Source organism: Lactuca virosa, chromosome 3 (assembly GCF_052849685.1).
Source record: "Lactuca virosa cultivar CGN04683 chromosome 3, Lactuca_virosa_CGN04683_v6, whole genome shotgun sequence".
In the NCBI taxonomy this organism is placed as follows: domain Eukaryota; kingdom Viridiplantae; phylum Streptophyta; class Magnoliopsida; order Asterales; family Asteraceae; genus Lactuca; species Lactuca virosa.
In genome coordinates, this window is record NC_136428.1 from 338,290,426 (window position 1) to 338,362,514 (window position 72,089).

The following is a 72,089-nucleotide window of genomic DNA, read 5'->3' on the forward strand; positions in this document are numbered from 1 at the left end:
AAAATTCATCCTATTTGTTTTGTGGTTAAAAGTTTGAGAAATGGGTAAATTTAGTTGTAAAAATCATTACCAGTACATATAAGATTGTGGATATATTTTATTGAAAAACATATCACAGTGGCATATTATGAAGTGTGAGTCTAAATGATTTGACAAAACTCTTGACCAATATTACATTATCCTAATGATTTAAGAAATAAGAATGCTTATGAAACTTATACCCTTAGTGTGTGAAAAGTTAAGTATGTGGGTAATGTGTATAACAACATGATTGATAGTTTAAGCATGGTATTAAACATGTCCTTGTAAAAAAAATAGGGTATTACCTAAAACGTCAAGAAAAATCAAAGTGTACTTATATAAATGTTATTAGTTGCTATAATAAAAACTAAATTGCAATATATCGATATGTAAAATAAGCTCAAGAATCATATATATTATATTTTTATAATTTCTATGAAAATATAAGTCATCCTATAAGATCATGAAATTCATTACACACGATATGATAGATTATTAAATTTCAGGTTTTGAAAATCATTTTATCAAAAAAAAGGTACATCCTATAAAGTGTCACGTTTCTTACATGACATTATTGTTAACACTTTCGACGATCTATCCAGATATTATTATGGCTTATAATATTACTTTGAAATGTGGTAAGTATGGTAAGTCTTAGAAATTAATAATAGTTTAGATATCATTTTTCCTAAATGATAAATACTTATAATAGTCTTGTGAACTGGAAACGAAAATTGTAGAACTAGTATGCCTATGTGAGGACCGAATGTACCCGGGTTCACTTTTATGAATTATCTTCGGTTTTGCGAAAAGTAAGACGTCGATACTTAGTAGAAATCCTATATTAAATAACTATTAATCCATAAGGAACGACTAACGACGCATATAAGTTTCATATTACTAGACTTCTACGGTTCGATCATCCGCTAGTAAATGTTCTTAGCACGGTCCAATGCTACCCGTTGTTGTCAGCACGGTCCAGTGCTACCCGTTGTTCTCAACACCATCTAGTGCTACCTTCAGTGCTACCCTAGAGGCTTTTACGTCCATAGTTCGGATATAGGATCGTCATAGATCCCTGGAGTTCATTAAAATGCACACATTGAATTGGGATGATAATTATATGTGGAGTTAGTTTACCTATATGGGTTGAAATATGACTGTGCGTAGTAGAAATGTTTTGCTCACACAGTCAAGTGTCAATTAATGAGATTAAGTGAACTAATACTTAATAAGCATCACGACACAATCTTCCCATTGTGTACACACTTATAAGTTATGCACATAAACAAATGTATTTTCTACATGAAATGTCAAAGGAATAAACAAATAGTTTTAGGCATATTATGTGAAAGATATACTTTATTTTATAATAATCAAGTTTATATGAAATAACATTCTTAATCATGAAAGTACACGGAGTCAAAACCTGTAGAACTCACCAGCAATTTTTGTTGACATATCTTAAACATGTATTCTCAGGTAATTAAGGCGCAAGAGTTCAATCCTGGATATTATGGATCTTACATTCAGTACTTTTGGTATAGCATATGTTTTGTCGAAATTATTATTCATCTTTGAGGATATGCAACGGTTATTGTAATGACGTAAGACGTGTTTCTTCAATACTGTAATTTATTATTGTTTATATACTATTCAAAGTATGCTATGACCATGATATTTAAATGACGTTGCTGCCCCGACGATTCCACCATTGTCCACGGGTGTGACAAATAATAATAATAATAATAATAATAATAATAATAATAATAGTAATAATAATAATAATAATAATAATAATAATAAAAGACAAAAAAGACAAATCAAAAAACAACAAAAAAATAAAATATGTCTAATCACAAAGGGTTTTAAAGACTACATAATGACAAAGAAGGGGGTGCATGAAGGAAACCAATGAACTATGGAGATACATAGAACAACACCCCAATAGAAAACATAAGTATTTTCGATGAACAAGCTCGTGAATTATGTATCAGAAATCTTATTAACTATCCAACAGAAAAGATAGAGATTTTCGATGAACAAGATTAGCAATTAGGCCATCTGATATATTACAAATCGATCCTTTTAATAACATATTATACACAAAATTATACAATTTCATAGTAATTTAATTTTGTCGGTAATCCATTCGTAATTGTTAGGACTTGATGGCATACATGTGTTTGTGTGTGTGTGTGTGTGTATATATATTGTAACATTCATAAAATCATGACAAAAAATTTCGTTTTAAACCATTACATAAAACCAATATTATAAAACCATTGCATCAAAACAAGAGTCACCGTATTTCAAAACATTATTATCAAAGTTTCATAACAAAATATCAGGGTAAACATCCTACACTAAACATCTTGGTGTGTGCAATGCAGTCACCCCGATCCCTTCACTTTCTAATTGGAAGTACCTGAAACCAAAACTGAAAACCGTAAGCACGAAGGCTAGTGAGTTCCCCAACGTACCACATACCATATATCTAACCACATACTAGCCCCCGCTCCTTCCTCGGGCTCCGTCCGACATCAGACAGTGTCCGACATCAGGCCCCGCCTGGCATCGAGCCTCGCTCGGTATACAAATCTGTTTCTCCCAGGCCCCGCCTGTCACTGGGCCCCGCCCGCTATACATATACAAACAATATCATATAATCATGCTAGTAGATAAAGAATCATACAAGGTACTACAAGCTACAGTACTAAGGCCTCGCCTATCATGGGCCCAGCCTCTACTCTGCTAATGATGAGATATGGAACCCCGTCCACACTCAGCTAGTGATGAGATACGGGCCCCCGCCCACACTCATCTCCCTACTAGGCACATACAAGTATCACACATACAACAAGTATAACTAACCGTATAAATATTCCTCGGGCCTCGCCCTGCATCGGACCTCAGTCCGGAAAGCATACACATAATCATTCATCGGGTGCCACCCGACATCGAACTCTAGTCTAGAACATAATCCTACATGTTTAAATACAAACCAAAATTGGTGACTTAGACCCGTTCACATAAAGGGAAACTCACCTCGCACTGCTGAAGTCCCCGAATAATCCTCTGATTGCTAACTGGCAAATCCCCGAACTGCTGATCCTTCGGCTCCGCGAGCTATTAGTACCCACATATCAATTAGGAAAAACCCAATAATCCTTCTTAGAGTAAAATGACCATTTTACCGCTGGTCTAAATAGGTCCATGTCTAAAGCCCAAAATCATAACATGAAAGGCCCACCCTAGGTAGACTTCCCAAGCCCACTAATGGCCCACTAATGGCCTAATTTTCTAAATTGGGCCCAAATCCTCATGGAACCACCCTTAGCAGCCATTACATGCTCCACAATTCTTCTTGGGTCAACCTTGGTCAAGATTTAGTCAAAGTCAATATCTAGGTCAAAGTCAACGGTCAAGGTCAATAGTCCATGTTGACCCAACTCATCGAGTGCACCGTGAAACTCATCGAGGTCCTTCAGAACTCAGAAACTATGCAACCCTGGTCAACTTGCCGAGTTGCCAAGCAACTCGTCAAGTACATGCGGTGTCCAAACGATCGGGAAAAACCCTAACCAGTCGTCGAGTTACCCTATAAACTCTTCTACTTCATGCAGAATCCAGAAAATGGGAAAACCCTTCTCAACTCGTCGAGTTGGCTATCCAACTCGTCGAGTTCCTTCAATCTATTTCTCATCCAGTCACTTATAAGCTAAACTAAGGCTCCTAACCGTGGATCTAGCCTTCTAGGTCATAGTTACCACGTAAAGTTGCAAAATTTACGTGCATGCAAGCCTCAAATGCTAAAACTAAGCTAAAGAAAAGGTTTAGGTTATGGAGAAGGGCCAAAGCTTCATAAAGCTTGAGGCTTTATGTCAATGAGAGCCTAAAAGAGTCCATATTTGAAGTTACAACTTTAGATCATGTTCCATACTAGAAATGACCCACGAAGATGCTTAGAAATGGTGTTAATCCATGAATGAGGTGATGTAACCCTTGGATGATCAAGGTAACAACTTGTTACCTCCAAAATGATGCCAAGCTGAAGTAGATGTTAGATCTACTGATTCCTCCTAGTTCTTAGCTTCCAAATCTTCAAGATATGAACCAACAACACACTTTTATCCTCACAAACACTCAAATTAGGGTTAGATCGCTTAGGGTTTGCTTCTGGACGTGAAAGGGTAGTAAGGAGGCTGGAAGGATGGACTTAATGTCCTTTAAATAGGGTGCAAACCCTAAAAATTAGGGTTTTCATTTTCCAGCTCCAACTCATCGAGTTGGGTCCTTCAACTCGTCGATTTGGTCTTCCAAAAACATGCGTGACCACGTTCCTACTCGTCGAGTTCTCTCCTTTGAACTCAGTGAGTTGCCTTCTTAGTTGGAAGTTTTTCTTTCCTTAATTGACCTTCTGCTTTCCGGGTGTTACAACTCTCCCCCACTTAAACTGGACTTCATCCTCGAAGTCCGCTACAATCCTCTATCCCGAAATCATCTCGCATGCCATGCCCGCAACTTTCCTCCTACCTGTCCTGAACCAACTGACGTTTCCCACGACCACTGACACCCGCCATCCTGGGAGTAGAATCATCAATCCGCGTAATCAGTGGCCTTCCCATTGTAACTAAAACCAACTATCAAGACCATCCAAACCCGATGAAGGATAATCCTTACTGTCATACAGAGGACTACTTCTGTCTTTCCGAGATCTGAAATCTATTATGGTCTGTCTCCCTGACAGACCGTCTGTGCTTCAAAAACTACTATGCCAAAACCTCATCGAATAATTGTTCAACCATAAAACTTCTCACCTCGATAACCTCGTTGCTACCATCGGAAACAAAATCCTTGCCCATAACCAACTATAGAATACTCATCCTTGACAGAAGGCTCAGGTAATCCTTCGAGTAAAAGACTCATCCCCGAAACGGTTAGATTCATACAAGAGCTGCGCAACAGGATCAAATCAATTACTCTGAGATTATTTAATCCCGCTGCAAGTGACTTATCACTTCCGATCAACAAGCTACTTTTCATCCCAGAATCCTCACATCGCTACTTCTACTTGAATATCATGTTGTCTCTTGTCCGCCTTCCGAACGAGTCGAGACCACTCTAGTCCCAACTTATCTGACAACTATACGAAGTACCAGATTCCACCCGGTTACGGAACTAATGAACACTGTCTCATTCGCTCCCAGCGACTTCCTAAGAAAACTTCGGTTATCGAAACTACTCTATCCACCTTGCCACTATTGGCTCTATAAATCCTGGAATCCCCGATCCTATGTCTCGACCCCATGGTCTCTACCAGGTCCTACCTACCTTGTCCCCTGGTCTCACCTGTCTAGGGCTACACGATAAAACTCCACCTCAAATCCTATCTACCTATCCTTTCCTGATTCCGATCATGCTAACTAGGAGATACGAGCCCCGCCCACACTCTGCTGACTGGGAGATACGGGCCCCTGCCCACACTCTGCTATCTGGCCGCTAATGAATGTTGCGGCTATCCCACAGTCTTACTACACTTCCCACACTAATCTCAATCGTTGACCACGGTCTTACTGCTGATCACCAATCCGAGCACATCCAAGATCGAGTACTCATACGGTCTGGCATCCTGACTGAACTCACGTCTTGACGGGAATTTCCCACCTAATTTCCCCAAAGCCAACTATCAACCACCAAAAGATGCGAACCCTACGTTGGGAAGTTTCCCAAACTCCCAACTCACATACTCCTCAATCTAATCAGCCTCTAGGGCCGCCTTCCCTCCTAACGAGGATGCGAACTCAACCTAATTTCACACTTCCTTCTGTTCCTGAACCCTTGAAGAAATCTCCCCACCTTGATTTTACTAAAATTTTACCGCACACAAGACGGGAAGGACTCCCAATCCTTCTTGCCATCCGATGATCCATCTGTTGGAGACCATGCTTACCACTGTTAGTGTTCTCAAGACCAATCAACACTAAAGCATCATGGCCCTTGAAGACTAATGGATCACCTCCCGAGCTCCAATCCCACCTGCTACCGCCACTGCAGCCTAGGAACCTACTACCTAAGGAGTCGGCCTCGAACCACTACCCTAGGTTTCATGGTATGCAGATGGAATTTAACCTGAAATATAAGCAGAAAAGATAAACACATGATACACTAACTCCTAGTAATGCAAGACAATAGCAATAAAATCATAAATAAACACTGATAGGAAAATAAGAGATACACACCTGCATCATTCGGCACTTTGTGATCATTTGTTCTTCTTGTTGATTCTTATTTCTGTTATTGAATCTATCGATCATTAGTTTATTGTTTCAACGATTGGTATAAGAGCAGGAGATTGTGTAACTCATACGCATATCTTCTGTCGATTATTATTAGGGTTTTAAGTTTTTTGGTGGATCTGTTCTTATCGTTTTCATAGTTTTCATATATTGAAGACATTCGAACTGAGTCTTTGATTAGCCCTAAAGTCGATTATAGTTTTACACATTTGATTATTTAATAGGTTTTAGTGAATCAACAACATGCAGCACGACAATCAATACACTCTATCTTTCAATATTTCCAGCAGTATAGGATCTACTACCAGGATCCCAATTCTCTTCCCACAAGACAATGAAGTCTTGGCCTTACATTTCGAGGACTACATTCTGGGTATTGAAGACCATGGTACAATGATTTGGCAAGCCATGACTGAGAGAACTTATTCTCACACGGGTACTAGGAGAGTCATCAAAACTCAAGCAGAGTACAATGCTCTTCTAGTTGATATCAAAGATATCACACAAGATGAGAAAGATAAGTTGTTGAGTAACATTAAGGCGCTGAGGATAATAATATTTTCTCTTCCTTCGTATACCTTTCGTCTAGTCAGTGTGTGCGAAATGGGAAAGGAAATTTGGGATAGATTAAAATAACTCTATTCAAGCGATGTAGATCTGGAACACTCAATTCAGTCGCTGCTTCTTTCGGTGTTTGGCGCTTTTGTTCAGAAGCCAGAGGAGAAGCTTGATCAAACATTCAATCGTTTTAACCATCTTTTAAGCAGGATGGTAAAACACAAAATAACATGTGAAATAATAGAACAAAGGGTCACGTTTATGAATGGTTTGAGGTCCAAATGGAAAGCAGTGGTGTAACCTGTAAAAGCTCATGAGCAGTTTAAGAGCTACACCTTAGCGAAGCTGGTGGGAATTCTTAGATCCCACGAAGATGAAGTGACAAAGGAAGGGATGATTGTATCTAGAATGGGATCATTGGCCCTGGTTACGAAGGGCAAAAAGGTAGCAGAAGAAGATTCGGAGTCCGATCGCTCAGATTGTGAACTTTCAAAAGAGGAATATGCTATAATGGTGTCAAATCCCAAAAGGTTTGCGAAAAAGAATTTTGGATGCCTCAAAAACAGGAACTGGTAAGGGAACTACAGTCACATGAACTCTCAAAATGATGAGGTGGAGAAAGAGAAAAAGCTAGTGGGAGATTCCAACTAATGTTGCAACTATTGTCATGGCAAGAATCATTTGGACAAGGATTGTATGTTAAGAAGAATGAGTGAGAAGAAGGATGAAGAAGATGATGAAGCTTACTATCTTCGAAAGATAGAGGATCTTAGAAAGAAAAAGAGTGATGATAGTGGTAAACTTGCTTTGATTGTGCAGGAAGATGATGAGGAGTTTGGACGGGTTGAAGTTTGGTCAATTGATTCGGAGGATGAGGAAGTTCGGAAGCCCACACATGGTGGATGTTTTATAGTGAAGTTTGAAGTACCTGAGTACAAGGGAAGATGTTTGATGGTTCGCAGTGATGTCTCGTAGCAGAGAGGATACACCACTAATGGCGGTTAGACCTCTGATAACTGTTTCGCTGCTAGACCTATTTCTGAACAGGTCAGTAAATGCGAGAAAGTTATCAAAAAGGTACAATCTGTACTTCAGTATCTTAATATTCCTGTCACTCGTTACGAATCTGAATTAGATGATTTAATATTTACAGTCTCTATTTTTAGTGATAGCTTAAAACAAACATGTTTAAGTAATTCTAACCTGAATGATCAAATCAGCAGGGTAACAAACAAAAGTGAAGAGAGACAGATGTGGATAGAGAAGTTGGAGTTAGAGCTGACTAGGTTTAGACAATCTAGCGCTTTTAAAACAAAGTAATATTTTTTGTTTGATTGCAAAAAAGTTATATTTTAACATTAATCAACTGCATCTTGATTGTGAAATAGGCAAAAACATACACAAAATGATTTTACCCTTTCATGAATTGAAAGAGTACGAAATCAATGCAGAGTGCTATAAATCCGAATCCATCGTTTCTTCTAATGATTTCTCGGAATTGTACAAAATTGGACTAGAAAAAATTGAAGAATACATTCAGTCCAAAGAACACAAAAATATGTTAAAAAAATGTTGGATAAAAAGGATAAAGAGCAAATTAAATCTGATACTGTGCAAAATTTTGACTCGTTGTGTAGAAAATTAAATTCAGTAAATACTCTTGATACTGAAAATGTTTCTGAATTGATGAAAGTGACATGAGTGAAATTTTTGTGGAGGATGAGACTGATTGTTCTGAATTTGTAAAAAGTGAACCTGAACCGAAGAAAAACTTGATTTCTGAAAATTCAATTGAGTTTGTTTGTATTTGTGAAAATAAAGGTTCAAAGGTTTTAAAAGAAAAGGCAATAGTTTTTCCAAAAGTACAAACTGTTCCGAATCAGGTATTCACAACTTTTGGGATGAACAATAATCAGACATCAGAATTATCGTCCCTTATAGAAGAAGATAATTCTGACGGATGCGACGAATTCTTCTGGTCTTCTACCTTTGATAATGAAGATGAAACCAAAGGTATTTCTGAGATGACCTCTTGGAAAACGAAGGGAGATACGTTGCTGAACCATTAAATAAGGTTAACTCCGGTTATGAAAAAGTTTGTCCAAGTGGAACTAAAAATGTTCCAATTGAAACAATTTCCGAACAAACTGACACCCCTGTTACAAAAGCGAAACCTAGAGCTAACTTTCATAAGTCTGTTGAGCAATTTATTGCTAAGAAACGTCAACTGAATGCTAGATATCAGGAAAAATTAAATGAAAGAAAATGATTTTGGAAATCCAAAAATTCAAATTCAGTTAACCTAGAAAGATCTACAAATCAAAATACAAAAATCTCTCCAAGTCCGAAACCTAAAACGTTTTCAAAACCACAGTCTTCATCTCCATAGGTTTCAAAACCAAAAGTCTTTTCGAAACCAACATTTTCAAAATATATGAAACCCTTGGAAAAGACAAAACATGATTTTTCTCCAAAAACTAATGTTTCAAAATCTGTCACTACATCAAAAGATGTTAAGGGCAAAGGAAAAGTTGTTTCGGATCCTAAAATTTCCTTCAAGGATTCCGAAAAAAAATTGAAAAAGAAGGAAAAGATATTCATGAAAAAGGTCACCAGGCAACAAATTGAAGCTAAACAAAGAAAAATTTCTTTCAAAGAAAAGAATCCCAAAGATAATAGGATTGTTGTTTTCAAAATCATGAAAGGAGAGATCTCTACTTTGATAAGGAGATCTTATCTGGTTGATATAGCATTAACTATTCATGCTTTCAATAAAACCTCACTTGGACCCAAGCAACTTTGGGCTCCTAAATCTCTCTGAATTTTATAGGTGATTCGTGACGAACAGTTTGATTTGGAATGGTATATTTGATGGGTTTTGAGCATTCTAACACTCCTATGATGTACATGCAACCCTAGAAACCTTGGATCTATGTTTTCTCTAATTTACATGCAATTTGATTTTTCCAAGGTTCTCATCCTAACTAGCATGTTATGGGGTACTTGTAATACAAAAAACTAGTAGAATGACATACCTTTCTTGTTGCTTGGATTTCTTAAGACATTGTGAGCCTAGTACCCCAAATGTGATGCCTCAAATGCTTCACACAACACCACAACTCTTGGAATAACTTGAGAGAAGTACACTTGAGCACAAAATCAGCTAGCCCTCTCCCTTCTAGTCTTAGATATTTGCTCCATATGAGGTTCTTTATATAGTGTGTTACATGTAGGGTTACACCATGTAAACCCTAATGTGCATGTCTTTTCATTTCCCCCATGATCCAAGGGTTTTAACCTCCATGGAGCATCCATGGAGCACCCAATGGGTCCTAGCCCAATCTAGTGAATCATGGATCGTAAGCCCACTATATAAGAATGAATGGTTTACCAAATCAATCCCCATATATTTAATTAGTCTCTTTTGATCACAAAATTAATTCCAAATTAATTCTTGATCAATACTAATTAAATAATACGATTTCATATTAATATATTAGAACTTATAATATATTAATAAATCATAAGTGTCCTTTTTCTCATTTTGTCTATCTAATTGTTGCAATGCCATGCAACCCAAATGGACCATGCCAAGCCGGGTCAAGTAGATACTAAATATAGTTATGGACTTAGACACCTTATCCAACAGTCTCCCACTTGGATAAGTCTAATAACTATAGTTACAGGTATGACTTCAGGATCCGACGAGTAATCGAAGCTCTTTCAAAGTCTCGCAAAACTAAGATGATGCGCCATTTAAGATAAGTGATCATAAAATCCTCTGTTCAAGATATCAGCCGAACAAATACATGGAACAACGTCGTACTTATTGTCCAGCAGTTTGTTTCCCAATTTCCGATTTGTTTGACATAGAACTAAACTGAACACATCAATTTGGTTCTGACCGGCCCCACACATAAATCAAAGCAAAATCATCGAGGGGCCCAAGATATCGCTTTTAATCCTCCATGGACTAAAAGGAACAGATAAACTTCGACTCATATGCTTGTACTAACTAATCATCAAATTATACAAAATAGCACATTTTATAACATCAAGTTACTGATGCGTTTTCGTACTATCAATGTATAACCAACTCATAGTCAACAACTCATATCTCTTGGTTTGAAGACTTATATGATATTACCGTCTCATGATCACTCGAGATAAATTCCATGAAGTGATATCAGTAAGCGTGGGTTGGATCTAATACTCAGAACTTATGAGCACTCATAAATGTTGCAACAACAATTGCTATGTCTAATTCAATTCAGACAAATCTACAAACCCAATTCATGACAATCTTCTTTCAATACCTACTTCCAAAGTATGATCGACTGTGGACAGTCTAAATAATATGATATACCATAACATAATTATTCTGGAAGTCAAAACACGCAAACTGAAACAATAGTAAATGATCGACACAAGACAGTACCATACTAGTAAATAAAAACACCTTTTATTTAAACATCAAATGTCAAATTACATTTAAACTATTACAAGTTTCGAAAGCTATCTAATTACTAAAACTAATATCATCCTTCAGTCCGATGCGCCTCACATGCTGTAAATGCTTAACCCCACACAGTCCCTTCGTGAGGGGATCTGCTGGTTTCTCATATGATGATACCCTCTTTGCCTCGATGAGTCCTTCTTCTATTCGATGTTTAATGAAGTGGTATTTTCTATCGATATGCCTGGATTTTCCATGATCCGTTGATTCCTTGGCTAAGGCAACTGCACTCTCAATATCACAGAAAATCTTCATAGGCTCCTTTATAGTTGGTACAACTCCTAGGTATCCAATGAAGTTCTTTAGCCATATAGCCTCCTTCGATGCCTCACTTGCTGCTATATACTTTGATTCGCAAGTTGAATCAGCTACTGTCTCCTGCTTGGAACTTTTCCAAGTAATTGCTCCTCCATTCATAACCCGACTAGCAATCGTAGCTCTTAAAGCCGCTGTCGAACTCTGAACAAGTCAATGACGCGTCCATTAGATAAGGGATCATATATTCCTCCATTCTAGATATCATATGGACTGAGACATGGATTATAATCATTCTCTCTGTCCATTTGTTGTTACCCGATTTCTGATTTATGACGACTGACTAATTGAAAAAATAAATTTAGTCCTGGCTTGGCCAAGCACTCACATGTGTCATCGCTAAATCATCGAGGGGCCCACATATATCGCTTTTATCCCGAAGGTAAAAGGAATGGATAAACTTCGATTCATATGGCTTGTTCTACTACTTGTTGAATCATACACAAAGGCACGTTTTGTAACATCGAGTTACCGAATGCGTTTTCGTGCAATCAATGTACAACCAACTCATAGTAACAACTCATATCTCTAGGTTTGAAGAATATAAGATATTATCGTCTCATGATCACTCGTGATAAAATCCATGAAGTGATTCAAATGAGCGCGGGTTGAATCCAATACTCAGAACTTATGAGCACTCATGAGTGTTGTAGCACAACTTTGTCCACCAACTTGGACCTCTACAAGCCAACCCATGACAGTCTTGATTCATATCTACTTCCAACATATGTCCGACTGTGGATGGTTTGAATAACTTAGTCATTCCGGGAGAATAACCTAGTTATTATGGAAGTCAAAACATGCAAAGTGAAACACAAGAATAAATGAATCTAATATGGTATCAAAACCTATGAATATAAATAAAACACTTTCTATTTATCACCATACTAATTACTCATTATTCATTGTTTCGGTTTTATCAACTTCATACTTGAATTAAAACACTAGGTGTCCCATGCTCCAAACATGTACACTATGTTTTCTAAACAATAGCTTTGCCATACACCAAGTATGAACTCTATGTTTGTCTATGATCCTTTTCTTTGTGAACTAGATCAATTGAACAAAATTTCAATGATTATCTTTTCACACTCCCAAATCCTTGTCTTAAATGTAAGAATTCCAAATTCCTATCATTTATCGAAATCTGTTTAGATTTTAAACTTATATGCACTGTTCCTCTTGTAATGATTATGCAAAAAGCGACAAAGGCTTGGCAACAATCATTACAGAGTATCCCAATGGAGAGCAATTCCATGGAAACGATGTCTCAGATTCAAAGCGCATTGCTTTGAACATGCTTCTTGCATTAAGTTTCTTTAACCTTACATAGATTGTTTCCACCTATGAAGACAGCTCTATATTCCCATTTTTACTACCACTTCTGAACAAGAGTTGCCTCTTTTCAGACTATGTCAATATGGTCATTCCAATATTAAAAGTATACTTCCAACTGTCCTTGAGCAACCAATCTTTGGTAAACCTTAGATTGTCCTCGACAATTGCTTAATCACTTTAGTCATATCCAATTCTAGACATTGTTCCCCTTAATGCCCCAAGGCATTTGGAAAATTCAGAAGGATAAATATTATAGCACACGTAATCGATCTTGTACCCAAAGTAAATGGGACACGATTCATGATATTTAACATAAAGACATGGTTCTAGACCAGTCTTTTGCCATAATAATTTTGTTTGCCATATTCTCAAAATTTGACTATGAAAAGGGATGCCGTAATCATAATCGAATTTTGAGAACGCAATATATAGAATTTTCTTAAGTTGAACCAATCCAACATGAAATTCATATATATATTCTTGACTAAAGGTGATTAAAATCTCAATATAAGCTCTTTAGAATGATTATAAACTCGATCTAAGCTTTTTAGAATTGAAATGAAGTTTAATTTCCTCTCCCTTAATTATAGCAAAACAACTTTTTTCAACCCCTGCAACCTCACGAATTGAAACTTTTGTTTTCTATAATTAACATTGCTAACTTGCAATACTTATCATAATTATCATGCTCCCACTAACATGATGATTATTAGCATAACACTTATGCTCCCACTAGCTTTGACATGTATCCAGAAAACAGTTGGACTTCTAGAAGTCAATACTTCATTGACATTCTTACCAAAGTTCAGATTTCTGATACTAGATTGCTTTGATAAGACTTTATCAATATCATACACCTTATCTTAGATAGCTCACAGGTGTGTCTAAACAATTTCAGAACTATGAAAATGGATGCCATAATCATAGTCTCAACTGTTTATACTTTTTGCCATTTCTCATAAGTCAATGTTAGTGTGTCGGTTAACCACGCACGCTCCAATAACGACTTTGAGAACTGCAAATATCACAATTGCTATCTACTTAAAATCTACTTAGTGAAAGAATTTCCTCACCATCATTTTCATGAATCGGAGAGAAACCTTATGACACTTAGAATTTATGGTATATGTGTTCTTATCCACGTGAATTTGTCAAAACCATAATCACAAGACTAGGTTACTGACAAATCCTAACTCATATGGATTGAACTTGTGCAATCTTAACCTCTTGCCACCTGGCAGCACAAGGGCCTGCCATTGCTTCCAAGTAGTTATGCAAACAATTGAGAACATGTAGAACTCAAATATATATAGCCAACTTAACTCGAATGGGCACATAAATGTCAACACGATAGGTTATAAACCTCTAGTTGTGTGCTAGCGATGGAATACAAGTTTTTATTCTTGATTAGTTCTTGAAACCATTTCAGGATCTTTTAGACTCACACTGTCTTCTTGACCAATGAGACTTTCTTGTCAAATATTCAAGAGATAGTGTGGATTCTAATCAAGATAAACACTTCACACAATTGGTCTTAGTTGGTCTTTGTTTTATCCAAAACATCACAACTTACCAATTTCAAATGTACAAGAGTAGAAAACTTTTACTCTTACATTTAAGAAGTGTTTTTAAAACTTCTTTAAGATATATCACTCAAGTTACAATCTTGGAGTATGACTCTAATATTTGTTTTGGAACGAAGTATGACTCATCTTCTTAATTTAACCACTTCGACAATTCATAACTCCTCTTCTTAGCTATCAGAATGCACTTAGAGGATGAATTGTGATAAGGTCTCTTAATCATTAAGTTGATCATATATACATGATACTAAAGTACTCTCCCATCTTTTCAGATTTGAGAAACTTTTATCCTTCTGCCTAATTTGATTCTTCTTATTCGCTCTGCCATACATTTGGAATTTTTTCAATGTCTCAGAGTTAAACTTAAGCTTGTAAGTATAATCATATTTAATAAACCTTAGTAAATCATGACGAATAGTCTTATCCATCTTTTGTGGTGGACTTTGACAAGTGCACAAGAAAGTGTACTTGATACCTTAGTCCTTCACTTGAGTCACATATACATGTGAACAAGGAACTAGTCTTAATTCCCCAAAAATAAAACTTCTCATTCATCATACTATCTAACTTGCATGATTTCAAGTTTCGGTCCAATCGAAACTTGGGTGATGAGAATCTTTCCTTACTTGGTAAATTTAGACACTACCACAAATGAAAGAATCAAATTCATTTTTCCAATGTTGCTAGAAACATACAAACATCAAGTTTTCATAAATGTCATTGTAAGGAGATATAAAATAAAGTAAAACAAATTTTTATTTATTTATCAAAATGCGGAAATTTTTTTCCTTACAATGTAACTTGAAATGAAAACTATGCTATTACATGTTTCCTAGCAATCTATCATAACTCCTAAGAAGTAGCTCAAGAATTCAATCTTCAACCAAGCGAAAGAAATCCATCTTCGCGATCAAATTCAGCATACTCTATTTTAAGTTTCCTTCCCTTTGCTTGATCCTGCCAAATATCAAAATGCAACCGAGTCACATTTTGTATTAAGAATCATCAACTGGGAACTTAACATAGTTAGATAGTGGACTTACCTGAAGCAAAGTCAAACTTTTGATTCTTCTTTCTTTCAGGTAGCTTGGGCAGCTTCGCTTCCAATGCCCCTTTTCTTCACACTGAGAACATATAGACTCTTTGGGAATGGTACACAGGCTATTCCAGACTTAGACTTTCTCTTTACCTTCCGGTCAACCGGGTTGACCAAGGCCGATCCCTTTCCATTGGGAAGAGAAAGGTTTTCTGAACTTCCAATGTCACCATTGTCCATGTCCATGGAAGTTTAAGAAATAGACCTTCCATCCATATTTGCTTGACTATTGCACCAAATCATTTATGATTCAGCAGCAATAAGCAAATAAGAAAGATCCATTAGGGTCATGTCGTGATCTGTCACATAGTCGTCTTTCTATATGACTCGGGAAGTGACTGAAAGACCCAGTCAATAGTCAACTTCCTTGGGACAACAACACCCAACATTCTCGGACAACATCACCCAACATTCTCAACCTATCACTGTGTGACTTCAGTCCTAAGACATGAGTGCACACAAGACTTCCAATTTTATGTTTTACTGTGAGTAGGGATTGAGTGATTTTAAACTTTTCAAGTCCTTAAACTTGTGGGTCAGGGAGAATAACTGGAGGAGGTGGAGGAAGAGAAGTATGCCTTCCATGAGCCAAACTCGGGAAGTCATATTCATTAGGAAAGCTTGATTTGGGAAGATCATTGTTGTCTAAACCAGACATCAACAATAGGAGATAGTCAAGTAAAGTTGATTTAAGTCCTTAATATAACACGCAATATGAAATATTAAGGCTAGGACCCAACAAATTATTTTATAACTTGGAAGAGGGATGCCGTAATCCAAGCTATAAAATATTTGAAGGTAGGTGAATGACGATTCACCAATTTCCACCAAGATAAACGAAATGTATTATTAGGTTTTAATTGGTTTTGAAACTCCTAGTTCTTTTGAGATTCATTGAACTTTTCAATGACATGTTTCAATCTCGAGTGTGCCCTTTAGGTTTTGTGACTGGGATGCCGAGGATCACAAAACAAGGTGTGAAGTAACCATGCAAATATACTTGGTACCCTTAATATTTACCCCTCAATCGATGTGCCGGTTAACCACACACGTTCCACCGATACTATGATAAATATTAAGTTACCCTTTGCCTACCTTGTTAAATCCAGGTTAGTGTGCCGGTTAACCACACACGCTCCACTAACGGTTTAAACAAAGTGCAAAGTGTAATTTCATGGATTAGCACCTTATTCACATTTTCCTAAGTAACTAAGATTGGGAATTTACAAATGTTTAGTTACCTAGTATTTATCATTAATACTTTTAATGAAAGGAGAATTATAGTCCTTGTCCTACCCGTTCGACTAACGACCCTCCACCGGTCAAGGAAGCGTTGGGTGAGAGTGGACACCCATTAAACTGCCATTTTATAGGCAGTAACCTTATACCCCCCTTATAGACCGACTTCGTGAATGAAGCCTACTAATGGTAAGATTGACTTATTCTTATACATATCTATATAATTAAAATTATAATAATAGTATAAGGGTGTATTTTAAACATTTAAAATACTTGGTGGTTTAATCTATTAATTAAACTATACTCTTAATTTAATTAAACTTAAACCATCTCTTTATGGAATTATTAACTCTTTTAATGAAACACTTTAATTAATTTAATGAAGTCCATAAAGTTTGAATTTTAACTTTTAAAAATTCTAAGGGTTGGAATTAAAGTATACATGGGGAGTTAACTTTACAAATTCCAAAACTTGAGGGCAAGCTTTGAAACTTTTCAAAACTCTTGGATTTTCATAACTTATGAGTTTAATTATGGTTTAATGAAAAACCTTTCAAGTTCCATAACTTGAGGACAAGTTATGAAAGACATAAAATCATTTAATGATGACATTAAATATAGAGGCTCTTCCATTTTCATAACCTATGAGACTTAATGACACTTTAAAAAGAAAAACTCTTCATTTTCCATAACTTGAAGACAGATTATGGAGTTCATAAAAACCATTAAGATCAAATATTCCAATTAACACCATAATCAAATAATTTTTCTATGATCTAGATTAAACTCATAAGTAAAGATAATTCACATCAACAATTTTCAAGAAATTAGCTAATCATATAAACTAATACAAAACTTGAAACTTTGACAATTATCCTTTGAAGACTCTTGGAATTCATAACCTAAAGAGTTAATGAATGAGACATTTCACATCCATAACTTATGGAAGTTTCAAAACTCCTAAGATCACAACTTTTAAAAAGACTTTTGAGCTCCAAAATTTTATGACAAAATTTGTAACTCCTTAAAAACATTTAGATCAAACTTTTAAAACTAATAAAATAATCATATCATTTTATCTTTTACTAAATTTGACATAATTCAACTCATATAGCAAATGATTCAAATTTTAAAAATAATTAGTTTTTCACAAAACAAGTAATTATCTTAAAATCGGACAAACTTCATGTTTTTTTCCTTTTTTTTTCAACTTTGAAAATCAAACATTTGCATGAATATAACAGAAAACAACTCATGGCCCTGATACCACTGTTGGGTTTTAGTATACTACAACATCCTATGGTGCATATACAACACTAAATACCTTGGATCTATGTTTTCTCTATTATACATGCAAATATGAAGTTTCCAAGGTATTACCCTATACTAGCATGCAAATATCATATACTACACAAGAATCTAGTTAGGATAACATACCTTATGGTGGAGCTTGAAGTCTTGATGTATTTAGCCTTAAGAGCTTAGCCCTAATAGTGTGGAAGCGTCAAGTGGAATCACAACACACCATGGACAAAGGATGAACTTGAGAGAGAATCTCCATGCACCCAAAACACCTATGAACTCCAAGAACTTCATGTGTAACCACAAGTGGCGTTTTTAGGTCATGATGCATGTATTTATATGTGTGGTATTTCAAGAGTCATGGGTATAACCCAAATGCATACCCATGGGTTTTATGATCCATGGTTCATGTGGCCCAACTCTTTAGTATCCATACATAAACTTGGTCCAACATGGATCATAAGCCCAACACATATAAATATAATTAATTAACATAATTAGTCCCCATAGATTTAATTAGTCTCTTTTGATCAAAAAATTAATTCCAAATTAATTCTCTATCAATACTAATTAACTCATATGATTTCATATTAATATATTATAACTTATAATATATTAATAAACCATATATAACATCTTCTCTCAAAAGTCCATCCTAACAAATTGTCCTGATGATATGCAACCCAAATGGACCATGCTACTCTCGCATCAAGTACATACCGATAATAGTTATGGGCTTAGACATCTAATCCAACAATAACATACATGATCGAGCCTACAGCGGAGGCATATGGTACTCAACTCATCTCAGCTATCTCAGCCTCTGTACTCGGGCTCTAAGTCTTACTCAGTTTGGCGTTACTGTGGATTGGTTAGTGACATTTCTTCGAATCCTGCATGCTGAATCTTTTCAGCACCTTATCCAAGTAGGTACTTTGACTAAGTCCAATTATTCTCTTACTCCTGTCTCTCAATATCCTTATCCCTAGGATATAGGCAGCTTCTCCAAGGTCCTTCATAGCGAAACACTTCCCAAGCCAGGACTTAACCTCCTGCAAGGTTGGGATGTCATTTCCTATGAGTAGTATTGTTGGGTTTTGAGCATTCTAACACTCCTAAGTGTACATGCAACCCTAAATACATTGGATCTATGTTTTCTCTATTATACATGCAAATATGAACTTTCCAAGGTATTCATCCTAACTAGCATAATAACATTGCTTCATATGAATATATAAGTTAGAATTACATACCTCTTTGATGTAGAATGTCTTCATGAAGCTTGAGTGCCTAGTGCCCCAAGTGTGACACCTCAAATGGTTCACACAACATCAAATACACATGGAATGACTTGAGAGAAATTGGAACACTTCATAAAATCGGCTAGCCCTTTCTATTACACACATAGTGGCCGATTTCTTGAGCCATGGGATTCTTTTATATGGTGGCTATTAGGGTTACACCATGTAACTCACAACTTTACCCATTCCTTATGTTCCATGGATTTTAACCTCCATGGAGTATCCATGGGTCACCCCATGGACTTAGTCCAACATAAGGAATCTTGGATCACAAGCCCACATATGAAAGAATGAATGATTTACACAATCAACCCATATATTTAATTAGTCTCCTTTTGATCACTTAATTAATTCTAAATTAATTCTTGATCAATACTAATTAAATAATCTTATTAATATATTAGAACTTATAATATATTAACAAACCTTAAGTGTTATTTCTCTCATTTTAGTCTATCCAAATGCATGATGCCATGCAACCCAAATGGACCATGCCGGGTCGGGTCAAGTCTTACCAATTATAGTTATGGACTTAGACATTAATGCAACAGTCTCCCACTTGGATAAGTCTAAAACTATTATTGCGTATGACTTCAAGAACCGACTGTCAATCGTAGCTCTCAAAAGCTTCTGTCGAACTCTGACCTTGCCGATGATCTCTGACCTTTGTCAATGACTTGTCCATTAGATCAGGGATCATATATTCCTCCATTCTAGATATCATATGGACTGAGACATGGATTATAATCATTCTCTCTGTCCATTTGTTGTTTCCCGATTTCCGATTTATGACGACTGACTAATTGAACACATCAAATCAGTCCTGGCCCGGCCGAGCACTTACATTTGTCATCACCAAATCATCGAGGGGCCCACATATATCGCTTTTATCCCGAAGGTAAAAGGAATGGATAAACTTCGACTCATATGGCTTGTTGTACTACTTGTTGAATCATACACAAAGGCACGTTTTATAACATTGAGTTACCGAATGCGTTTTCGTGCAATCAATGTACAACCAACTCATAGTAACAACTCATATCTCTAGGTTTGAAGAATATAAGATATTATCGTCTCATGATCACTCGTGATAAAATCCATGAAGTGATTCAAATGAGCGTGGGTTGAATCCAACACTCGAATCCCTATTCCAGGAGTACTCATGAATGTTGTAGTAACTCTTACTATGTCCACTACCTTGGACATCTACAAACCCGATTCATGACAGTCTTGCCTTAATACCTACTTCCAACGTATTATGGACTGTGGATGGTTTGAATAACTTAGTCATTCGGAAAGAATAACCTAGTTATTCTGGAAGTCAAAACATGCAAAGTGAAACACAAGAATAATACTAATCCTCTATGGTCCCAAGCACCTTTGAGAGTAAATAAAACACCTTTTATTTAAACACCATATTGATTACTCATTATTCATTGTATAATGTTTCAAATAATCAACTTTATACTTGAATTAAAACAATAGTTGTCCCATGCTCCAAGGATGTAAACTATGTTTTGTAAACACTAGTCATGCCATACATCAAGTATGCACACTATGTTTATCTATGATCTTTACTTTGTGAAATAGATCAATTGAACATGATTCCAATGATGCTCATTTCACAATCCCAAATCTTTATCGTAAATGTAAGAATTCCAAATCCCTACCATTTAACGAAATCTGTTAGATTCTAAACTTATATGCATTGATCCTCTCGTAATGACTATGCACAAAGTCACAAAGACTTGTCAACAATCATTACAGAGTATCCCAATGGAGAGCATTCCATGGAACCAAAGTCTCAAATTCAAAGTACATTGCTTTGAACAACCTTCTTGCATTAAGTTTCCTAATCTTACACAGATTGAATGAACAACTTCTACCTTTGGGAATATTTCCATATTCTCATTTTGACTGTCACTTCTGAACAAGAGTTGCCTCTTTTTAGAATATGTCAATTATGTTCCTTTCCAAAAATTAACACTATACTTCCAACTATCCCTGAGCAACCAATCTTTGGTAAACCTTAGATTTTCCTCGACAATTGTTTAATCATTTTAGTCATATCCAATTCTAGATCTTAATGCCTTAGGCATTCATAAAATTTAGAAAGGATAAATATTATAGCACATGCAATCGATCCTATATCCGAAGCATATGGGACACGATTCATGATGTCTCACATAAAGACATCATAGTAGACCATCTTTTGCTACAATATTTTTTATTTGCCATGTTCTCAAAATTTGACTATGAAGAGGGATGCCGTAATCATAATCGAATTTTGAAAACGCAATATATATAGAATTTCCTTATGTTGAACCATTCCAACACAAAATTCATATATATATCCCTGACTAAAGATGATCAAAATCTCAATCTAAGCTTTTAGAATTGAAATGAAGTATAATTTCCTCTCCCTTAATTATAGCAAAACAACTTTTCCCAATTGAAACCCTTTTGTTTTCTATAATTAACACTTAACATAATAATCATGCTCCCACTAACATGATGATTATTAGCATAACACTTATGCTCCCACTAGCTTTGACATGTACTCAGAAAACAGCTGGACTTCTAGAAATCAATACTTTATTGACTTTCTTACCAAAGTTCAGATTTCTGATACAAGATGCTTCGATAAAACTTTATCAAAATCATACACATTTCCTTAGATAGCTCACATGTGTGTCTAAACAATTTTATAGAACTATGAAAAGGGATACCGTAATCATAGTCTCAATTGGTTAGACCTTTGCCATTTCTCACAAGTCTATGTTAGTGTGCCGGTTACCCACACACGCTCCACTAACGACTTTGAGAATGCAAATGTCACAATTGCTATCTACTAATAATCTACTTAGTGAAAGCGTTTCCTCACCATCATTTTCATGAATCGGAGAGAAACCTTAAGACACTTAGATTTTATGGTGTATGAGTTCCTATCCATATGAATTTTGTCAAAACCATAATCACAAGACAAGGTTAGTGACACTTCCAAATTCATATGGATTGAACTTGTGCAGTCTTAACTTCTTGCCACCTGGCAGCCCAAGGGCCTGCCATTGCTTCCAAGTAGTTATGGGCATAGAAATGTCAACACGATAGGTTATAAACCTCAAGTCGTGTGCTAGTGAAGAACTATAGGTTTTATCCTTGATTAGTTCTTGAAACCTTCAAGACCTTTAAGACTCCCACTGTCCTCTTGACATATAAGACTCTCTTGTCAAGAACCATTCCTTGAAAAAACAAATATTCAAGGGATAGTGCAGATTCTTATCAAGACTAACACTTCACGCAATTGGCCTAAGTTGGTCTCTGTTTTATCCAAAACATCACAACTTACCAATTTCAAATGTACAAGAGTAGAAAACATTTTACTCTTACATTTGATTAGTCTTAATAAACCTTTTTTAAGATGTGTCACTCAAGTTACAATCTTGGAGTATGACTCTAAGACTTTGCTTTTGGAATGAAGTATGACTCATCTTCTTGATTTAACCATTCCAACAATTCATGACTCCTCTTCTTAGCCATAAGAAAGCACTAAGATGTCCTTAGAGGATCATTTGTGATATGGTATCTTAATCATTAAGATGATCATAAAACATGATACTAAAGTACTCTCCCATCTTTTCAGATTTGAGAAACTTTTATCTTTCTGCCTAATTTGATACTTCTCATTCGTTCTGCCATACATCGAATATTTTCCAATGTTTCAGAATTATACTTAAACTTGTAAGTATAACCATATTTACTAAACTTTAGTAAATCATGACGAATAGTCTTATCGATCTTTGTGGTGGACTTGACCAGTGCACACGAATGTGTACTCAATCCCTTAGTCCTTTCACTTGGCTTAATTTTCCAATGATGAAAATTCTCATTCATCATACAACTTGTATGATTCTAAGTTTCGGTCCAATTGAAACTTGGGTGATGAGAATCTTTCCTTATTTGGTAAATTATGACACTACCACATCCGAAAGAATCAAATCCATTTTCCAATATTGCTATCAATGGAATCATACAAACAACCATTTTTCATAAATGCCACTGTAAGGATATTCAAAATAAATAAAATAAAACCTTATCTTTTATTTAAAACTTGCGGAAAAACTTATCCTTACAATGCAAATGCATATGAAAAATTTGTTGTTATCTATTCCTAAGCAATATATCATAACTCTTAAGCAACAACTCACAATTCTGATCACCGAACCATGCGATCGAAATCCATCTTCGCGATCAGAATCAGCATATACTTCCTTTAAGCTTCCTCTCTTCGATTCTACAAAACATCAAAATGTGATCTGGTCACACCATGTATAAGAATCTCAAATAGGAACTTAATAGAGTTAGATAGTGCACTTTACCTGAAGTAGAGTCAAACTCTTTGACTTTACCAACCTTATGATTGTTCAGGTAAATTAGGCAGCTTCGCAACAAATGCCCTATCCTTTGGCAATAGAAGGTTTGGGAAGTTGATCTTCTAATCAAATTCGCTTTACTAGTCCTCAAATCATTTCTGATTCAGCAGCACCAAGCAGATAGTTAAGATCATTAAGGGTCAAGTCATGGTCTGTCACATAGTAGTCCCAAAAGAACTCACTATGTAACTTAGAAAGTAGTTGAGCCACCAACTTTCTCAAGACTTTGACACCCAACTCTCCCGGCTTGTCAATATGTGACTACATCTCCAAGATGTGATCACACAAAGACCTTTGCTTGCCAATAGGGCTTGACTGACCTTAAACTTTCCAAGAACTTGTGGGTTAGGGAGAATAATTGGAGGAGGTGAAAGAAGTATGATTTCCATGGGACATCATCTTCATTTTAGGAAAACTTGTTTGAAGAGATTTGGGAAGATCATCTTTTGGGAGATATTCAAGATAGTTGATTTAAAGTCCTTAATATAACACCCAATATGAAATATTAAGGCTAGGACCCTACAAACTATTTTATAACTCGGAAGAGGGATGCCGTAATCCAAGCTATAAAATATTTGAAGGTAGGTGAATGACGATTCACCAATTTCCACCATGAAAACGAAATAATTTAATTAGGTTTTACTTGGATTTGAAACTCCTAGATCTTTTGAGATTCATTGAACTGTTCAATGGCATGTTTCAATCTCGAGTGTGCCCTTCGGGTTTTGTGACTGGGATGCCGAGGATCACAAAACAAGGTGTGAAGTAACCATGCAAATATACTTGGTACCCTTAATATTTACCCCTTAATCGATGTGCCGGTTAACCACACACGCTCCACCGATACTATGATAAATATTAAGTTACCCTTTGCCTACCTTGTTAAATACGAGTTAGTGTGCCGGTTAACCACACACGCTCCACTAACCGACTTAAACAAAGTGCAAAGTGTAATTTCATGGATTAGCACATTATTCACTTTTTCCTAAGTAACTAAGATTAGGTATTTATAAAAGGTTTAGTTACTTAGTATTTATCATTAATACTTTTAATGAAGGGAGAATTCTAGTCCTTGTCCTACCCGTTCGGCTAACGACCCTCCACCAGTCAAGGAAGCGGTGGGTGAGAGTGGACACCCATTAAACTGCCATTTTATAGGCAGTAACCTTATACCCCCCTTATAGACCGGCTTCGTAAATGAGGCCTACTAACGGTAAGACTGACTTTACTCTTATACATACATATATATATATATATATATATATATATATATATATATATATATATATATAAATATTATTAACTTATAATATTATAAAGTATAAGGGTTGAATTTTAAATTTTAAAATTCTAAGGGCTAACTTGGAATTAAAGTATTTATAAGTGAAAACTTTTTCAAATTCCAAAACTTGAGGGCAAGTTTTGAAAATATTCAAAACTAATTAATTCCATAACTTATGTGTTTAAAGTAGTTTTAATTAAAAGACTCTTCAAGTTCCATAACTTGAGGACAAGTTATGGAAGACTTTAAACTAATAAAAGAATGTAACTTTTCTTTATTGTGTAACTTATGGAATTAATTAAGGTTACACATTTTATTACTTAATGAAGTGACTCTTGAACCTCCATAACTTGAGGACAAGACTCTTCAATTTTTTTAACCATTGCCAACTTTTATGAGTTTTATGAAACTTAAATGTGACTTTTCATATAACTTGAGGACAAGTTACAAAAACACATTTTAGAATCAACTCTTAGATTAAAATGGATTGAAAACACATAATCAATTAATTTTTCTATTAATCTAAGCAACTCATAAGAACAAGATAATTCAAATCAAACTTTTTCATATAATTAGTCTAAACCTTAAACTAATACAAAACATGAATATATTGACAATTATCTTTGAAATTGGATTAACATGAACATTACCACATCAAAAACAAGTTTATAAGTTCAAAAACAGCTTAGGGTAATGTTCCTATTCCATTTCGAGCCAAAAAAGTCGAAAAAATGCTGTCTGGGGCTCCTACTCGTCGAGTGTATCAACCAACTCGACGAGTAGGATGATTTTCTTCATGGACTCGGCGAGTTCATTAGTGGACTCGGCGAGTCTATTGCCCAGAAAGCCAGAAAATCGATTTTTTCAGCATTTTTGAGCAATTTGCATCAAGTATAATTGAAAACAAACCTGGCTCTGATACCACTGTTGGGTTTTGAGCATTCTAACACTCCTAAGTGTACATGCAACCCTAAATACCTTGGATCTATGTTTTCTCTATTATACATGCAAATATGAACTTTCCAAGGTATTCATCCTAACTAGCATAATAACATTGCTTCATATGAATATATAAGTTAGAATTACATACCTCTTTGATGTAGAATGTCTTCATGAAGCTTAAGTGCCTAGTGCCCCAAGTGTGACACCTCAAATGGTTCACACAACATCAAATACACATGGAATGAATTGAGAGAAATTGGAACACTTCATAAAATCGGCTAGCCCTTTCTATTACACACATAGTGGTCGATTTCTTGAGCCATGGGATTCTTTTATATGGTGGCTATTAGGGTTACATCATGTAACTCACAACTTTACCCATTCCTTATGCTCCATGGATTTTAACCTCCATGGAGTATCCATGGGTCACCCCATGGACTTAGTCCAACATAAGGAATCTTGGATCACAAGCCCACATATAAAAGAATGAATGATTTACACAATCAACCCATATATTTAATTAGTCTCCTTTTGATCACTTAATTAATTCTAAATTAATTCTTGATCAATACTAATTAAATAATCTTATTAATATATTAGAACTTATAATATATTAACAAACCTTAAGTGTTATTTCTCTCATTTTAGTCTATCCAAATGCATGATGCCATGCAACCCAAATGGACCATGCCGGGTCGGGTCAAGTCTTACCAATTATAGTTATGGACTTAGACATTAATCCAACAAGTATGTCATCCACATACGATGCCGAAAATCTAACTATACTCCCACTAGCCTTTACATATACACAAGACTCATCCTCGCTCCTCGAAAAGCCAAACTCTTGGAATTTGTCATCGAAACAAAGATTCCGTCTGCGAAATGCGTGTTTCAATGCATAGATGGTTTTCTCAAGCTTACACACTCTATTAGGGTACTTTGCATAGACAAAACCCTCTGGCTGACTCTTGTAAACATCCTCAGCCAACTTTCCATTAAGGAAAGCGGTTTTGACATCCATTTGCCATATTTCATAATCATGAAATGCAGCAATGGCTAGCATAACCATAATAGATTTAATATTCGCTATTGGTGAAAAGGATTCATCATAATCAACTCCCAGAGTTTGAGTAAAACCTTTCGCAACCAGTCGTGCTTTATAATGTGTATATTCCCATCCATGTTGGTCTTCTTCTTGAAGATCCATTTGCACCCGACTGTCTTACGACCCGGTACATTGTCAACCAAGTTCCAAACTTGATTGTTATACATGGACTGAATCTTGCTATTCATATCCTCTTTCCATTTGGCAGACTCAGGGCCTGCCATGGCTTCCTTAAAGTTGTTAGGCTCATCCAAATTTACCAGTGTACTATCACTGATAAATGCATCACCTTCCACAGTAACCATAGTAATGCTCAGGTGGGTTCCTAACTATTGTGGAACGCCTCAGAGGTACGGACTCATCAATCGGCTCAACAGGAGTTTCCTCCTCAGGTTGATTGCTAGTGTTTGAGGTTCCTTCACCGCTTGACTCTTTAAGTTATTCAAGGTCAATTTGCCTCCCACTGTTTCCTTGACTTATGAATTCTCTCTCACGAAAGACTCCTCTCCTTGCTACAAAGACCACATTTTCACTAGGTCTGTAGAAGAGATAACCAAAGGATTTTTGTGGGTAGCCGATGAAAATACATCGCTCACTTCAAGGTTCGAGCTTGTCATGAGTCTTGCGCCTCAAGAAAGCCTCGCAACCCCAAATCTGTATGTGGACTAAATTGGGAACTTTCCCAATCCGCATCTCGTGAGGTGTTTTGGCAACCTTCTTGGTAGGGACTAGATTAAGGATATGGGCGATAGCCTATAAGGCATACCCCCAAAATGAGATTGGTAACGAAGCTCGACTCATCATGGAATGAACCATGTCCAACAAGTTCCGATTACGCCTCTCAGCCACACCATTCAGTTGTGGTGTCCTAGGAGGTGTCAATTGTGAAACAATTCCACATTCCTTATGATAATCAAGGAATTCGATACTAAGATACTCACCACCTCGATCGAATCAGAGCATCTTTATCTTCCTGCCCAACTGATTCTCCACGTCCTGTTTAAACTCGTTCAATTTCTCAAAGGTTTCTGACTTATGCTTGATTAAGTAGACATAGCCATGTCTACTGTAATCATTAGTAAAAGTCACATAGAAGCGGTTAGCATCCCTTGTGGCAGTTCTGATGGGTCCACAGACATCTGTGTGTATGAGATCCAACAAACCCTCACCCTAACACAAATACCAGTGAAGGGTGACTTAGTCATTTTTCCATGTAAATAAGATTCACAACTATCATCTGACCTTACTTCAAATGACTCCAAGACTCCAGCCTTTTGGATTTGGCCTATGCGCTTCTTGTTAACATGTCCAAGACGACAATGCCATAAGGTTGCCTTATCCAAACTAGTGGAAGAATCAATATGCAAAACATTATTTCCTAAGTTGTCTACAACCAACACCGTTTCATATACACCATCACAAGGTAATGCTTTAAAATAAAGAACACCATTATAGAAAGCATCAATACCACCACATTCATTATCAAATGAAAAAGTAAATCCTTATTTATACAAACCATGAAAAGAAATAATATTTCTCGCCATTTCAGACGAGTAACAGTATTTATTCCAATCTAATATTAACGCACTACTAAGCAATAAAGAATAAACTCCAATCTTGGTGACAGGTGAAACTTTCCTATTCCCCATGATCAAGTTTATCTTCCTGTGCTCCACATTCTCACTTCTTTTTAGGCCCTACAAATCAGAACATATGTGAATTCCACACCCTGTATCAAGGACCCAAGAATTAGTATGTGGTGAGTTATTAGACAATATAGTGTAAATACCTACATGGGTGGGTTTTACTTTCCCATCCTTAATATCCTGCACGTACTTGGGGCGGCTTCGCTTCCAGTGCCCCTTTTCCTGACAGTAGAAGCATTGAGCATCCTTCAGGTTAGAAGAGGGAGTAGCAAAACCAACCATGGTTTCACTCGAAGAGGAGCCATAAAGAGACTTTCCCTTGGTACCCTTCGAAGAGGCCTTCCTCTTTTTCCCTATACCTTTCCCGATTGCTAGAATAGGGGCTGCAGTAGGAGTAGATACAACCGTTTTACCTTTGAGACCAGTTTTGGTTGTCCTCAAAAGTCCTTGAAGTTTGCTAAGTTTGACCTCCTCCTTGTTCATATGATAGGTTATACGTAACTGATCATAACATGGAGGTAAGGAGTGCAGTTTGATATCAATAGCCAGCTCCTCAGGGAAGTTCACATTCAACTTAAGCAACCGGTCCACAAACCTTTGCATCTTCTGCAAGTGGCCCGTGATGGGTTCACCATCCTTCATCCTAGTTGTTATCATGGAAGAGATGATTTCATACCTCTCTTAACGAGCACTCTGATGGTATCTTTCCATCAGGTCCTGGTGCATCTCATGATACAAGACACCTTAGTGGCATCCTTCTCATGGCTAGTGTACTCAACAATCTCCTCTGGAGTAGCAGAAGACTCATCGATTTCCTTCAGTTCCTTGTTAAGGACATACTCCTTGTCCTCATAACGAGTGACCATCCTGATGTTCCTAATCCAATCATTGAAGTTGGAACCATCAAAGATGACTCTCCCACAAAGGTTCATGAGAGAGAAGGAGCCAAAAGGGTTTGAGCCAGAAGCATTGTTGGAAGACATCTGAAAAAGAAGAAAGACAAGTTTAGATTAGATATAGAATCCTTAATAAGACACCCAAATGAAATATTAAGGCTAGGACCCAACACAATATTTTATAACTTGGAAGAGGGATGTCATAATCCAAGCTACAAAATATTTTAAGGTAGGTAAATGACGATTTACCAATTTCCACCATGAAACACGAAATAGACTATTAGGTTTTAGCTGGATTGAAACTCCTACATATTTTGAGATTCATTGAACAATTCAATGGCATGTTTAAATCTCGATTATGCCCTTCAAGTTTGTAACTGGGATACCGAGGATCACAAACAAGGTGTGAATAACCATCCAAATTAACTTGCTACTCTTAACTTTATCACCTAATCGATGTGCCGGTTAACCACATACTACTAGAAAATAGCCCTTTAATGACGCGCAAACTATGACACGCACGAATTTATGATACACAAAAACGTGTGCCCTAAAAATAATGTCATCTCTCCCAAAATTAGAAGGATTTAGGACACGCATTTTTGCGTGCCCTAAAATTAGTGTCCCATCAAAAGGAAAAAAAACCACGGAAGGAACCTAAAAAAATATGTGTGTCGTGTAGAGGTGTCACTTTATATTTTTTTTACTGAACGCGCGTTTTGCTTAGTAGCTAGGAGGAAAATGAAATCCCAAAAAAATCAAAAAACCCGCCTTGAAAGATGTATGTCACTTCTTCTCCTCTCCTTCAATCTTCTCCACGTTGAAAGATGTACCGATTCAACGATTCTCCTTCTCTTCCAACAACATGTCGATCTTCTTCCCAAACAAAAACATTGACGAGGTCATCCACAAAAACCCTTGATTTCCTGCCAAAAAATTCATCAGGTCATCTATTTCACTTGAGGACGATGCCATGGACATCAAAGTCGATTCTTCACACCACCTAATATTTAACTGTGGTATATCCCCTTAACCTTCCGGATATTCCATATTTTGTTTTCTTTTCCTCTGAAGACGCTTTGTTTCGTTATTCTGTTCGAGCCCTATCAGAGATGAAGGCGCAAAGTGCGATCAGGGGTAATTACATGAGTCTAATTCGGGATTTATAATGATATTTGGACCAAATGATGAATCGATTCCGTGGCGTCCCATTCTTTGGGAATTTTGCCCATTTCCGAACCCTAAAAATGAAATTTGAAACCTGGTTGAAAGTTTTCCTCTTAGGTTTTGTTACATATATTGCTGTTCTGGATTTGATTTTTTATTGTTAGATTTGTGTTTTAAAATAAGTTCTGGAATTCTTCTTCTGATGCTGAATTTTTTTTGAATAATTTAAGCTTATTATTCACTAATCCTCTTCATTGTTTATTAGTAGAACTAGGAAATTTGAAATGTTGTGCATTAAACACCTATTTTGTTTTAATTCTTATTTTATTTTGAGTTGATTTATAATTTTAAAATCAATTCAGTACTTGTTTTGATCTTCTTTTCTTTATCAGAAACCAGAAAAGCATCGATGACACATATCAAAGTGGATCCACACCACTTCATGTTGGACCGTCCCATATCCACCTGATCTTCTGGATAATCCGGATTCATATGGTTTTTGGCTCATCTAGATGCACCTATTGTATATGTTAGTTTACATGTATAAATATGACCAATAGAGCCTCAGTGACAGATTTTGTAGGTTGCAATTAGCTTATACCTTTTGTTGAATCGTTTATGAATGTAGATTAGGTCGTATGTGCAATTTCTAACCCAAATAAGTGAGGGATATGCGAAAGCTTGACTTTAGCTTAAGGTATCTTAACTATTAATAGTTAAAAACATTATCATTTCCATAAACAGGTGATGGTATTTTGGTAATCTCACTTTTGGATATATTTTTTATAGTGAACAAAATATGATACTGCGAATGGTTATTTTTTGTTTATCCTATATAATGAACAAAAGTTTATATTGCTTTAAATGTTGTATTTTTCTAACTGAAGTTGGCATTTCGTCCTCATTTCTGCAGGTCACTCAGATCCTGCAAAGTTAGAATTAAAGTTCATGATACTCAACAGTTATCTACCGATGAGCTATAGAAACGTCAAATGGAAATCAAGGTTAGAAGCTGAGGCATATATGAGAACTAAATAGTTTAGCAAGATTCAATCAAACGTCTTAAATCTCAAGGAGGAGGCCCAGATGCTGATGTAACATTTTTGACAGAGGTAATAATTAATAATTAATTAAATATATAAATGCAAAATAGTTTTTTTTAATAAACAAGTTCAGTTTATGTTCAGATTGAACTGCTGTCAAGACTGCACCACTGTCATGTGGTGCCATTACTTGGGTACTGTTTGGAATATCAATACCACACAAAACAGCCTGAGATGCTTTTGGTGTTTGAATACATGCCAAATGGCAACCTGAGAGAGTGTCTAGATGGGGTTTCAGAAAAATGTCTAGATTGGGGGGCCCGCTTTGTAGTAGCTATTGGAGCTGCTAGAGGGTTGATCTTCATGCAGTAGTTGCACCAAGAATCCTGCATAGAGATGTTAAATCCACTAATATTCTCTTGGATGAAAACTGGAGAGAAAAGGTGGGAATTGGGATTAATAATTTTTAATATCTCATTTGTGAATATTAATAAGTTTGAGTTTTAATTGTGTGATGATTTTGTTGGTAGATTAATGATCAGGGAATGGCTAAGAGTTTGGTGAGTGATGGTGTTTGTGACAACCCGAAATTTCTATTCTGTACAACATTTCAATTCAATAGAAGTCAGAACAGTTTCTGCTAACTTTCAAGCTTTTTGGAATAAGTTTGAGTCTTTATAAGTTAGTACTTCGGGAGATACCAGGAGAGAGGATGCCATAGGGTTTATTGTGCAACAATAGAGTTCCAAAAACATCAAGAGTTTGGAGTTTACAGCCCAAATTGTATTTGGACTGTAAACCCTAGTGATTATATATATGGCACTTAGCCATTTTTCACACTTTTTCACAATTTCAAAGCTAGAACTCAAATCCTCTCAAGTAGCATCCGACTTTTCCTCCTTGATCTTCAACTTGTAAGTGTTTCTAGCCTTATTAAGTTGATATATTACTTAATCTAGTGATCTAACACACTTTCATCCGTGAAATCATTCCAAAAGGTTAGATCTTCAAGTTTCACCAAGAACACCAAGAACACACACTAGTGTTCTTGGACTTTTAGCACCTTTTCAAGCCTCTATCTTGTAAGTACTTCTATCTTAGAGTATCTTAAGGCTTGTTACACTTCCATATATCAAGAAATCACCCAAGAATCACCAAGAACAAGGTGTTTACGGTCCAAGATGTTCTTGAACCGTAAACCCTAAAAAGGGTGCCAAAGTGTGCCCTAGTCCCTCCTAAGCCTTGGAAACATGCATAGATCCCTTCCTTGATGAGTTAAGGGCTTGAAAACATCAAAAGACCATAAACCATAGGGGTTTACGACCGTAAACCCAAAGGAAAATGGTCTAAGGACCGTAAACTCCATTTAGGAGTGAAATGGTGCCCTAATCCCTTCCATAGGCTTATACTTCAAGTAGAAATGCTTCTAAGGACTTGTAGAGCTTCAAAACAACACATGGTCAAAGAAGCATGAGTTTACGACCGTAAACTCATGGGTTTACGACCGTAAACTCAATGAGTTATGGTCACAAAACCGTAAACTCATATAAGGGGGTTCCCTTGAACCCTAAACTCAATAGCAATGTCCTACAACACTTAGATGCAATCCTTGGGACTTATAACACTTATATAAGGTGTTTAGCATGTCCTAGGATGTCTTAACTTTGTTGATTAGTTGTTTAAAGACTAATTGGATACATATATGTGATATTATATGTTAACTAGGATCCTTGTGTGTGTTCAAGACTTCACTTGACACCTAGCAATCCTGTTTCATCAGTTCATCCATACCACTCACTACATGTGAGTTCATACCCCTTAAATTGACCTTTTAAATGTTTTTAAACGCTTTTATGGGGGGGGGGGGGAATACAAGTTGAACAATTATAGTTATTATATCAATCACATGTGATTAATAACTACCAAACAAGTGGTTTTCTTACATTTCAAACTGTGTTATCAAACTGTTTTGCTTCAAACTATTTTACAAACTCTTTTGCTTGTCAAATACTTTTACTTAAACTCTTTTTATACTTTGATATTGTCAAATGCATGCCTATGTATGTATAGTTGTATAAATAATGTTTAAAGGACTTAAGGAAGATTAGCTCACTTTATCTCCTTTTCCTCGTTGGGATGTGGCTTTAGGGCATCGGTTAATCGTCCGAAGGTCGTCTAAATATTAGTTATATATTATGTATACATATATAGACATAAAAGTTTTATCAGTCAATTTAATACCCTTGGTTAGCAAGGGTATACATTCATGTTCATACGTACAAGTCTTATTACTAGTAAACTACGATAGGCGTAGTTTAGGAAGTTACTAATACTATTACTAGAACAAAGAATCATACAATGAGTCAGTTCATTCATGAGTCAATACTTGCTAGATAGAGAGAACACACAATACAGCTAGTACACACAATACATTTCAATACTTGCTAGATAGAGAGAGAACATACAATACAGCTAGCACGCACAGTACATTACAATACAGGCTAGACAGAGGGAGAACATACATTACAGCTAGCACATTCATTACATATACAGTTTTGCAGTTATGTGAGCCACGTTCCGGGGCATGGCACTACCTGCCATGGCCGTTCATGTATCCAGAATCTCCTTAATTGGGGAGCGTATGAGTTTGCGTATAGCTATACTGGATTGACTATCCTACACCTCGCTGCTAGCTACAGTAAGACTTACAAGTCTATGGGTGCCAAATGTCATTTTCTTCCGACATCTTACATTGTCGCGTACTATAGTCGGTAGCAGGATACAGGTCGATCACATGGTACTTTAAATTATGATTAGTTTAAGGTAGTTAGTACAGTGGTAGTTACTTATTACAATACTACAGTACTATTTCATCTTCCCAGTGCATTCACCTTGTGAGTTTCACACGATATACAGAAATGAGAAAACTATATTTTGATAAATGATAGTCAGATTTGGGAAAATACTCACTCTTACAAGAGACATACACAGATACTAGATGCCTTGGTAGAAGGCTACTTTTAGTAGGAAACATAGGGTTTTCTAGGAGTTTCAAAACTTTTACATACTTATACTTCACATACTTACAAATACATTCTTACAAATACAGACACTAAAATACTTATGATCTCACCAGCTTTAAAGCTGATAGACTCTTTCAAAATAACTTGTATTCTCAGGTCACCAGTAGACAGGTACGATGACCAGGTTTTGAGAAGACGGAGCACAGACAAGACTCGTCTTTATTTTGATTACATATTTTGGTGTCTTATTACAATGAAAGAACACTCTTGTATTAAAATTATATTATTAATGCAATGGATGATGTTGTTGCTTGTTTACTACTATTCATTGTTGTGATACTGTACATGACGTCCTCCACCCCCGAACGTTTCCGCCGTTTATGGTTTTGGGGTGTGACAGTGTTCCAAGCTGTTCTAGCTCACCTGCTAGAATGCAAGGGACATTTGGCTATTTTGCCCCTGAATATGCGATTGTTGGAAGGGCATCACTGATGTCAGATGTTTTTAGTTTTGGTGTTGTGCTTCTTGAACTTATTAGTGGTCGGCATCTGATATACAAGTCAAAAGACAAAGGAGAAGAGAGCCTTGTGATTTGGGTTAGTTATTATTATTTTGTACTCTTTTCTTAATCTTATATTTTCTTTTACTAAATAAGGACGAAGATTGCAATAATTAGAATTATCAGGGACCAAATTTTCAAAAAAAGGATCAAAAATGTAATTTAGTAACACCCCGCTCCCGAGTTGAAGCAAAGAAAAGAAGAGAAGAGAAAAGAAAGTAAGGAGAGAAAAGAAGAGAAAATAAACGAAAACAAATTTGTCTTTTGTGCTCCCGAGTTGGAGAGAAATGGAAGGAAAGTTAAACATTTTATTCTTTCTTTTCAAATCCTCCCATATCGGAAGGAAAGTTAGGAGGGAAAGTGATCTTTCCATTTCCTTCCACTTCCTTCCTTTAATGAAACTCGGGAGCATCAATCACTCATACTTTCCTCTCATTTCCGCCCATTTCCTTTCTTTTCTCTCCTTAAGTTGAACTCGGGAGCGGGGTGTAAAAGAAAGTGATAATTTTCATTTTCAGGCGACACCACTTTTACAAGATAGCAGGAGAGTGAGTAAGGAATTGTCGGACCCACATCTGAAAGCGAAATTTGAAGAAGAAGAATGCTAGTGATGGATTATTTAGCAAAAGAGTGTTTGTAGTTAGATCATGATGCTCGTCCAACAATGAGTGAAGTTGTTCAGATACTTCTAACTATAGCACCAGAAAAATCTAAAAGGCGGAATTTCTCCGTTGACCGCTTTCAGGTTTGACTTTGACTTTGAATTTGTCTCTATTAAGTCGTTTTTTTTCTGAGTTCTGATACAAATCTTAATTTCTTAAATAGGATTATACCATTAGAATGGAACGCGAGCTTCAACAATTGTCATCCAGTAGATCATTTTCGTCAGAATCTTCATTGCTTGTGCATACCCCTCATGAAAACGAAGAACCAGTTACAGTTACAGGTCCCGGTTCACATGGTGGAAATGATGAAGTCACTGTTGACTTAACTGAACCATGCTTTGAGTCCTTTTGTGTGTCCAATATTTCATCTGCTTCATAACTTGCAATCAATTTTCTTAATGACAATGGTGAAATCTAGTGTATTAGAGGAAGAAGCCATAAAAGCATTGTATGATGTTTCAGTGATTATTAGAAACAACCTAAATGGCCTCAAATTGTTCTATTCCGAAGGCGGCGACCTAATGCTACAGGTAATGCATGTGGAAGTTGACAAATCAAAGTCTTTTCTAATTTAAAACTTGTTTTCTAGGGCATTTTGAGCAATGCCACTGCTGATGTTAGACTACGCAGGAGATCAGTGTCACTTGTAGCTGATCTGGCTTAATATCAGTTAGAATATACTAGCTAATGGGAGGTTCCTTTTTTCAGCAATTGTGCACTAGTGAGGCTGCTGATTGATTTGACAGCATCACGTGACCTTGATCTCTACGAGAAGGTCAATATGTTTATAGTTGTATTGGGTCAAATCTTGAATTGGAAGGTTCCTTTTCTATACTAAAACCATCCCTTCAAATCTTGAATTGGGTGTTCATTAATTTCCTCAGACCCGCGAAAAACCTCAAGAAATACGGGTCATGAGCATTGGTTACGGGTCTTACAGATGGTATTGGTCAAAAATGTTACTTCAGCATCTAGGTGTAACATCCCGAATATTAAATAAATAAATAAATAAGGGTTAATATGAGTAGAAACCCTAAGATAATAATAATATGGCAAGGTGTTTGCCTCGAGGAATTAATTGTCACGATTTAAGGGTAAGTTATTGGGACTTAATTGAATAGATTTTTGGGAAGGAAGGACTAGAGTGTAAATTTTGGATTCAATTTGTAATGATTTCTGAAGGCGGGGGTTATTAGGTAAATTTTGTACTTAGTTTGAAGGAAATCGGGTAAGGAGGGGCTGAATGTGATAAAATGAAAGGAAGTTTGGAGGGATGCGAGATCAGCCGATGATCAATATTCCCTCCCGTGTTCATGACTCAAACCCTAATCACTATTCTATTGAGCTGCCACCGATCGGGAGTCATCCTTCTACCGCCACTCTTCTTCTTTCTGGCGAAATCGTGATCGGCGAGACCTTGGCTAGCCGTCGGAGAAGCTGTTGTCAGTAGCGTCGAGCAGCACAGCAAAGTCAACAGCGAGTCGCCGCTGCCCTCCTCCGGTGAAGACTGGATTGCTAAGCCCCGACTGTACCACTCTCTCTTTCGTTCCGTCTTCACGTCATCCCTCCGTCGGAGGCACCAGGTAACCTTCTCGACTCCTCCTTGAGTGCGCGATGTAGTCGTTGCCATTGCTGCCGGCTTCTGCCGGCGTTTCTGTTGACTTGAGCGACGTCAGCCACCAAGTAGGTGGCTGAAAGCTACCATTTCGAGTTGTATAGCATCGTTGGAGTTCATGAGCATTTTATTCCAAGGTTTGGCGCACCACCATGGCAGCCAACCATGGTGGCTGCCATTTCTATCATCTCTCGCCGCCACCAGCCACCGTGGATGGTGGCTGAGGGTGTGTTAATGGGTTGATTTTGAGTTTAAGTGTTGGTTTCAGAAAATACGAGGATTGGATGACTGATTGTATGGTCGGAAAACCCCCACCACCACCGTGAGGTGGTAGCTGCCGCCGTGAGCCGCCACCGACCACCACCGCCCGAGGTGGCAGTGTGCGGTGCCCGTTCTAATGAAACCCTAATGGGCCTAAGCACTTAATCTTGGACTGGGCTGCTTCGTATTGGGCTAAAAACCCTAATTAGTGTTTAGGAAACCCTAATTTTTTGGTTTGTTGGTTTGGGCCTATTGGGACCCGCACTTGGACCAATGGACTGAAGTTATAACTCATGACGATTTTATTGTATGATGGCTTAGTGGAATCATGGACTTAATGGGTTAAGTCCTTAATGGGTTAAGTGAGAAACACTTAACCCTAATCATCATTTTATGAGGAAACCCTAATTTTTACTTGGGCCGTATTTTGAGCCTTTTATTGGGCTTTGGTGATTAGGCCATTGATGAGCCATCCAAGAGCAGTCATGTGGACTAGAATATTTAGATGGGCTCTAGGGTAAGGCCCGTGTGAGGGTTTGGGCCCAATTTGGAAAATTGGGCCATAGTTGGGCCATTAGAGGACTTTTTGTGAACCCATTTGGTATTTGGCCTTGGTGGGCCCAATAGGCTTGAGTTAGTTATGGACCGGGTTGGTGGACCATATCTAGACCTAATATGTGAAGGTTGGTCTTAAATCCTAATGGGGTTAATTATGGGTTTTGATTCAGAGTTAGAGGTCGGAGTACAACAACAACATTTATAGGATCTGTTCGCCAACCGATGTGAGTCTTCTCACTATACTTTACCTTGAGTGGTAAGTAGAGTTATGTGACAGATTATCTTGTATGCTATGTATGTGATGTGTTGCACTGCATTATTTCTATGTGATTTATGCTGTGTGTATTCCAGAGTTTACAGAGTTAGGACCGGAAGGTCCATAGAGTTAGGACCAAAGGGTCCACAAAGTTAGGGCTAGTGGGCCCACAGGGTTATAGGCTCGAGTGGCTAATATGTGTTATATGTGGTATTTTGGGGAACTCACTAAGCTTCGTGCTTACCGTGTTATATGTTATGTGTTTCAGGTACTTCTCAGGATCACGGGAAGGCGACAGCTTGATTGTACACACGATATGGAGTTGTGTTCGAGGATCCTGGATTTTATTTAAATAATTATGAACACGTGTTTTTGATAATTGAAATATTGAGATTTTGTGATATGTGTTGATGATATTTATGTGATTTTAAAAATGAAAAATTTGTATGAAAATTTACGGTGTTACAAGTTGGTATCAGAGCCTTGGTTTGAGGGATTCGGATGCACCTTTGGGTAGATCTGGACTCAAACTGAGGATTTGAGAAAATTTTTCAAGGAAATGATTTTTTCTAAAATGAGCAAGAGTTTCTAAAAGAATACGAGTTGGAGCAGTGTGTACAATCAGCCAGAGCCCGAACGGTGATTTCCCAAAATACCCTTACGTTTGTATTATGAGATATTTATGAGATATGCTATGAGATATTATGCATGCTAGAGATAGGCTAGGTGTTTCATATGTTAGGACTAGAGTGGCCTGATTTGTGATGCCTTAGCCTAGGAGTTATTGTTATCTGTGATGTGCTTTCGAGCATGTGTTGAGTAAGAGTATCTAGCCGTAATCCTCTAGAGAGGGTTTTGAGTAAAGGGGTAATCTAGGAGAGATACCTAGATGAGCATTTGAGGAGTCTACTGAGAGAGTAGTCAGATGGCCGCGTGGGGTAAAGTTGCTTGAGTTCGGTGGTATCCTTAGAGTATGAGGAGAGCAAGTAGGTAATGACCTAGAGTGGTTTGCATGTTAGTAGAGATTATTTGATGCCCGAATGCTGCTTGCTTCGTGCTTTGTGGAACTCTTGATGATGAGAGCCAGCTACGAAGTGAATATGACGATATTCAGGAGGTAGACGGCTGGCATCATAACGAGTTCTTCAGCAGCTGATGGCGGGAAGTGTGAGAACCTAGGAAGAGCCTAGGAAAGGGTGACCCTAGTCATATGAGTACACTCACAGAGTTGGATATTTCGCAGAGGAGCGAACACGCATAACAGGGTTGGTGAGTGAGAAGGTCGAGCAGCTACTTAGGGACTCGGGGATGGTCCGTGTGGAAAGTATGGGTAGATGTGGCAGGTAGTATGGGCCCGTACTACTGAAAGCAGAGGACCCATACTCGATACAGAGAACATTCCGGAGGTTCTAAGTAGCAGATCGAGAGGTGATTTCATGGTTCGAGTACCATGATTTGTAGCAGATCCAGAGGTGATTTCATGGTTCGGGTACCATGATTTGTAGCAGATCGAGAGGTGATTTCATGGTTCGAGTACCATGATTTGTAGCAGATCAAGAGGTGATTTCATGGTTCGAGTACCATGATTTGTAGCAGATCGAGAGGTGATTTCATGGTTCGAGTACCATGATTTGTAGCAGATCGAGAGGTGATTTCATGGTTCGAGTACCATGATTTTTAGCAGATCGAGAGGTGATTTCATGGTTCGAGTACCATGATTTGTAGCAGATCGAGAGGTGATTTCATGGTTCGAGTACCATGATTTGTAGCAGATCGAGAGGTGATTTCATGGTTCGAGTACCATGATTTGTAGCAGATCAAGAGGTGATTTCATGGTTCGAGTACCATGATTTGTAGCAGATCGAGAGTTGATTTCATGGTTCAAGTACCATGATTCGTAGCAGATCGAGAGGTGATTTCATGGTTCGAGTACCATGATTCGTAGCAGATCGAGAGGTGATGTCATGGGTCGAGTACCATGATTCGTAGCGGATTGAGAAGAGATAACATGGCTCGGGTACCATGATTCATAGCAGATCGAGGGGTGGCCACATGGTTCGAGTACCATGACCTGTGGCGGTTAGTGTTACTGGTTCTACCAGTTATTCCGTGGTGATTGGTTAGACTGAGATCAGATGTGAAAGAGTATAGGGCAAGAGGGCCATGATGAACGAGTTTTAGTGGAGCATTCCTTGAGAGGGAAATCAAGTTAGCTTCGAGAGATTTTTGTTAAGATGGCAGATGAAGTCGCAAGGCTCAAGGATAAGTAGAGATGGTGGTTATGGAGGATGGCGGCATGAGTTGAGCAATCAGCCGATAGTGAAGATGTCACCTTCTGTGACATGGATGGTATTATTTCCGTTTCCTGTGGGAAACATAAGAGGTGTTGAGAATTCGGTTTCCGAGCTTGGGGCTAGAACCCTGCGGGTTAGCATTGATGGCGCCCTTCCATCAGAGTATTAGGGCAGTATGTCTGCCGAGAGGTAATGATAGAGCATGAGAAGATTGTCAGTTGACTGATATGGTTAAGGACAAGGATACACCCTATTTTAGCATTGTAGGGCATGTATTAGCTGCAGCGGCAGACGATCAAGAAGAGGATATTGGGGCGGTGGCTCTTATTGTCTATGAGGAGTATCGAGTATGGTAATGAGGACTCCGGTCTTATTACAATCCACGTGATGGAAAGTTGATTGAAGAGTCGAGGATGAGGAGTATGATAGTTCATTATTTCAGGTTAAGAGTTAGAGTTACTACTGGACAGTTGAGATGTCCGATAGTGGGATGATACGAGATTCTGAATGACTAGGAGTAGTCATGATGAGAAGTTTCTGAGGATTTCATCTGAGATTCAGGTAATTGGAGTTGCTCGATCTCCATCGAGGAGATCATTGAGCATTGCGTATCACCTCCCAAGAGTAGGTGCGATGTTACTAGTAAAAACAGTCTGTGGGATAGATTGTTGGTGAACCAATTGGTGATGGTTCAAACCCTGAGTGGGGGAGGACCGGGTGCTTTTGAGGAGATCAGAGATCTGTTGAAGAGCGGATAGAGAACTGGATATAGAGACCTATGGTGCGGATTCCTGAGACCAGGATTATTGATGGTCAAGGCGAAGTGCAGAGCGAGATAGTGCATGTGGTACATGTTCAAGAAAGGATGAGTGTCTGCACGGCGGGTGGCCGTTAGGCAGAGACCTTGTAGTAGGTAAGAATTTTTCGAGGTGGTTGGTTTGATGAATGGATTGTTCTATGCTCTTTGGAAAGGGTAAGAGATGATCATGCAACCAGCTTCAGAGTCGGTATGAATATCCTTGCAGAGGTTTGAGCGACAGAGGAGGGAGTTTAGGATTGTCGACATCGTGTTCTGAGTCATCGACGATTTCTCTGTGTTTCAAGTTGAGGATTGGGATTTTCAAAGTTATAAGATGTATGAGAGGAAGATCAGTTGTGAGATTCTGACAGAGTACATTGCGGTATCTGAGTATGATGTCGTGAGTAGGAGATCAGTGGTGGGGGCAAGACATCCTGAGATTCTGTGATGGTGTGCCGAGACATCCGGGTATGATGACCTAAATTTCAGTTTATTTCGAGTCTTGAGTTATGAGATGTCGAGTGGTGTATCAAGTGTCTATGGTTCCAGTGGGGGCCCTTCAGCTAATTGTCATCAAATGGTTTTATCTGAGAATGTGAATTGCTGCGAGAAAAAGAGGTTTTGTCACGACGGTGGTCGTCCAAAGTAGTGATGCTTAGCCTAAATGGGTGTGTGTGAGTTAATGATCGCAGTGTGGCGTCAGCCTGAGGATGAGATTGTGAAGTGGTAAGAGTAAGTGCGGTAAGACTGAGGGGAGCTGCAGCTTCAATGAGTCAGTGCAGAGAGGTTGTGGTGATGCTACGGGGAGCTATAGCACTCACTATTCAGTGAGGGGTGTGGTGATGCTATGGGGAGCCGTAGTACTCACTATTCCGTGAGGGGTGTGGTGATGCTACGGGGAGCCGTAGTACTCACTATTCAGTGAGAGGTTGTAGTGATGCTACGGGGAGCCGTAGTACTCACTGTTCAGTGAGAGGTCGTTGTGATACTGCTGGGAACCATAGTACCCACTAGTCAGCGAGAGAATGTTGTGATGAAGTGCTCTCTGATCAAAGCTTGACGCAGAAGAGTTTTAGGCTTGGGTAGCCTTAATAATTGAGTCTTTGGGAACCTGGTGGCCGGGCCAAGGGCGAGACTGTGGTCTCCATGATGGTTGGGATCCGTTATATCTCGAATTGAGTAGAGGTTGTGGCACATTAGAGGGAATCGGAGAAGTAATGTACGCGTAGATTCGTGAATCACGGGTTGTGAGTTGTGTATCAGACTGGATTTGTGTGGTTCCAATTCTGCTGTTGAATCAGACTCTTGAGCTTGAGTTTGGCCCTATCTGTGTAAAGTATAGATGAGTTGATATTTCAGATTCCTGATGGTTTTCATTTGTAGTGGTTTTGGGTTGCATCTGATGTTCTAGACCTGGGAGGGTCGTTTCGATTGGTTCGAGAAGGATCGCAGCATCCGTAGAGTTAGTGAATGGTAGGCGACAGAGGTCGTAAATGATGTGTGACTGCAGATCGGTTGTAGCATTGTTTGAAGTAGATTGAACTCCGTGGTGTGTACAATGTGGTTGGATGAGATAGCTCGGTTGGATTGAATGGCTGGGGTTACGCTTGGACTTGTGGCCATGCCGATCAAGAGGTCGGGCGTTTAAGGGATGTTAAGGAATGATTTCGAGGACGAAATCTAACATAAGTGGGGGAGAGTTGTAACATCCCGAATATTAAAAAAATAAATAAATAAGGGTTAATATGAGTAGAAACCCTAAGATAATAATAATATGGCAAGGTGTTGGCCTCGAGGAGTTAATTGTCACGATTTAAGCAGTTGGGGGTCAAAAGTGTAAAATTCCTGAGTGGTTTGTAAATATTTTCAAAGGCAGGGGCTGATTGGTAAGTTATTGGGACTTAATTGAATAGATTTTTGGGAACGAAGGACTAGAGTGTAAATTTTGGATTCAATTTGTAATGATTTCTGAAGGCGGGGGTTATTAGGTAAATTTTGTACTTAGTTTGAAGGAAATCGGGTAAGGAGGGGCTGAATGTGATAAAATGAATAAAAGTTTGGAGGGATGCGAGATCAGCCGATGATCAATATTCCCTCCCATGTTCATGACTCAAACCCTAATCACTATTCTATTGAGCCGCCACCGATCGGGAGTCATCCTTCTTCGCCACTCTTCTTCTTTCCGGCGAAATCGTGATCGGCGAGACCTTGGCTAGCCGTCGGAGAAGCTGTTGCCAGTAGCGTCGAGCAGCACAGCGAAGTCAACAGCGAGTCGCCGCTGCCCTCCTTCGGTGAAGACTGGATTGCTAAGCCCCGACTGTACCACTATCTCTTTCGTTCCGTCTTCACGTCATCCCTCCGTCGGAGGCACCAGGTAACCTTCTCGACTCCTCCTTGGGTGCGCGATGTAGTCGTTGCCATTGCTGCCGGCTTCTGCCGGCGTTTCTGTTGACTTGAGCGACGTCAGCCACCAAGTAGGTGGCTGAAAGCTACCATTTCGAGTTGTATAGCATCGTTGGAGTTCATGAGCATTTTATTCCAAGGTTTGGCGCACCACCATGGCAGCCAACCATGGTGGCTGCCGTTTCTATCATCTCTCGCCGCCACCAGCCACCGTGGATGGTGGCTGAGGGTGTGTTAATGGGTTGATTTTGAGTGTAAGTGTTGGTTTCAGAAATTACGAGGATTGGATGAGTGATTGTATGGCCGGAAAACCCCCACCACCATCGTAAGGTGGTGGCTGCCGCACTTAGACCAATGGACTGAAGTTATAACTCATGACGATTTTATTGTATGATGGCTTAGTGGAATCATGGACTTAATGGGTTAAGTCCTTAATGGGTTAAGTGAGAAAGACTTAACCCTAATCATCATTTTATGAGGAAACCCTAATTTTTATTTGGGCCGTGTGTTGAGCCTTTTATTGGGCTTTGGTGATTAGGCCATTGATGAGCCATCCAAGAGCAGTCATGTGGACTAGAATATTTAGATGGGCTCTAGGGTAAGGCCCGTGTGAGGGTTTGGGCCCAATTTGGAAAATTGGGCCATAGTTGGGCCATTAGAGGACTTTTTGTGAACCCATTTGGTATTGGGCCTTGGTGGGCCCAATGGGCTTGAGTTAGTTATGGACCGGGTTGGTGGACCATATCTAGACCTAATATGTGAAGGTTGGTCTTAAATCCTAATGGGGTTAATTATGGGTTTTGACTTAGAGTTAGAGGCCGGAGTACAATAGCAACATTTATAGGATCTGTTCGCCAACCGAGGTGAGTCTTCTCACTATACTTTACCTTGAGTGGTAAGTAGAGTTATGTGACAGAGTATCTTGTATGCTATGTATGTGATGTGCTGCACTGCATTATTTCTATGTGATTTATGCTGTGTGTATTCCAGACTTTACAGAGTTAGGACCGGAAGGTCCATAGAGTTAGGACCAGAGGGTCCACAAAGTTAGGGCCAGTGGGCCGACAGGGTTATAGCCTCGAGTGGCTAATATGTGTTATATGTGGTATTTTGGGGAACTCACTAAGCTTCGTGCTTACCGTTTTATATGTTATGTGTTTCAGGTACTTCTCAGGATCACGGGAAGGCGACAGCTTGATTGTACACACGATATGGAGTTGTGTTCGAGGATCCTGGATTTTATTTAAATAATTATGAACACGTGTTTTTGATAATTGAAATATTGAGATTTTGTGATATGTGTTGATGATATTTATGTGATTTTAAAAATGAAAAATTTGTATGAAAATTTACGGTGTTACACTAGGCCTCCTCCTTCAAATCTTGCATTTATATATTTAATTAATTATTAATTGGGTGTTTGTTAATTTCCAGTAAAGGAATAAATTCGGTTCTTGTGGGTCGGAATCTTGCTAAACTAAACAATGTTTCAGATTCAATCCGAACTAAATTCAAACAAACCCAAATCAAAGTTGTTGTGGTTGATTTTAGTTGTGATTTAGATCATGGGATTGAGAGGATTAAGGAAACAGTTGCTGGTATAGATGTTGGGGTTTTGATAAATATCGTTGGGGTTTGTTATCCTTATGCTAGATTTTTTCATGAAGTTGATGTCTAATTTAATTAAGGTTAATGTTGAAGGGACGACTAAAGTTACAAATGTCGTCTTGACTGGAATGATGAAGAGAAACAAAGGAGCTATTGTTAATATTGGGTCGAGTGTTGTAGTTGTTACGCCTTCTAGTCCTCTTTATGCACTTTATGCTGCTACTAAAGCGTAAGGTCCTTCGTAACTATCTAGTGATAATCTAAAAATGTTGTTTCAGGTTGAAGTATGAACATTAGTTTTCTTGCTCTTAACTTAAGATATCGAAATCTACCCTCTTACCAGTCTTATAAAAGAATAGATTTTTTGATAATTGAATAATAGTATCCTTCAAATTTGCAGAATGAAGTTGGCATTCCCGCAGTTACAGACAACAAAATCCCTCAACCCCATGTTACTTTGAGATTTCATTTATTTTCAAAAATAAATGACAAGTCTTGATTTAACTATGGATCAATCATGTTACTTTGAGATTTCATTTATTTTCAAATAGCTTTATGTTAATAGTATACTTTGAGATTTCATTTATTTTCAAATAGCTTTATGTTTACATTTTTGCCCTCATTTTTCATGTGTGCTACATTTCACAGGAGTTATAATGAATGATTAGACTGTGCATCAGTTGTGTAAACAGGCTGTTTCACAGGTATTTACCATTTCAACTTTTGACTTTTAATTGACTTCAAGGGTGTTGATATTCTCACAGGTTCGTACTTTTAACATTTATATGTATATTTGTTATGCAGTATGAAAGTATTGTTTTAATCAAGTCTATTTCTTATTATATTAAAAGAATTTGTGGTGTACTATAATAGACGACAAGGCTGCTGGAATGATTTTTTACTAATGTTAATTGATTGTAAACATAAACAGTACACTATAGAGGAGAAAGTCATTGAAAGAGCTTATAAAAAGCTTGCACTTGATGCTTTGGTTATTCAACAATGACGTTTACCTGAGCAAAAGAGTAAGCATTTCTTCACATCACCTTTTTACTAGTTTCCATTACTTCTAAATAACATGTCATCTTTTTTTTTGGTAGCTATAAACAAAGATGAGATGCAACAAATGGTGAGGTATGGTGCTGAAATGGTATTCAATTCAAAGGATAGTACAATCACAGTTGAAGATATCGATAGAATCATTGCTAAGGGAGAAGAGGTATTCAACTGTTGATTTGTATGATTTTGATGATGACGAGGTGTTCTGCTGTTCTCTTGTCCTATGATTATGTTGTATTACTATGTTGTGTCATGCTCATAACTTCTTGATGATTGTGTGTTTTAATTTATGAAGGATGAGAACAAGGTTGACTTTAAGAAGATTGTGAGTGATAACTGGGTGGAGCCTCCACATGTATCATGTGGAAACAGAAGAAGCATAACAATAAGAAGTAGAAAGAAGAAGGTGTTCCATAATAGCAATGTAGTATTAGGTTATATAGTTAGGGAAAACCTCTTAATTGCAATGTACAATAAGATCCCCTTAATACCAATGTATTACAATTTTTTGACATGATGTTATTGGATGAAATTGATTTTTTCGTATATATTTGTTTCCATATTTTTGTATTATACGTAAATGAGTATCGTAAAGACGTGTCGTAAATGTATATATATCATAAATGGTTGTTGAAGTTTATGACACGCAAATGCGTGTCATCTTCTTTTATGACAGGGGCTTTAATGATACACAATGCGTGTCCTAAACGCGCGTCATTAGGTTACGACACGCAAACGCGTGTCATTTTCCTTTATGACAAGGCCTTCCTTGACACGCATTGCGTGTCGTAAAAGCGCGTCGTAAATGCGTGTCGTAATTGCGCGTCGTAAATGCGCGCCATAAATAGACGACGCGCAAAAGCGTGTCGTCTCTCGTTATGACAGGGCCTTCCTTGACACGCATTTGCGCGTCATCTGAGCGTTTTACGACACGCATTGCGCGTCGTAAAAGGCAGTTTTTCTAGTAGTGACACACGCTACACCGATCTATGACAAACCTTAAGCCACCCTTTGCCACCCTTGTTAAGTCCATGTTAGTGTGTCGGTTAACCACACACGCCCCACTAACGACTTTAGCAAGGTGCAAAGTGTAATTTCATAGGTTAGCATCAATTTCACATTTTCCTAAAGTAACTAAGATTTGGAATGTATAAAAGCTTTAGTTACTTTATATTTATCATTATACATTTAATGAGAATTATAGTTCTTGTCCTACCCGTTCGGCTAACGACCCTCCACCAGTTAAGGAAGTGGTGGGTGAGAGTGGATACACATTAAGCTGCCATTTTATAGGCAACAACCTTATACCCCCTTATAGACCAACTTCGTGAATGAGGACTACTAACGGTAAGACTGACTTGATCTTATATATATATATATATATATATATATATATATATATATTATTAACTTATAATATTATTAAGTATAAGGGTTGAATTTTAAACTTTTAAAACTCTAGGGTTTGGAATTAAAGTTTTTTAAAGTGACTTTACAAATTCCAAAAATTGAGGGCAAGTTTTGAAACTAATCAAAACCTTTCATATTCAATAACTTATGAGTTTTAATGATGTTAAAGAAAAGACTTTTGGAATTCCATAACTTGAGGACAAGTTATGGAGTCCATTAATAGCATTTAGATCAAGAATTACAATAACAAACAATTTGCTAAAAATTCCTATGATCTACCAAAACTCATAAGCATGAACATTCATATCAACAATTTTCAAGAATCATATAAACATATATAAAACTTGAAACTTTGATAATAACCTTTGAAAATGGATTAGCATAATCATTAACACATCAAAAACAGATTTTAGAAGTCCAAAACAGTTTAGGGTAATGATTTTGGTCCATTTCGAGCAACAAAACTCAAAATTCTGCACTCTGGGCCTCCTACTCGGCGAGTGCAAGAACCTACTCGACGAGTAGGATGAGTTTTCACTTGGACTCGTCCCGTTCCCCCATGGACTCGACGAGTCGACTGAACAGTAAGAATTAATTCGACTTTTTTCAGCAATTTGCATCAAGTATAAAGAAAACAAGCCTAGGCTCTGATACTATTGATGGGTTTTGAGCATTCTAACACTCTTATGGTGTACATGCAACCCTAGAAACCTTGGATCTATGTTTTCTCTAATATACATGCAAATTTAATTTTTCCAAGGTTCTCATCCTAACTAGCATGTTATGGGGTACTTGTAATACAAAAAACTAGTAGAATGACATACCTTTCTTGTTGCTTGTATTCCTTAAGAACTTGTGAGCCTGGCACCCCAAATGTGATGGCTCAAATGTTTCACACAACACCACAACTCTTGGAATAACTTGAGAGAAGTACACTTGAGCAAAAAATCGGCTAGCCCTCACCCTTTTAGTCTTAGATACCGATTTTGCTCCATATGAGGTTCTTTATATAGTGTGTTACATGTAGGGTTACACCATGTTAACCCTAATGTGCATGGCTTTTCATTTCCCCCATAATCCATGGGTTTTAACCTCCATGGAGCACCCAATGGGTCCTAGCCCAATCTAGTGAATCATGGATCATAAGCCCACTATATAAGAATGAATGATTTACTAAATCAATCCCTATATATTTAATTAGTCTCTTTTGATCACAAAATTAATTCCAAATTAATTCTTGATCAATACTAATTAAATAATATGATTTCATATTAATATATTAGAACTTATAATATATTAACATATCATAAGTGTCCTTTTTCTCATTTTTCTATCCAATTGTTGCCATGCCATGAAACCTAAATGGACCATGCCAAGTCGGGTTAAGTACATACTAAATATAGTTATGGACTTAGACACCTTATCCAACAATATTGATAGTGGCTGTTCGCGTCACGCAACGGGAAGGAGAGAGGAGTTGAGGGAATTTCGATCGCTGAAGGATGGTGTCTATGTCATGTTTGAGGACAATTCAATCGGAGAAATCAAAGGATATGGGATGATTACGAATGGAGAATTCTCGATTCGGAAGGTAGCTTATGTGGGCGGCCTGCAACATAATCTAATAAGCGTTTCTCAATTGGTTGTAGGTACAGGGCTAAAAGTCTCATTTGACGACGAGGGATCAGAAATAATAGAAAAGAAAACAAAAGTAGTGCTATTGAATTCCAAATGAAAAGGCGAAATGTATCCTCTGAATTTCAATCCTATCAAAGGGAAGCCTTCTATTTTCCTTCTTACGAATGATAGGCTATATTTTTGTGGTTTGGGCTAGGCATTGTCATGTATAGGTCGTGGTAGGATGTTAGAGTGTGTTGTGGTGGTCATAGCATGTTAGTGGGTGTGTGCGGCCATACACGTGTGTGCGGCTGCACACTTGTGTGCTGCTAATTGTGGTATAAATAGGCTGTGTCAGTGTGTCAGTAATAGTGACGTATGTATGCGTGTTTTTCAAGGTGTACCTGACATTTATACGTTATAGATGTGTGGATGCTTGATTTTATTCTCATTCTACTCCTTCTACACTCTGTTTGATTGCTTGCAATTCATTGATTATTGATTTGGATCTATTGATTAGGACTTACAATTGGTATCAGAGCAAATTCAGTGTCAATTTGAAGAATCATAGAGTGTGCGGTTGAAGATAATTGTGGTTTTTGAAGTGCATTCATACTTTTTGATTGAGAAACTGCTACTAATCATTGTTTTTACTAATTTGGAATCAGAATTCGTTCAAAAATCTAGTATTTTTGAGTGTGCGGTTGGAGCTTTGAAGGTGTGCGGTTGAGTCTTTGAAGGTGTGCGGTTGAGTCTTTGAAGGTGTGCGGTTGAAGACTTTGAAGATGTGTGGTTACGTCTTTGAATGTGTGCAGCTAGTGTGTGCGGTTGAGTGTGCAGCTAGTGTGTGCGGTTGAGTGTGCAGCTGGGTGTGCGGTTAGAGTGTGCGGTTAGAGTGTGCGGTTGGAGTGTACTGTTGGTGTGTGCGGTTGTAGTGTGTGCTGTTGACGTGTGCGGCTGAAGTGTGCGGTTGCACTCATCCTAATTAACGAAGTTTTTGTTGATTTCTAAAACATGGAATCTCAAAGCATGTCAGCTCACCATGAATTGGATGCAATTATGGGAACCACTTCTCGAATTCCACGACTGTTATCTGCGGAAGGATTTCCAAAATGGAAATATCGGATCGAAAAGTGCATCAAAATGAAGGATTTCAAGATATGGCGAAGTATTCTTAGAGGACCAATCTGCATTACAACTACATTGGAAGATGGAACCATAATTGATAAGCAAGTTGAGAACTACACCGATGATGATTTCGAGAGAGTCGAGGAGCAGGAATAGGCTCTTGCTACACTAACCATGGAATTATCTCTGGAAATCGCTCAAGGTTTCCATGAGTATACATCAGCAAAGGCTTTATGGGAAGCACTGATAGAAGTCTATGAAGGCAACGAAGACATGAAACAGAGTCGCCAAGACATGCTGCGACAAAAGTTCAATATGTTTAACTATGTCTTGGGAGAAACACTTGAGAATCAGTTGCAAAGGTTTATCACACTCACCACAGAAATGAGCTCTGCCGGTGTGATGGTTACAAGATTGGAAATCAACATAAAGCTATTGAACTCTCTACCAAAATCCTAGGATATAAATGTCTCAGTGATTAAGAAGACCAAAGATTTGAACCGTTTGAGTTTGGCTGAAACGATGGCGATCATCAAGGCTTGTGATCTCGATGATAAGCAAATGGAGATTAACCATGTCAATTCATACTCCACAACAAATCTTGGGATCCAAACCACCAACAACACTGCTTTCTCAAGCTTTTGTACTCCTCAAGCTCCTCAAGGTCAATGAAGTTGCACAACCAGCAGCCAAGACTAGGGATGATGTTAATGCTCTCAAGATTTTGCTTGCTTCTTCAAAACCAATGGAAGATTCTTCAAGACTAAGAGATGTGGCTTCAGGGATTCCTCCCCTGATGATAATGTCTCTACTTCTGTTCCATCTCTGAGTGAACCGACACAGCCACAAACCTCCTTGTCTTCTCCAAGGCAGGGAGTGTTCATTCAAAGCCAAGCACCACCGGTTTCATCGATTGTCACCACCATAACTATCTCTATACCATCACTTCAAACTGAAGAAGGTCCAAGCACAGTGTATGAAGCAGGCGGATCGTCTTCTATTCCTGAATATACCCCCACAAGGCCTTCGCTAGATGAAGCTTCTATCAGACTAGCTAAGCACTTGGCACATAACTGTTCAGATTCTCCCTCCCAAGGAAAAGGCATATCTTTTGAGGAAGAATATTCAGGGGATGATAAGACCTTAGTGTCTAAGCTTCGAGAAGAGATTGGAATTCTAAGACAAGAAGTCATTGAAAAGAACATATTGCTTGAGCAACATGATTCCTATATCACTGAGCTTCGAGAAAGAGATGAACTAAAGACTAAACAGATTACAGATCTGCAAACAAATCTTGGTTCTTTAACTGCCTTCTACTTCGGATTGAAGAACATATTGTATGACGCTTTTGGTGACAAAGTCAAGGCTCTGTTTCAGCAACCTCATGGAATTGAAGATCCTCCCATGGATCCCACCCAGTCCTCAGAAGGCGACCTTCCAGTTAATCAACCTCCTCCAAGGACAACGACCATTGTTGATCGCTTCGACAAAGAGCCCGATAATGCCAGATCTCGAATCACGATCAAGCATGGAAAAAGGACCTTCACTGCCAATAAAAGTGAAGGATTACTCTTTATGAAGAACTCGAACGAAAATTGCAAAGCAAAAGATCCTGTATTGACAGTGACGGATCTCAAGAAAAGAAAGTTTGGTGACGAGTATGGTGATCGCTCTGGGATCAAGATGTGGGCCTTTGACCATGAAGTGAACATGTGGGTCGTAAAGAGAAACTCTGGAGTTCCCGAATATTACCAGAGCATTCATGACTTCAACTCATGGACGAAAGTTGATCTTGCCGAACTTTCAAGGGCCCCATTTCACAATCCTTCACAGGATCCCAATGCGACCAACTTCAAACTATTTGTAGACAGGCAGGTTAAAGAAAATTTCTCAAAGATGAAAACTTCAAAAGCCCTGTACAGAAAAGATGCAGATGTTATCGATCCTGAATCTGGGAAGCCAATGAAGATCATACTATGGCCAGCGACAAAACAACTGAAAGAAATTCCTATCCCTCAACACTTCCCTGAAGGATTTCTTGACGACATGGAATTTTGGGCATATAATGATGAAACTGCTACTGCTGCCATCAAGTTCAAGAATAGTGAAGAAGTACTAAGGCTTATCAGTGCAAAAGATCTTCTCAAATTCAGAGAAAGAGACATTCGTACCTTCGCTCGTCACCAAATCATTTGCAGAAAAGAAGTCATGGAGGCTGCTGCCAAGGAATTCACTGGAATGGTCTCCATAATCATCAATGGAAAGCTATGGATGGGATCCATGGGAAAATCTGACCTGAAGCTGTTCGAAACTCCTGTACAATGAAGACCAAGTCAATGCTAGCCACAAACCAAGGGGGAGACTGATAGGCTATATTTTTGTGGTTTGGGCTAGGCATTGTCATGTATAGGTCGTGGTAGGATGTTAGAGTGTGTTGTGGTGGTCATAGCATGTTAGTGGGTGTGTGCGGCTGCACACTTGTGTGCTGCTAATTGTGGTATAATTAGGCTGTGTCAGTGTGTCAGTAATAGTGACGTATGTATGCGTGTTTTTCAAGGTGTACCTGACATTTATACGTTATAGATGTGTGCATGCTTGATTTTATTCTCATTCTACTCCTTCTACACTCTGTTTAATTGCTTGCAATTCATTGATTACTGATTTGGATCTATTGATTGGGACTTACAACGAATGCATCTTCGGATGATTATTGGCTATGGCACCGATGGCTTTCACACCTGAATTTCAAGGATATCAAGAAAATTGTTCTTGGTGATCTTGTGTGAGGGTTGCCTTTTCTAAAGTTTGAGTAGGAACATCTGTGTGCTTCTTGCGAACTAGTAAAGCAGAGAAGGAAGAGTCATTCGACAATTATCAACACCAAAGTGATTGAGCCACTTGAACTATTACATATAGATCTTTGTGGTCTATCTGCCATCGAGAGTATTGGTGGTAACAAATACATTCTAGTAATTGTTGATGACTTTTCTAGATTTACTTGCATTTATTTTCTTAAACATAAATCAGATGCAACTTTAAAGCTAAAGAACTTTATCAGGCAGATCGAGCTTCAATTGCGTAAATTGGTTAGGAACCTTCGCAGTGATAACGGTTCGGAATTCAAAAACCAAGTGTTCAAAGTATTCTTAACTGAAAAGGGAGTTGCATACAACTTCTCTGCTCCTTACACTCCTCAGTAGAACGGAGTCGTTGAAAGACGAAACCGGTCTCTCTGTGAAGCTGCGAGGACCATGCTGTCTTTTGTAAACCTTCCATTTTACTTCTGGGATGAGGCTACCGGAACTGCCTGTTTCACTCAAAATCGATCTATTATCAATAAAATATTTTCAATCACTCCTTATGAGATTCTCAATAAACAAAAACCTAATGTCAAGTTCTTTCATGTTTTTGGTTCCAGGTGTTTTATCTTCAATTCTAAAGAGCAAAGGAACAAGTTCGATGTGAAAGCAGACGAAGGAATCTTCTTGGGGGTACTCTCTGACCTCGAAGGCATATACGGTTCTGAATAAAAAGTTGAAACAGATAGAGGAAACCGATTATGTCATGTTTGATGATAACTATCTGAAGAAGTATCAGAAGGCTGATAGTCTATCTGTAAAGATTTTTCCTATGACAAATCCGATGACGATTCCTCTTTCAAATATTTAAAAGGAATTCATGAACTTGTTTGATGAGCCAGAAAAGGCGATCTCTTCAGAATCAAAAGCAACAGATAATAAGGAAGATGAACTAAATAAGATTATTGATGATACTGTAAAAGACCTTGAAAAAGAGCCACAAATTCTGAAGACAATTGAACAACCACCACAATCACCAGATCCAAATACTCCTGTTTAGGGGGGAGCATTCAACCTCCTCAAGTCAACCACAAAAGTCCAATCCGGGGGGAGAACCGAATTTCAGACGACGAGCCACATGGATCATTCCAGGGGGAGAATGAGAATGAAAATAATGATCCAGATGCTCAGTCTGAATTCGAAGACGTAAATTCAGAATTTGATCCATTCTATGATCTGAACAATCCTCCATTAGCTAAATGGACCAAGGACCATCCTAAATCACAAGTGATTGGAGCAGCTTCTTCAGGTGTGCTCACTAGAGCTCAACAAAAAGCCAATCAGACAACATTATTTTCCAAAATGGAATTTTGCATGTTTAATTCGTTCATTTCAAAGATTGAGCCAAAAATTGTAAATGTTGCTCTTGATCATTCTGATTGGGTGCAAGCTATGCAAGAAGAGCTCAATGAGTGTGAGCGCAATAAGGTATGGAGGCTGATTCCAACTCCAAAGGATGGATCTGTTGTAGATTGAAATGGGTATTTTGCAACAAGCTTGACAAAGAGGGCAACGTGATCAGAAACAAAGCACGATTAGTGGTGAAGGGTTACTGCCAAGAGGAAGGCATAGACTATGAAGAAACATTTGCACCAGTTGCAAGGCTAGAGTCAGTTCACATCTTTCTTGACTATGCAACACATAAAACTTTCGAAGTCTATCAAATGGACGTCAAATGTGGGTTTCTAAAGGGTGAATTAGAAGAAACGATCTATGTTGAACAGCCACCAAGTATTGTAAATGAGAAATATCCAAACTATTGCTACATTCGGGATAAGGCAGTTTATGGTCTAAAGCAAGCTCCACGGGCATGGTATGAAACTTTCACTCGATTCTTAAAACAAGCTAAGTTTAAACATGGCATGGTCGACCCAACCTTACTTCACAAGAAAGATGGTGACCATCTGATGATCATCCAAATCTATGTTGATGATATCATTTTCAGATCCACTAATCCTGGATTAACAGTTGAATTCCAAAAATTGATGGAAACGAAGTTTGAGATGAGCTCAATGGGTTCGATTAACTTTTTCCTTGGTTTGAACATTAGACAGAGTTCAGAGGGTATATTCATAAACTAGGAGGCTTATACGAAGACCTTACTTAAGAAGTTCGGAATGATGGGAGATTATAGAGTGAAGGTTCCAATGGCATTCAGAACGAAGCTCATACCGTCCTTGAACAAGCCGGCATCTGATATGACTTTGTATCGACAAATGATTGGATCTTTAATGTATCTAACATCTAGTCGTCCAGACAATATATTCGATGTTTACTATTGTACCAGGTTTCAGGAAAATCCTCGTGAGCCTCATATGACTGTAGTGAAAAATATTCTTCGATATCTTAAGAGAACTACCTCACTCGGAATTTGGTACCCTTCCAACTCCAGATTCTTTGTTCAAGCATAGTCAAATGCTGATCTTGGCGGATGCGGTCTTAATCGTAAAAGTAAAACTGGAGTATGTCAGTTTCTTGATGGCAAGCTCGTAAGTTGGCAAGCAAAGAAGAAAACATGCGTGTCTCTATCGACTGTTGAAGCTGAGTATATCGGAGCTGCTTCATGTACTTCTCATATGATTTGGATTCAAAGTCAGCTTAGAGATTACAAGATAAATATGAAGAGGATCCCCTTATATTGCGATTCCGAAAGTGCAATTCGCATATGCCATAACCCAGTGCAACATTCCAAGATGAAACATATATCGCTGAGGTATCGTTTCATAAAGGATCACGTAGAGGATGGAAAAGTGGAAGTACATTTCGTAAGATCCTCTGATCAACTTGTTGATATCTTCACCAAGGCCCTTCATGAATCATCATTCAATCAGATCTTACAAGGGCTTGGAATAATAGAAGCAGACGATGTTCTGAAACCAGCTTCGCAATCGGAAAGCATTGGATAAACTACGAACGGGTATTAGCCCTAAGAGTTATTCGGAGTCTACTGATCTTGTTGCGAATGGGTCCAAGCCCTCGGAGCGCCTCAGAGTTCACTATTCATTCGGTGATTCGGAGCATCTTGAAACCTTTGTATATTTTTTTGTTTTTATTTCTTTTTCATAAAATTAAAAATTACAAAATTTTTTCTTTATTTATGTTTTTATTTCTTTTTCAGAAAATTTAAAACACCAAAAATCTTAGAAAATTGAAAAGCATTCCAGGTACGTATTCTTCATAATCTCAATTCGACAAGAAAGGGCAGGTACATAAATACAAATCTTTGCACTAGTTAAGTGTCCCTAGAAGCATGCCGTTGCATGTTGACCCAAGCCTCCAAGACTCTGCTCAAAGCCTTACTGAATCGATAATACCAATCGTTTCTTCTCAATCAGGATATCAATTCAGATAAGTCATTGAGCTACCTTACACTTCTCATATTGAGTTAAGAGTTAACTGCTTTGTCATTCTCGTATTGCAAAGGTACATTCTTTTCTTGGGAACAACCTCCAATATTTCTCCATCATTTTCACTTACATAAATGTAACCCTTGAGACTCTCAGTTATTACCATTGAGGTTTATGGTTACACAACATTTGTGTTTATGATCTCAAATTCGTTATCACCACGAATTGAGTGAAACCCAAATCCAAAACCAGTTTCTAAATTGACGGTGAACGATTAACATGTTCTAGATTTTTCACCATGGTCATTGACGAAAAACAACCCTAGTGGTTTGTACCTTGGAATCTCATTATTTTTATTTTTGCGAGATCTTAATGGAATGTTCTCAACCTAAGACATTTCTTCCCAGAAGATCCAGTTTTTATTTTTCTTGAGATTTCTACACTATCCAGCCACTTAAATTAATCCAAAGCATACTTGTTTTTATGGCTACACTGGTCAGACAAGTACTTCTTCCAGACTTTCGGACTTATGTTGAGTTTCGAAATTTCGTTGAAGATGAAGCCACCCTTAAGCCTGAATGAGAAGAAGCCTTTCACTGTTTCTCAACAAACAGATGACCGTAATTAAACGGGATACCACACAGAAACTCCCGAGTCTCTCTTGACTCCAAAGAAAGAGATCGTTTCCCGGGATCAAACTGTTTTTATGTTGATTTATTATTGATATCACAGATTCCCAGATATTATTTGATTTATTTCTTTATCTTTGGCACACTCTTGCACAAAAATCGTCATGATTTTCCAAAATTCTGGTTCTTAATTCCGAATGCTTGCTTTCAATTCCGAGAGCAGGGTATGACGATTGACTCTTAATTCCGAATGTGCAGAACTGAAACGGCATTTTAAAGGGATAAGATTTCAAAAAGAAGGCGCGTCCTTATTTCAAGGCTAAGGTCACGCCCGTCAGTTACGACGCCTGACACACACCTAGCTGTCATGATTTTTCAGGTGCTTTTTCAGGGATTTGGAAGCGCCAAACGACAGATTTCTCTCACCAGTAATGACGTATAAAAGGGAAATCGACGCTTGATTATCATTCACCACTTTCAAAGCTTCCAAACTCTCCTGCAATAAAAACTCTCTTTCTCTCAAACATTGTTCATCTTCTCGAACCATTGCCATGGCCAACTCCTCTGAAACGCCTTATGTGGCTGAACAAACCACCTCATCGGTGCTGCTGAACATCAAACCCAACCAAAACCTCATCTTGGATCTCGATTCATCCAATTACGCTGCTTCTCTCCAGCCGATGATCGAGTGCCTTCGTCACTCTTCTTTGGCTCCAGCCCTCACAATGGCAGAGAATGTCCTTTTGGTTCATCTACCTAACGTATTCCCACTGCACGTTACCAAGAAAGTGAGTTTGTTAATACTTTTGAGGTTGATTCTCACAAAACCTCCATCTCCAAGGCCCGATTTCGTCGATTGTTGCGGTTTTCTCAATATAGGGGTATGATTGATCTAGAATCAATTTCATCATATGTAGTTCTGGAAATGTTTTACCAGATGGGGTATTTGGAAAACCTTGCCATGCTATCAAAGTTCAAGAATCCCACCCTTCCTCCTACATGAAATAGGCTTTTCACTCTTCTGTTCAAAACCTTCTTCACTATTATCTACGGGTTATACTCTGGAATTAACATGGATTACAGTTTAATCCTTTGGGCAAAACTAGTTTAGAGGACTCTCTCCACAACAAGGCACTAAGAGATTTCTTGTGCTAGATTCTGGTCCATTATCGTTCAGAGGGCTATAACTCGTCTCAACATTCCGGTGATAGAGGATTCTGTTATAGCATCTATTTCATTCTTCCACACTTCGAACTTCATCATGTCTGATCCTACGAAGTTCGCCTTTGTTGGATCTCTTCCGGAGGCTATGCTCAATTATGTTCCAACAGACAACATGCTAATTAACGAGTATCGGAAGAAGCCTGTATCAGGTGCTCGCCCTTTAACTGCTGAGATGCGAAAGGCCATGGATGCGGCCAAAAACCCAAAAAGGGAGATAAACGAAAGGAAAAAGTTTGACCTTCGGAGCTACCTGAAACACCGAAGTAAAGGGTAAAGAAGGTTGCTCGCAAGCCGAGGTCACCTTCTCCTGTCGCCATGAAGGATTCGAAGTCTCACACTATCTCCAATCTTCGTGGTCATGATCAAACTTAGCATGAAACAGAAGATACCGGAGCAACTTCACAACCAATGGTCTCGGAGCCATCTTCTACTCACTCCCATCCGAAGGTATCTTCTTCTATTTCAACTTCAGTTCCATTGCAAGATGATTTCTTTCATATTCCCTCTCTTCCACCTTCTCCTATTACTACTTCTACACCAACTACTACACCCATTACCATCGCTCCTTGTCCGAACGTATCTGTTGGTGTTTCGCAACCACATATATATGTTACCCAAACCACTCCATTAGACAACGAATCAACTACAACCACAAGTATACCTCAAGTGACTGTCAACGTATCTGATACGGGGGCAGGTGCTTCTGGTGTTACTATTGTTCGTAGTTTATCTGCAATCTCACCCTTACGCTATGATGATCCTGATACGATTATTGGTGATGATCGGGATGATTTTGCAAGAATTTCAATACAGCCCATTCACTGTTCATCAGTCAAGTGATGATGATGAGGCCCCTATGATGAAGGGGTAGTTCAAGACCTTAAATGATAAATTGGATTCTCTACTCGAGTGTTCCCAAACTTTGTCTAATAGTGAATATTCCCATGAGTCCTACAAATCCTTGTTTGAGACTTTAACAAAGGAGCATGCTACGAATCTTGCCAACTCAACAAAGGCTATTGAAAATTCAGAGAAGTCAGTTCGTGATACGACTGAAAAAGTCAAAAACTACTTACTGATGTTACTCAGTTCATGGAGGAATTTCGCAGTTCTTATGATAAAAACACCGCTACTGTAAGTGATTATGAGTCTCGAAACTAACCTTCAAACAGAAAGAGCTGCTCTCTCAAAGGTTCGTTCTGAACTTAAGGATGATTATGCCGAGATGAATGCCTCAGTCGTCCCCAAGATTGAGAAGCTCCAGGAGGATCTGGCCATCAAAAACAAGATCATAGATCAGTTGGCATTAAAAACTAAAAAGGTGAAAGTTCTTTCTGTGCGACAGTCACACGACATGAAACAGCTCGACGAGTTAAAGTCTGAAAAGGATGTTCTCAAGAGCTGTGTCACAAACGTCAACCTCTACTTGCAGAATCTTGTCGAGACTCGTGACTTGTTGCTCACGGTATATGTTCGACAACATCTTGTGGACAAAGTCAAACCAGTATTCTCTATGCTTAATCGAATCGAAGGTGTTTCGGCATCGGATGCTCTTTCGAAACAAGGGGGAGAAGCTAAGAAGACATCTGGAGAAGAACCCAAGAAACCAACTGATGAATCTGGTGAGTATGAACACAAGCCATAGCCGAAATCGAAAGATTAGAAGGATAATGAAGCTTTTGGACCTAAACTGTCACACCCCGCTAAAGCGGAAACATGGGACGCAACAATATAAAGGGTTTCATAGCAAAAGTTAAAAGACAACAACAACCATAGTATTAAAAAACATTACAATTTACAATGAGTTTGAACAACTTTTAAAAATAAATTACAATGTATTTGAAATACAACACATGTAAGTGCTCCTACAAGTGATGTATCTTTAGGTGCCTCTTACTAGATGATTCCTGAAAAAGCATGTAAAATGAGCGGTCAACTACTGAAATAGTTGGTGAGTTCACAAGTTAAAAATAATATTGGTTTCATGAATCGTAATCAATGTGTTGATAGAAGTTTCCATAAATAAAAATATATTGCAAAAATAAGTAAATGAGTTTGCATAAACAATGTTCGTTGTCATCATGAGAGGTAAAGTATGTTGCCCAAATGAGATGCAACGTTCATATTCTCATGGGAAATAAAGTTCATTACTACAAGGAGAAAACAAGTTCGTTGTTAAGACAAGTAAATAAGTTTCTAGTAATAAAAGTTCGTTGTTATAATGAGAAACAAAGTTTATTGCTATAATAAGTAACAAGTTTGTATGTATATGAGCAAACTATGAGTTCACAACCAAGCCTATGACTGATGCCCTATCAAGGTCTATTCTTATCGTTCCATAGATTAATATGGTATTATTGTTGGATTAGATGTCTAAGCCCATAACTATAATTGGTATGTACTTGAATTGATAGCAGCATAGTCCTTTTGGGTTGCCCTCAACCTAGCAACTGGACAAGGAAATTATGAAAGGAGAGATATTAATTTATAAGATTAATAAATTAATATAAATGATTTATTAATATGTTAAAAGATTAATATATTAATTAGAAATCATTATGTTTAATTAATAGTTAGCCAGAAATTAATCAGAATTAATTTTGGGGTTAAAAGAATTAATTATAAAGTGCAGGGACTAGTTTGCGATTAACTAATAGTTGAGTGGAAGGATCCAGAACCCCCTTGGAAGGAGGTGGACGAAATCCATAGGGGAAAGCCTAGAGATTTCGTCCAAGGGGTCCAGATAAGGCCCTTGGGTTTTGCTTAGGCCCTAACCAAAGGATAATTAGGGTTTTCCCTAAACCCTAGATCCCTCAGCTATTTAAGGAGCCTCCTGGCTCACATTTTAGGACACTTGTTCTTTGGAAGAAACCCTGGCCGAAATTGCATACTCCCTCCCTCTCTCTCTTCTTCTACTTTCCTTCTTGCTAGTTCTTGGGTGTGATTCCATTAGAGGCATTACACTTGTGGTGCTAAGCTTCCAAGAAGATCAAGATCAAGATCAAGGGAATTATCAATTGTTTGCTATAACAATTGAAAGGTATGTAACTCCTAAACCCTAGTTTACTTTTTTCGAAAATAGCCTCCTCCTCTAGGGTTCTTGTTTTGCAATTCAAAGTTGTATGTTCAATAGTTAAAACATAGATCCAAAGTAGGGTGCATGTGAACTTAGGAATTGTTTTCTTGTTTATTTGTTTTACCTAAAACCCATCAGTGGTATCAGAGCCATTGTTTGTTTTAAATTGAATAGCTATAATTGTTGAATTGCAAATTAGGGTTTATAGCTATTAAACCCTAAAGGCCAAATTTTCGAAATTAGGGTTTTGGATAAAAGGGTTTTCGAAAACCCTAGCCTCCAAAGAACCCTAATCGAAATTAGGGTTAGGGTTTTGAAAACCCTAGCCTCCTCCCTTGTAAATTTCGAAATATGCTAGAAGTTTTAGGGTTTCTTGTTTTGGATAATTGTTACTTGATTAGATTAATTGGATAATTATCCTTACCCTAATTTTCAAAATTTAGAGGGATAAGGATTAGGATTAAATTAATTGATTAATTTAATTAGATAATCCTTACAAGATTTAATAAATTGATTAAAAGTTAATTAATAGATAAATATTAAATCTAGTAATTTGGTTTATTTTAGATTTAAAATAATAGTTTAATTTTCGAAATTTATATAAACCTTAAAGTTTTAAAAAGTTTAAAACATACCTTATATATGTATTATGATTAAATGTTTAATATTATATATGTATAAGAATATGGCCAGTCAAATCGCTAGTATGCCTCATTCACGAAGCTAGTCTATAAGGGGGGTATAAGGAAACTGCCTATAAAATGGTAGTTGATTGGGTGTCCACTCTCACCCACCGCTCCCTTGATTAGTGGAGGGTCGTTAGCAGAACGGATTTGATAGGACAACTACTTCTCATTAAAAGTATAATGCTATTAAAGAAAGTACTAGAACATTATTTTACAAAATCCCAACTCTAGTTACTTTAGAAAAAATGTGAAAAGTATGCTAATCCATGAAATTGCACATTATGCTTTATTGGTCGTTAGTGGAGCGTGTGTGGTTAAGCAGCACACTAAAAGGCACTAATAAAGAGTAGTAATGGGTATCTCATAATTGTCATTTTGATGGAGCGTGTGTGGTTTACCAGCACATCAATAGTTAATGATAAAGACAATGAGGTTACCAAGCACATTTGCATGGTTATTCACATCTTGTTTGTGATCCTCGGCATCCCAGTCACGAATAGAAGAGCATAATCTGAGATTAAAACATGCCATTGAATAGTTTCAATGTATCTCAAAAGAATTAGGAATTTCACTTCGTTTGTTTCGTCTAATGGTGGAATTGGTGAATCGTCATTCACCTACCTTTATGAAATTTACACTTGGATCTCGGCATCCCATTTCTAAGTTGTGAATCTTCATAGTTGGATCCTAACCTTGATATTTTATCTTTGGGTTTTTATATTGAGGTATCTTGAAATCTAACTAAAACTTTCTTTCTTTTCAGATGTCTACTCCTGGAAACACTTCTGCTTCATCCTCCTCCAACCAAAACTTCTCTTTGCTCAATATCTGCTCCAAAGTCGTTATGGATGGCTCTAACTATAACGATTGGATGCGCAACATCAAGATGGCTCTTCGTTTTGAGAACAAAGAATATGTTCTTGAAAAGGAGCTCAAAGAGCTTGATGAGTCTGAAGCTACTCCTGAAGATCTTGCTGCCTACAAGAAACATTACGATGATGCTACCAAAGTGGCGTGCATCATGGTGGCAACCATGTCCCCAGAACTGCAAAGGTACTATGAGGACTACTGGCCTTTCGAGATGAACAAGGACCTTATGGAAAAGTACCATAAGCGAGCTCGTCAAGAAAAGTTTGAAGTAGTCAAGTCACTCATGGCTTGCAAGATGAAAGAAGGGGAATCGGTTGTGTCACATGTGCAAAGAATGCAACGCTACATAGAGCGTTTGGTCAAGCTCAACATTCACTTTGATGAGGAATTGGCCATTGACATGGTCTTGAACTCACTACCTGATTGTTATGGTCAGTTTATTCTAACTTACCATTTGAACAATACTGAGCAGACTTTGGCCCAATTGCACAACTTGTTGCAGACAGCTGAAGCAGGGATGAAGGGTAAAAGTATACCCTCCACACCTGCAAGTGCCCCTGTCTTGGCTATTGGATAGGGAAAGGGGAAAAAGAGGAAAGGTCCTTCCAAGCAAAACTGGAAGAGCAAGGCTCAAGCTGGGTCATCTAGCAATGGCCCAAGGGCTAAGCCCAATGGTTCCACTCCCCATGTTTCTGATCCAAAAGAGGCCGTTTGCTTTTACTGCAATCAAAAGGGGCATTGGAAGAGATCTTGCCCACAATATCTGCAAGATATCAAGGATGGCAAAGTGAAGCCATCTTCAGCAGGTATTTATACTATTTCTGCTAATAACTCATTATCTTCTCGTTCATGGGGCCTTGATACAGGATGTGGTTTTTATATCTGTTCTGATATGCAGGGGCTAAAGGAAAGTGAGGAAATAGAGCGAGGAAGGATAAACTTGATCATGGGAAACAGAAAGTCTTCACCAGTAACCAAGATCGGAGTTTATCAGCTTTTGCTCAGTAATGATGTTAGATTAGATTTGATAAATTGTTGCTATTCGTCTGAGATGACGAGAAACATTATTTCATTTCATGCATTGTTAAGACAAGGTTTTAAATATTCTTTTAATGATTTGAATGGTTCAATTTCTGTTTATAAGAATGGTGTTTTTATGTTTGAAGCTTTACCTTGTGATGGTGTGTATGAAATAGTGACTTGTGTTGATAGCTTAGGAAATAGTGTACTTAATATTGACTTGTCTAATAGTGTAGACAAGGCATGCTTGTGGCATTGTCGTCTTGGACACATTAACAAGAAACGCATAGCCCAACTCCAAAAGGATGGAGTGTTGGAATCATTTGACCTAAAATCAGATGATATGTGTGAATCTTGTCTTTTGGGAAAGATGACAAAATCACCATTCACAGGGTCTTGTGAAAGAGGTGAAGGTCTGTTGGATCTCATACACACAGATGTGTGTGGGCCCTTCAGATCAACCACAGGGGATGCTAATCGATTCTATGTGACTTTCACTGATGATTATAGCAGATATGGTTATATCTACTTGATCAAACATAAGTCAGAAACCTTTGAAAAGTTCAAAGAGTTTAAGCATGAGGTCGAAAATCAATTGGGCAGAAAGATAAAGATACTTAGATCCGATAGAGGCGGGGAGTATCTTAGTATCGAGTTCAACGACTATCTGAAAGAATGTGGGATAGTCTCACAATTGACTCCTCTTAGGACACCTCAGTTAAATGGTGTAGCTGAGAGGCGTAATCGAACCTTGTTAGACATGGTTCGTTCTATGATGAGTCGTGCTTCGCTTCCTATTCACTTCTGGGGGTATGCCTTAGAGACAGCCGCCCACATCCTCAATCTTGTCCCTACAAAGAAGGTTGCCAAAACACCTCACGAAATGTGGACGGGGAAAGTTCCCTCGTTGGCACATATTAAAGTCTGGGGTTGTGAAGCTTTCGTAAGACGAGAAACTCACGACAAGCTAGCAGCTAGAAGTGAGAAATGTGTTTTCATTGGTTACCCAAAATAGTGTTTTGGATATTTGTTCTACAGGCCTAGTGAAAACGTGGTCTTTGTAGCACGAAGATGAGTCTTTCTAGAAAGGGAGCTCATATTCAAAGAGGACAGTGGGAGCACCATTGAACTTGAAGAAATTCAAGAGTTAGCCAATGAAGGAACCTTAGATGACACTAGCACTCAACCAGAGGAAACAGTTCCTGTTGAACCAGTTGATAATTCATTACCTCTTCGAAGGTCCACTAGGGTGAGTGTGCCACCTGAATTGTATGGTTTTCATATTACTTCAGATGGTGACACATTCATAAGTGATAGAACACTGGTAAACTTAGATAAACCAGTCACTTATAAGGAAGCAATGGCAGGCCCAGAGGCTTCCAAGTGGAAAGAGGCAATGGACAGCGAGATTAAGTCCATGTATGACAACCAAGTTTGGAATTTGGTTGATAGTGCACCAAGTCGTAAGATAGTTGGGTGCAAATGGATCTTCAAGAAGAAGACAGACATGGATGGGAATGTGCATACATTCAAGGCTCGACTGGTTACAAAAGGTTTCACTCAAACACTAGGGGTTGACTATGATGAGACCTTTTCGCCAGTAGCTAAGATTAAATCTATTAGGATATTGCTCGCCATAGCTGCCTTTCATGACTATGAAATCTGGCAGATGGATGTCAAGACTGCTTTCCTTAACGGGAAGTTGGATGAGGATGTTTACATGAATCAGCCAGAGGGTTTTGTTGATGCAAAGTTTCCCAATAGAGTGTGTAAGCTTGAGAAATCCATTTATGGATTGAAACAAGCATCTCGCAGCTGGAATCTTTGCTTCCATGAGAAAGTCAAAGAGTTTGGTTTCTCTAGAAGTGAAGATGAGTTTTGTGTGTATATCAAGGCTAGTGGGAGTATAGTAACTTTTCTGGTATTATATGTCGATGACATATTACTCATTGGTAACGATGTTCCAACCTTGAGAGATGTTAAGTCTTGGCTTGGAAAGTGTTTTGCCATGAAAGACCTTGGAGAAGCTGCCTATATTCTTGGGATTAGAATATTGAGAGATAGAAAGAAGAGACTAATTGGACTTAGTCAGAGCACATACTTGGATAAGGTACTAAAGAGGTTTAGTATGGAAAATTCCAAGAAGGGAGAGCTACCTATCCAGAGCAATACCAAATTGAGTAAGACTCAATGCCCGAGTACAGATGTTGAAATAGATGACATGAGTCGTGTACCTTATGCTTCCGCTGTCGGATCGATCATGTACGCTATGACATGTACTCGCCCTGATGTGGCATTTGCTTTGAGCATGGTCAGTTGCTATCAGGGAAACCCAGGTAGAGCTCATTGGATAGCAGTAAAGAATATACTCAAGTATTTGCGAAGGACAAAGGACTGGGTCCTTGTACTTGGTGGCAATGATACTTTGAGAGTAGATGGTTACAGTGATGCCAGCTTTCAGACGGATAGAGATAACTTCCGTTCTCAATCAGGCTGGGTATTTTTACTGAATGGAGGAGCAGTTAAATGGAAGAGTTCCAAGCAAGATACGGTGGCTGATTCTACTTGTGAATCAGAGTACATAGCAGCGAGTGAAGCGTCGAAAGAAGCAACTTGGTTGAGGAACTTCATCGGAGATCTCGGAGTTGTTCCAACCATCTAGGAGCCTATGGAACTGTTCTGCGATAATGAAGGGGCGGTTGCCTTGACAAAGGAACCGAGAGATCATGGTAAAACCAGACATATCGACAGAAAGTACCATTTCATCAGACATAGAGTAGAAGAAGGCCATCTTATAGTAAAGAGGGTGTCATCTGAAGATAACCCAGCAGATCCCCTCACAAAGGGTCTGAGTAGGGCTAAGCATATTCAGCATGCTCGGAGCATAGGACTGAAAGATGATTTAGTTTTAGTAGTTAGATTAGTTTTGTTCTGAAACTTGTAACAAAGTAAATGTAATTGACTTTTGGTGATTAAATAATAAAGTATTATTTATAAGTTTGGTTACTGCCTTTTGTCGATTGGTTGTTATTGTGTTTCATATTTTGCATGTTTTACTTCCCGAATATTTTAATTATTCAAACTCCACAGTCGCTCGTACTTTTGGAAGTAAGTAGTGAATTAAGACTGTCATGAACTAGATTGTAGATTGTCTGAGGATAGACATGGCAATAGAATTGCTGTAATGTTCATGAGTACTCAGAAATTGAGATTTGAGTATTGGATAAACCCTCGCTCAGAGTATCACTTCATGGAATTCATCACGAGTAATACTAAGACGATAATATCTTATAATCTTGAAACGAAGATATATGAGTTGTAATTTACAAAGTCGGTTATACATTGGTGATACGAAACCGCATCAGTAACTTGGTGTTATAAAACGTATTGTCATGTATAATTTGATGAGTAAAAGATACAAGCATATGAGTCAACGTTTATTCGTTCCTTTTGCCCTAACCGGAAAAGCGATATCTGTGGGCCCCTCGATGATTTGGTGTTGACTTATGTGCTGGGTCCAGCCATGACTAAATTGATGTGTTCAATTAGAAGTCCTACATCATCACAAATCAGGAATCGGGAAACATAGATTCTGGACAAAGAGATTGATTACATTCCATGTCTTATGTCTGGGGATATCATGCAGATCGAAGGATTACATGATCACTTATCTTAGGACACGTAACTGACTGGGTCAGAGTTCGGCAGCAGCTTTTGGAAGCTACAATTTGTTGGTCAAATTTAGAAGGCATACTAGCAATTATAATTACAGACTTATCCAAGTGGGAGACTGTTGGATTAGGTGTCTAAACCCATAACTATAATTGGTATGTACTTGAATTGATAGTAGCACAGTCCTTTTGGGTTGCCCTCAACCTAGCAACTGGACAAGGAAATTATGAAAGGAGAGATATTAATTTATAAGATTAATAAATTAATATAAATGATTTATTAATATGTTAAAAGATTAATATATTAATTAGAAATCATTATGTTTAATTAATAGTTAGCTAGAAATTAATCAAAATTAATTTTGGGGTTAAAAGAAATTAATTATAAAGTGCAGGGACTAGTTTGCAATTAACTAATAGTTGAGTGGAAGGATCCAGAACCCCCTTGGAAGGAGGTGGACGAAATCCATAGGGGAAAGCCTAGAGATTTCGTCCAAGGGGTCCAGATAAGGCCCTTGGGTTTTGCTTAGGCCCTAACCAAAGGATAATTAGGGTTTTCCCTAAACCCTAGATCCCTCAGCTATTTAAGGAGCCTCCTGGCTCACATTTTAGGACACTTGTTCTTTGGAAGAAACCCTGGCCGAAATTGCATACTCCCTCCCTCTCTCTCTTCTTCTACTTTCCTTCTTGCTAGTTCTTGGGTGTGATTCCATTAGAGGCATTACACTTGTGGTGCTAAGCTTCCAAGAAGATCAAGATCAAGATCAAGGGAATTATCAATTGTTTGCTATAACAATTGAAAGGTATGTAACTTCTAAACCCTAGTTTACTTTTTTCGAAAATAGCCTCCTCCTCTAGGGTTCTTGTTTTGCAATTCAAAGTTGTATGTTCAATAGTTAAAACATAGATCCAAAGTAGGTTGCATGTGAACTTAGGAATTGTTTTCTGGTTTATTTGTTTTACCTAAAACCCATCAATTATGCACTCCAACAATTGGGCGTGTGAGGAGTTGTCAATGTTGGATTAGTGTCTAAGTCCATAACTATAATTGGTATGTACTTGACCCGACTCGGCATGGTCCATTTGGGTTGCATGGCATCGGAACATTTGGATAGACCGTTTATGAGGAAAAGACATTTTGTGACATATTAATATATTATAAGTTCTAATATATTAATATGAAATCATGTTATTTAATTAGTATTGATCAAGAATTAATTTGGACTTAATTTAGTGATCAAAAAGAGACTAATTAAATATATGGGGATTGATTGTGTAAATCATTCATTCTTATATATGTGGGCTTATGATCCAAGATTCCTTTATGTTGGGTTTAACCCATGTGGTGATCCATGGATACTCCATGGAGGTTAAAACCCATGGAGCATAAGGAATGGGTAAAGTCATGAGTTACATGGTGTAACCCTAATAGCCACACTATATAAGAACCCCTTTAGTTCAAGAAATTGGAACTAGTGATACATATTTTGAGGGCTAGCCAATTTGAACATGTATGTCTTCTTCTCATGGTTATTCCAAGAGTTCATGATGTTGTGTGAACCATTTGAGGTGTCACACTTGGGGCACTAGGCTCTCAAGCTTCATGGAGTCAAGCAACAACAACAAGGTATGTATTCTATCTATTTTAGTATCCTAGTATCAATGTTTTGGTATGCTAGTTAGGATAATACCTTGGATAATCATATTTGCATGTATAATAGAGAAAACATAGATCCAAGGTATTTAGGGTTGCATGTACACTTAGGAGTGTTAGAATGCTCAAAACCCAACAGTGGTATCAGAGCCTAGGCTTGTTTTCAATTATACTTGATGCAAATTGTTGAAAAATGCTAAAAAAGTCGAATTTCGGGCATTCTGGGCACTGGACTCGCCGAGTCCACTGATGAACTCGCCGAGTCCATGAAGAAAATCATCCTACTCGGCGAGTAGGTTGATACACTCGACGAGTAGGAGCCCCAGACAGCATATTTTCGAGGTTTTTGGCTAGAAATGGACTAGGAACATTACCCTAAGCTGTTTTTGGACTTATAAACTTGTTTTTGATGTGGTAATGTTCATGCTAATCCAATTTCAAAGATAATTGTCAATAGATTCATGTTTTGTATTAGTTTAGTGATTAGGCTAATTACATGAAAAAGTTTGATTTGAATTATCTTGTTCTTATGAGTTGCTTAGATTAATAGAAAAGTTAATGGATTATATGTTTTCAATCCATTTTAATCTAAGAGTTGATTCTAAAATGTGTTTTTGTAACTTGTCCTCAAGTTATATGAAAAGTCACATTTAAGTTTCATAAAACTCATAAAAGTTGGCAATGGTTACAAAAATGAAGAATCTTGTCCTTAAGTTATGGAGGTTCAAGAGTCACTTCATTAAGTAATAAAATATGTAACCTTAATTAATTCCATAAATTACAAAATAAAGAAAAGTTACATTTTTTTTATTAGTTTAAAGTCTTCCATAACTTGTCCTCAAGTTATGGAACTTGAAGAGTTTTTTAATTAAAACTACTTTAAACACATAAGTTATGGAATTAATTAGTTTTGAATAGTTTCAAAACTTGCCCTCAAGTTTTGGAATTTGAAAAGTTTCACTTATGAATACTTTAATTCCAAGTTAGCCCTTAGAATTTTAAAAGTTAAAATTCAAACCCTTATACTATTATTATAATTTTAATTATATAGATATGTATAAGATAAAGTCAATCTTACCGTCAGTAGGCCTCATTCACGAAGCCGGTCTATAAGGGGGGTATAAGGTTACTGCCTATAAAATGGCAGTTTAATGGGTGTCTACTCTCACCCACCGCTTCCTTGACTGGTGGAGGGTCGTTAGCCGAACGGGTAGGAAAGGACTATAATTCTCCCTTCATTAAAAGTATTAATGATAAATACTAAGTAACTAAACATTTATAAATTCCCAATTCTTAGTTACTTAGGAAAATGTGAAATTGGTGCTAGCCCATAAAATTACACTTTGTACCTTACCAAGTCGTTAGTGGAGCGTGTGTGGTTAACCGGCACACTAACTTGGACTAGTAAGAGTGGCAAAGGGTAACTTAACTTTATTATAGATCGGTGGAGCGTGTGTGGTTAACCGACACATCGATTAGGTAATATTGTTGAGGGTACCAAGTCAATTTGTATGGTTATTCACACCTTGTTTGTGATCCTCGGCATCCCAGTCACAAACTTGAGAGGGCACAATCGAGATTCAAACATGCCATTGAAAGTTCAATGTATCTCAAAAGATCTAGGAGTTTCAAATCCAATTAAAACTTAATTATATTTCGTTTTTCATGGTGGAAATTGGTAAATCGTCATTTACCTACCTTCAACTATTTTATAATT

General features: G+C 37.9%; 1 long non-coding RNA gene and 2 pseudogenes across 1 annotated transcript; all 3 read left to right on the forward strand.

The window, feature by feature from the left end:
• Positions 1 to 8,575: 8,575 nt before the first annotated feature.
• Positions 8,576 to 36,708, forward strand: LOC145164802 (receptor-like serine/threonine-protein kinase NCRK; annotated as a pseudogene).
• A 25-nt stretch (positions 36,709 to 36,733) lies between these two features.
• LOC145164803 (very-long-chain 3-oxoacyl-CoA reductase 1-like) lies at positions 36,734 to 46,584 on the forward strand (annotated as a pseudogene).
• A 184-nt stretch (positions 46,585 to 46,768) lies between these two features.
• LOC145163103 (uncharacterized) lies at positions 46,769 to 47,278 on the forward strand. The gene is made up of 3 exons (XR_013739563.1): positions 46,769 to 46,827; positions 47,055 to 47,148; positions 47,224 to 47,278. It is a non-coding gene; the product is annotated as an uncharacterized LOC145163103 (long non-coding RNA).
• Positions 47,279 to 72,089: the final 24,811 nt, after the last annotated feature.